We start from the raw sequence: 72,089 nt of genomic DNA, 5'->3' as shown, positions 1-72,089 counted from the left end.
CCCGCTTCTGTGTTTCTGCCCTTGAAGTTAGTATTCGCTCTAACAGACTGGTAAACTGCACTCAATGATGTTATGCCCTGTCCCCCAGTTCCACTAACTGATATTGCATGTCCGGACTATCTCTGCCCCGTGAGATAGTTCCTGTATGCAATATTCGTGACGTCTTGCATTATCCGTCCATTTGTAAACAAATATGTTTTTTGACCTTGTTGTTCAACACATTTTCCGGTGTATTGATTACGGTATACTATATTAACCATGTTCAAATTGGACATGGTCAGAGATCCTTGTGGAAACGCTGTCCGGATTACATGCCTTATTCTCTCCCGGTACAATGGTAAATATATCTGATTGAACCTCCTTCTAGCTCTGCTTGTCTGAAATTGTCTTCCTTGTGTCCGTCAATTCATTCTAAGGTATTTTGGTTAACTCTGTTATACTCTGACTTTTACTCATTATAGTTCAAAAGGTTTTTATAACCATTTCTGTAAAGTTACAAGCCTTCTGCTTCTATTCCAGTGAGGAGTATTTTATTGTCCAAAAGTATTTATACAGTTCAGGTGTTCCGGAGCTCCAAGCTCCCGGTTATCGAAGCTTTTCCTTATTTATCATAGTCTTTATTTTAATACAGTCCTTTCAAGTATAATGGTAGAAATATTCCCATCAGCACCCCCACCAGTTCATTAAGTATGCCTGGTTTGCCTGCTGTAGGGTTAGTTGTATGAAAAGGGGGGAGGGGGTTAGGGGAGGGGCTGATAATGTGATGTGACTATATTATATTTTCATTGGCATGTTTGACTGTCAAGGGTTCAGCCCTAAATACAAAGGGAATACATCATTGCACATAAAAACGACTCCAGGAAGTACCCTACTGTCACCTCATAGAGACAGAGTCATAGACACATGATCAACAACTGGAAAAATACAAACATTTTGGCACTCCACCTTTAACTCCATAGACACATTAAAAACAGAAAAGGTACAAAAACCACGTCTTTAAGGAAATAAATGTGACTCAGGAAAGTGTACTTTCAACACATTGCATCACACAGATTACCGTTTGCCTGTGACTCTTTGTGTTACAGCCGAAATGCAATTTAATTATTGCCTGCCCAAAAAAATATCGTGGGCAGAGAATTAACGTGTTTGGAGACAGTGGACGACAAAACTAGATGTGTGTGCGACTGTGTGTGTGTGTGTGTGTGTGTGTGTGTGTGTGTGTGTGTACGTCAAGTTGTCAGAAGAAGAAGTGCAATATAAACATATCGTCATTGTTGTGTAAATACTGTGCACTGCTAAACGTTACACAAGCCGACTAACAAATAGATCTACTAACCATCAAGGCAAGGGCAACCGGTCAAGTTTAGTCCACTCATTAAAAGACTCCCTCCTTGGCTGGCGCAGAACTGCAACCCTTGGCGTTTTCATCTGCCAGTGTTTTCCTGAGAAGTTCCAGTCCAATATCCATCATACAGTAGCCTTGCCAATTCTTTGCAGTTTGCACTGAAAAGTAATTTAATTTTGAACTGATATAGGCCTATTAATACCACCATCTGGGCATATCATAATAGGAATTGAGAAATTCGTATTTCTTGGCCAAAGATAATGCGTGTGGCACTGTGGGGTAACCAACTCGGGGCTTGATTACAATCACTGAATCACCTCACCTGTTAGTTTTATGTAGCCTAATTTGTAGACTGCAGTTATGCTGAATGCCTGTTTTTATTCCATCTGTGTCGCCCTCAAGTGGACAACATTTATATTGCAGGCAGATGTGTCAGTGTCACTGTAAATCTAGTTTTACTATTTTAATAGCGTTTCATTTGACACGAATCTGAAGTGAACTCTGATCAGAGTCAGACAAACCTACCAACACCATAATATAACACATACACAAGATAATTGCTAAAGAGATTGTTTAGATCAATTACAATGAATACACAAGCGCAATACATAGAAATAAGGAATGTAATTTTGATTGTTTAAATCCTGGAGATGGATGTGTGGAGTAGAGCTTTTTTATGTTGTTATTATAATTTGTTACTAGCCTTCACCACCATTTCCTCATTTCTGACTTCAAGTAGGCCTACCCAATTTACCCGACTACAACATTTTGCCTTGAAAACTCAATGTACACACACACACACACACACACACACACACACACACACACACACACACACACAATATATATATACAGTAGTAGTAGTAGTACATATGTAAATAGATAAACAAAACATGTAATACATATTCTAGTGCCCCCAGGAGCCCTCAGGAGCTAACACACACACACACACACACACACACACACACACACACACACACACACACACCTGCATATCTTTGCCTAATTTGCCTGGCAAATTTTTATATACCTCCCAACCCCTTACTGTGCTGGTGGATTCCACAGCCACAAGCTCAGGGCAGGATTCATGATGTGGTTAATGGTTATATGAATCTATTTATATAGGCCTGAAAATATGTCCTTCTTATTCCTGACAGTTTTCTGAAATACCTATGTTTTCTGTATCAGTGGTGGTGCTCAATATTTCATGTCAAGGACCCCAAACATGATATGTAATTTGCCACTGACCCCCCCATCTGAAAAAAAATATTCCAGGAACCTCTCAGAACTTCAGAAGCCAAGATTCTATAGTTAAAAAACGTTCACTCTGAAAGAATATATATTCAAAGATTTGCGCCACATTTTCCAAGATTTTTCAAAACATAGACCTACAAGCTCCAAAGCTCGTAGCGTGGCAATTGGAGCTTATAGATGCTATTTTTCTATAGCTAGAGTATAACATAATGCTTTAAACACCAAAAGGGATTCCCGCCCAGGCCAGAATGAGTTAAAGTGTTTTGAAATAATGTATTGAATTCATCACAATGTAGCCTGTGTAACAGGTGCAGGCATAGTACGGTAAATTGAACGGGACAGCTCAGTGTTGTAACCTGTTGCTGTGAATATAAATCTGTACATATAATGTATACAGTGTGCTGCATGCATATTAATATTGATGATGGAGGTTTTACAGCTAGGCCCTTAAATTCTTGGGGCATATACTTCCATATACTGTTGCTGGAGAGAGACGGACAGTCACATCTCACAATTACACTGTGGTTCTATTTTTGCTTGGTGGTGATGTTGTGTTCCATCATCATAGATGTGCGAGTGCTACCCTATTTGCATAATGACCATAAAGTCAGCCGTTTCTGACGACATCAGGGATCCCAGTATGTTAGTTGGTACTGCACACAACGTACATGCAATGTACAATTGTGTACATCAATAGCAGACCCTACACCTATAACTTAAGCTCATAATGAAACTGTTCTCTGCTGTTTATGAATAAACGTTCTCATATTTCTGCAGAATATCATTCTACGTTTGGTCAAATGTTCTTCTACTACTCCAGGATAAGGTTACCATCTTTCTTGCTGTTAATAAACAGCAAGGACATCTTTCCAGAGTGTTCATTTTATTTGTTTTTTTAATAGAAACACTCAGTTGAGTGCTTCCGCCCCCCCTCAATAACACTTGAGTGTGGTTGTTAGGCTGTTTTGAGTGGATTGAGGTAAATAAATAAAGGGGGCGAAATACACAGAACTAGATATCGCTGCAACATGGTGTAGTAGGGTATATGAAGAGTCCAAGGACACAAACAATATCAATATCAGTGATTATTGCTGCCAGTGGGATTGACTTATGCATCATTTAGTATAGTTCAATGTGCAGAGGTCCAGAAAGGTGTCATGCAGTAGATTGTGGTATAGACATATTTTCAAATCTCCACCATAATGTTGAGTTATCACAATGTTGATCTCAACAACCTGAATAATTCACTTGGAGTAGGAGTACACAGTGAAACTGTGTAGCTCTCCAAAATAGACTACTTCAGACTATACATGTAAAGGGAAAAAAGGAGGGGATTTAAGTATAGACCCCAGAGAACCGGGGCGGTCAGGGGAATTTAATATAATCTGATCGACATTTGGATTTGACTTTAATGAAGTCAAATCCTAATGTCGATCAGATTATGCCAAAATATCAAGGACGGGTCCCAGAAATAGGAGCATTGTCCTGATTTCTTTTGTGGGCTAGAAAATTAGACAAATGAACCAATATTTGATATTTCTTCAGAAACAAACTGGGGAAAAAAAACCCTGACCCCGGCCAACTACACATATAGGGTACGAAGCGTAGAACTCAGAGGGAGGTGAATTCAGTACAGCCAAGATCAAAGTTAATTTCTTTATCTTTGTATTACTTGCGCAAGCAGAGTGCGCAAGTATTGTGGTCGTGCTGGTACGAATGTGCGTATGCTCGGAGGTATATATATATATATACTGATGTTGATGGTGACGTAATTAAGATATGTTTCAATGTCGGGTTATAACTGACGATATAACTGGCGATGTACAGCCAGTTATAACCAGACTTAAGCATTTAATTTCAATGTTTTACAGTTCGTAGCAGTCGACAGTACTTGCGCACTCTGCTTGCGCACTAGTAGGCCATGTATGGCCTACTAGTGTGCAACGCGCAAGTAGGCACTCGACAGAGTGCAGTTCTAGTCTTTTTTAGTGAGGTTCATTTCTGGGCTGACGGCGGTGACCGCTCTGTGAGGTCGTTGGCCAGACAGCCCTAATTGATCTGTCTGGGATTGATTGATCAGACACTCTATTACCACAATTAAAGAAAGAGAGAGTGAAGGAGACAGTCAGAGAGACAGGGTGAATGATGAACGGGGGGCAGAGGAGAGAGAAAGAGTTATCTGACTTGATATGGCATGGCACGGCCGTGCTTTCATCACAGAACGCTCAGCTCTTCCAAAATCTGAGATTAAAGATCCTTTATTGTTACATCCTTTGTGTGTGTGTGTGTGTGTGTGTGTGTGTGTGTGTGTGTGTGTGTGTGTGTGTGTGTGTGTGTGTGTGTGTGTGTGTGTGTGTGTGCGCGTGCGTGTGTGCGTCTGTTCACAGTTCTACAAAGCATACTCTTCTCACCGATCTCACGTAGTCACTCACTAATTGCTTTTGCTTTTTAAAAAGCTTAAACTTGGCGTATAGGCTTTCCATAATCTCATTCCTATCTCCCTCATCTCCAGTGCGGCTCTGAAAGGTTTTGAGGCTCTATCTATTCTATTCCCTCTCTATCACACACAAATACACACTTGCCTTTTGCGCATAAGGCCAAACACAAGCACACATACCTCTTTAAAAGTGAAGCTCTGGGACATACAATGAGGAGAGGTTATCTCAGTACACGGAAGCTGAAAAAGTTCCACATTCCAAAATCGCATACAGCTTTTCAGGGTTTTATGGGAGGTTTTAAGTTAATAAAACGGACCGACCTCCGGGAATAAGCTTCCAATCACGCCTCTGTCCTATGCTTTCACTGATCTTGCTCTGATTGTGACCCTGATTGTGATGTTGGCTGATGTTTTAGCTTTTTTCTGTGATGTTTGTTTGGTGTTTATTACTTTCCTTATAATATGATTTCCTGATCTTTAGTTTATATATTTGTGTCTCTAAAAGTTCTGATGAATTGAAAACGGTGGACCCTCTGTTGCAAACAAGTGTATAATGCTGTTTTTATACTGACTTGTGCTGTCGTTTGAAATGTACCCATTCTGCATATAGAAGAAGTTATTTCACACAGTATTACTGTGAAATAACTTTTTAGATCAATCAATGCGCGTGTGCGTGTCGTGCCATATGCTTGCCATGTGTGTGCGTGCGCATCTGTGTGTCAGTACTAGATGGGTGAGCAGGATCAGACTTGAGTAAATCAGATGATCCTATAAAACTTTCAAACACGGAGCCAGACAAACAGTTCACCCGAATGACCCGGTTGTACTATGAACCCCCCATCATGCCATGCACGAAGAGATATTGCTCGGTTTTAAAGTAGGCTACAGATAAGCATTATATGCAGTGGTGGGAAAAGTACTCAATTGTTTTACTTAAGTAAAAGTACCAATACTGCAATTTAGAACTACTTTGTTACAAGTAAAAGTACGGAATTAAAATGTACTTGAGTAGAAGTACAAAAGTATCAGTATCAAAATGTACTTAAAAGTACTAAAAGTAAAAGTAGCCATTATGCAGAATGTGCCATTTCACAAGTTCAAAATGTTCAAAATCTATTGAAAATAGCAGATCTACAATTTTCATAACTCATAAACACTCATTGGCCTAAAAACGGCCAAATGTGCTGACATACCGGTACTCAACATTTCTAACATAAAACGTTGGTGTGGTGTATAGCCTGCCTAGCCTACCCATGCCTGCATGCTTCACATTCTGGCAAGTGGACTATTTTACACAGACACAGAACATTGTGGTCAATATGATCCATCATGCACTGATGTGGTGTTCAGTGGCCATGCCAGGGTTTTGGGAACAATGAAATATATTATTATAAATAGGCTACTGAACTTCTAGAGCGCTCTAGTAACCGCTGCAGTAGACTGTCCATTATTCATAATAACGGCAGCCTGCAATATCAGCTGAACTCCCACAAGAGGGAGCTGCTTCACAAAATATTCACTATGACTTTGGACATTGTTCAAGTCAGTTCTCAACATGCGTGGTGAAGCCTGTTTATTGTTAGTTTTGTTTCCTTGGATGTTTTATGTTCGCTTTCAAATTAACAAACGAGTTCATGATCATCATATGGTTCCTCGTCGCATGCACACACACACACGCGCGCAAACACACACGCGCGCGTACGTTTGTACATTTGTTAGGCTAATGCCATTGTGTTATAATGCTGACATTCACATGCACACATATATTATATTCTGCATACATGGCATGAGAACGAAGAACTGTGGCAGCCATCTTCAAGTTCAGTGCAATTTCTGAACAGTCCTGCTGGTGCCATCAACAGCCTAATAGATAATATGAATAGCCAGCCTAAAAAACTCTGAGTGTCCATTTAACTCCGAGGGGGTTCAAATAATGGGTCCATGTTTTTTTTCTTTAGAGGGGGGGGGGGGGGTAAACGAGGACTGAGAATTCTCCCAGTGCGCTGCAGGCCAGGCCTGGCCTATATGGAATAATTAATACCGCCATCATGGGTGTGAATGGGTGCTTTTCTAGGCCAGCCAATGGGGGCGCACCGGATGCATGATATCCGCTGTAACAACAAGCGCTCTGTCCCCCCCCCCCCCCCCCCTCCCTAACCCCCTCCCTCCTCGCTTGACGCCATTTACAGCCCGAGAGCCTAATCCCAACCTCCTCTCCGGAAAGAAAGGGGGGAAGAAGAGGAGGAAAAAAGGAGAAAAAAAAGAAAGAAAAAAAAAACACGAGAAGAGAGAGAAAAAAAGTATTTGGGACCCCAGTAAAGAGTTGCTGCTTCGGACAAAATACCTTGAATTGAAACCACAAGAACTGAATGCTGCGCTGCGTTGTGTGCATGTGTTTTTTCTTTTCTTTTCTTTTTGTCGCTGGAAAGACATGCCGATCGTCCCCGTTTTGGGTCGCATGCAGAGACAAAAAGTGGAGCCAAACTCTTCTTTAGTGTCCCAGACGCGGCGGTGATTGATGGCTTTGCGTCTGTTTTCTTCATGCCCACATGTTTCTTGTCGCGCACGAATCGAATGGGATCTTATATGCGTATCGCTTCCTATAATGAAGTTATAACAGCATCAGTTGGAAACTTTCTCAATGGATCTTACGGATGGGTTTCCTGATTGATTTTGCGTTGGAATAATATAGGATTTGTCTGCTGTTTGGAACTTTTGGATTTATTTGACCTAAAAAAAAGGGGGTCTACAGAAGTGTTGAGAGCACGGTAAGCCCCGTTTTATATAAGCTGGTAATAACTTTAGTAATAACTGTTTGGGAGACATTGATCGAGGCGATCGATCGGTCCATCCACATTATCCAGAATATACTATAGGCAGTATGCTAGCCTACTATGAAAGAAAGTTGTGATCGTTGCAGATCTGCAGCAAACACAATCGCTGCAGATGATCCGTTCAATCGAGGCCACACATGTAGCGAGCAGCACACCTTATAGTTATAGGCGAAATATCATATTTGTCCTCGTTTATAAAGATTGCGCTTTTTTTTCTCCCACAGTGTAGGTTAACTGGAGGTCGGGCCTATACACGTTCTACGTGTAAATATGCCAGTGTTAAAACGTAGGCATTTATTTGTTGTTAAATAAACACTGGTGTATTTACACTAGGCTACAGACAAATCCGCTCAGATTGTGGCACACTACGGCTTATTTGACTTTTTTGGCCTCGGGGCTTTTGAGATTAAATATTAATTATACGCTGAGAGAGACCGCACGGAGTTGTGGTATTATTAATTATTATCGTGTAGCCTACTAAACTATTGGGTGTCTTGTTTCCTGCTGCTCGGGGGCACGTTGGTTGGCCTGGCCTGCTATATGATTTCTAGGCTAGTTAATTGCGTCCAAATTACATGTAACCCTCGGTCAAATACATGTGCACACATCCGTTCCTTATCTCGACTCTCACGCACGCGTGGCACATTGTGGTTGTGCAATGGCTACAAATCCTGCTGCAAACGCACGCACACACACACACGCGGGGAAGGGAATGGGGGGGAAAAGCAACAACAGTAGCCTATGGCTATTTCCTTAAAGAAACCTATATACTGGCCTATTTTAGTTAAGGCTCTGTGTGAATTGACTGTGTCAAACTCATGTCAAGGACCACAACATTATGTCTTATTTGGGCGTGGAGTGCAGGACCCCCATCTGAAAATATGTTGCCCCTCATCCCAAAAAGATTTGTTTTGTTAAAATGTTCAAATAATATATATATATATATATTTTTAAAGGTTTTTGAGTTGTGAGTTTGTGGATCTGCTATTTCCCATGCAGCCAATATAAAAATAGGGGTTAAGTGGTTGATTTTAGCACATTTAGCTGAGGACCCCCCCCCCCCCCCATAAAGGAACCCTAGGGGTCCCCGGACCCCACTTTGAGAACCACTATACCATTGTAAAGAATTAAGCCTCTTGACGGTCCACCCACCAACATGTTCTCTTTCAAGTGTGCAAACCTCATCTCCTCTTTGTCACAATGGAGAAGGTCGCGCTGGAAGCCATTTGTCATGCAAAAGTAAAACTATTTTAAACAGGGGTAGGGGCCTATATACCCCCCCCCCCCCCAAAGCTGGCATTTGAAAGCTAATTAGTGCTGGGAAGGGTCATTTAGACTTTTTAGAGCACTGCCTGGCTGCTACATTCATGTAAGTGCGATGTGCATATATGGCAGCCCATTTTTTTCAATAGGTTAGGGGTTGATGCGAGACGACAGCGTATAGCGGTTAGTCTTTTTAAATGTCACCTTTGTGGGCTTGTGTTATACACTGCATGGCTATGACTGGTTCTCAGACCACATGCAGTCAGCTTGGCACAACATGGGCAGAGAGAGAGAGAGAGAGAGAGAGAACCCCTGGCTTAAAGTTATGTCATGCAATTGGAATGCCATGCAGAAACTGCTATACATATATGTTTGAAGATATACCTCATTTTTTTGTAATGTGTCATAGATAAGATTAAGATATTTGCGCATACGTGCATTTCAATTGTCTACTCTAAACTTCCAAAGAAGCCATCGTGCAATGCGTGTTACAGCGAGTTTCTCAACTTCCCGTTTAAGTGTTTGGGGCAAGATTGTGAAAATCCCCATGCAGCGTGTAAGTCAGGTCACACAGGCAACACACAAGTCGGGTAGTTTTGCCAGCGACTATGATTTAATTTGTATCATATTCCAACATTGCAACAACCGCACTGACTACACACAGTCACACATGGCTGGCCGATGGCGTAAAGCAATGCTATAAAAGGTGCCACAGTGTTCCGCAGGCATCGGGTTTCGTCATTACATGTTTCAGACAGATGTTTCAACCCTGTCAGATCTCTCCAAGAGACATTTGCTAATCGTTCTCATTGCCTCAGTGATGTGCCAAGACGTGCCATCTGTGCAGAGAGAGCGTTTCTCTGTGCCCAGGAGCTCAGATGTGTGGTGGTGGTGGTGGTGTGGGTCGACATGGACACTTGACAACAGCAGATCTATAGGCGCTATACCATCTTGTAGATCTGCTGTTGTGAAGTGGTTCCTCAAACGCGTTATAGCTTGAGACCCTATAAAAGACCCCATGTTTGCCCGGCGATCCAAATCGAATCGCTATGCTTCTAAAATAAACTTATTTATGGAAACGATCGCATTTTATTTTATGTGTGAAATACGTTTTAATACTTTAATTTTAATTTTGATTGTTTTCAATTGATGAAATGTGTAAAATAAATATTTAAAAATAATCTAGGCCTAATGTAATCGTTTTTAAAGGTATAGGAAACGGGAAAAAAGAGGGATATTTATTCGCGACCCATAAAAATTGGCACACGACACCAAACAAACCCATGTAGTGTTTGGGAAGTGCTTTACATATAAGTTAGGCCCCATGGTGATCATCAGCCATGATTTGCATTGGCATACATCACACCCTGACTCACACCTGATTTGCATGGTGCCAGAGACTCATATACATGTGTCCCTGTTTCCCCCGGCAGGACTTCAGATGTGTCCGATGCCATCCAGAAGAACGGCCCTTCAGTCCCAAGATGGAGTTCAGCAGTCCGAACGACGGGGGAGGAGGATACCACGGGGGGCGCTCGTCGTCGCCATTGACCAGCTTGCTGAGCAGCAGCACGTCAGCGCGGCATGACAATGGGAGGCCGCAGCCCCGGCCTGCCCCGGCCCTGCAGGACGGCCAGCCAGACCCTGCGTCGTCCAACGCGGGGCAGCCTCCCTCCTCCGTCCCTCCGGCGGTGGTGGTGCTCTCCCTAGACCAAATTCGGGTGAACAGGTGCAGCAATGAATACACGGACGGGCCCGCGGTGGCGCAGCGCTCTCCCGCCGGCGCCCAGCAGCGTGGTCAACGGAAGAGTGACCCCGCCACGTCCCCCGTGGCGCCGAGGACTACAAACGAGCGTCAGGAGACCCCGGAGGAGCGGCCCAACAACGTCCGTAACCTGCTTCCGGCGGCCCCGCGGGGGGGCGGCACTGGAGGAGTACTCTCGCGCTCCAGGGACGGCTCGCCGCGTTCCTCCGGCACCGAGGACTCCCAGGGCGGCGGCGTCACCTCGGGCCAGGGACTCCCGAGTGGCCCCGGTGAACAGATAATCAGAACCCAGCCCAAGCACGCCGAGCTGAGCCCGGACGAGCTGAAGCCCCTGAACGACGCGACCGCCGAGGTCGTGGTCAGGCCGGGCGGCGGCGGCGGCACTCACCACCTCGCCAACCAGTGCGAGGACTGCGGCCGGTGCCGCTGCGCGGACTGCGTGCGGCCGCGCGCGCTGCCCTCCTGCTGGCTGTGCGGCCGCCGCTGCGTGTGCTCGGCCGACGCGGCGGTGGACTACGGGACGTGCGCGTGCTGCGTCAAGGGGCTCTTCTACCACTGCTCCAGCGACGACGAGGACACGTGCGCCGACAAGCCCTTCTCGTGCGCGCAGTCGCACTGCTGCGTGCGCTGGGCCGCCGTGTCGCTGCTGGCCCTCGTCCTCCCCTGCCTCCTCTGCTACCTCCCGGCCAAAGGTTGCCTGGCCGCGTGCCAGAGCTGCTACAACCGCGCCGCCCGGCCAGGGTGCAGGTGCAAGGGCGCCGCCGCGGGCGTCCACCGCCAGGCCTCTGACAAGCCTGCTTAACCCATTCTGACCTCCTGAGATCAGATTCTAAAAAATGTCTTCTACATCCTGACAGTTTTCCATTCTGACCTGAGATCAGATTCTAAAAAAATGTCAGTCGCTCTTTGATTTTTCAAAAATAGCAGACCTACAAGCTTGTAGATCTGCTATTTTTCAATAGCTAAAGCATAACATGATGCTAACACCAAAATGGGTTCCCGTTCAGAGTTAAGAGGAAAAGAAGAATGCTTGGGGCCGACACAGACGGGGGGAAAACTATTGACTCCAAAAGTTATTTGATCAATGTCAGGCCTTATAGGTTCATGGTTTGGGAAGTTGGAATGTTGATCTGGAGATCAATTGCAGCGCCGGTGTCTTTTGTTTTATTCTGACATATAAACGGATTATGGCAAAGATCATAGGTGGACTCGTGCGGTCGCCTATTTTAAAGCGCTGGTCTAAGAGGGGGCCCGTAAACTTGAAAGGTAAACCAAACCAAGTGTTACCACGGTTTTTATTCATTCTGTATGAAAGCTACCATTGAGCTACTGCTTTGGCCAGGTCATTGTTGTCACAGGAGGACTCCCCACACACATTGTGTCTGTCGCTATACCCGGCTACCCTAAAACGGATAGCCCCATTTTTAACATTTAATACAAATTATATGCTTACGGAGAGACTCGTACTACTAACTGTATGTAAAATAGTAATTTGAAAAACAAACAAAAAAGTATGTACATTAGAAAATGAGTTTCTGAGAGATGTTTTATTTTTGTATATATATAATACTTCAACTGTGAAAACATTTTTTTTTCTGCCACACCACAGGCACCTTGATAAATCCACACATATATGTGATCTATATACAGTACTTTACATGTATACAATGTTGTACATTCACTGGAATGTCTATCAATCATTTTTGTGTAATTTACAAAGGGCAAAAAAAATCCTATTCCTTCTACTTGTAAAATTGTACAGTGACCTTTATCAGAAAGTCTTTATTTTCTAATTTCAACATTGTTTAGTGTAAAGTTTAAAAAAAACAAAAACAAAATCTATATTTATTTGAAGGTTTATTATTTTATAATGAAAATAAATATATATTTATTTTGAGAAAGCCTGGTTTATGCGCCGCCCCGCTGGGCTGTTGTGTGGCTTGTTGCTGCAGACAGCTGGGGGTGGCCTTGTTAAGACTGTCACAGCTGGATGAATAGTTCACTATGAATTAGAAGACAAATATATTAACGTTTGAAATTAAACCACCTCCAAGTCTGACCGTTTCTTTTTTTTTCCCTCCCACCCCCTTTTCCTGTTTATTTCTGCATACCAGGGTTTGCTATGTCCAATGCTTTGGGACAGCATCTATATTTAACCATTATGGCTGAGGTCATTGAAGAACTCGTTCCTATCATGTAAGGGCTGGTGAACCTTTCAAGGCTTATATCTCACAATGAACAGTGGGAAAGTAGCCAATTGAAAAGCTTGTATAGGTCGCGTAACAACACGTGAGCTTGTAGACCTGCTATTTTCACACAAAACAAACCCAAAATGTACCGTTTTTTTTGACCATTCCTGAGTATCTTTGCACAATAATGGCATAGTCCCCCAGTGTATTCTCTCAGAAAACAATGCAGCATGGGGGCAGAGTTTTAATTTAATTTAATGTTTTACACTACAGAAATGCTCTTTTTGTCATGTATTTTGTGAGAAACATTGGCTTTGGTAAAATCCCAGTAGGGCAGGGGAGGCAGAAAGAGGTTCTATCGGAGCAGGAGGTAGCTTGTTGGTGAGCTTCTCCAGTTCCGTAAAGAAGGCCCCACTGGTTCTGTCTGAAACCAGATCACCACCACACGCACTTTACAGACAACACCAGCCTTTTCATATCGCACGGTTTTTGCCATTTAAGCCTGACTTAACTCAGCTAAAGCACGGAAGGGGGGGGACTTCAAAAGTGTGCACGGAGAACCCCCCCCCCACCCCTCCCCCATCTCTTTATAATCGTATAATAACTCGAGCGCTGCTCGTGTTTTTGCAAGAATGTAAAGTGCATTCAACTAAGCCTGTTATTACACCCCTGGATCAGTTTCAAGTTCATTTTATACGCGTTCCTTAGACTTCAGCAGATACCAGGAACGTTTTTTTTTTTTTACATGTTCTCTCTGTCTCTCTCTCTCTCTCTCTGTCTCTCTCTCTCACTCTTTTTGTTATCAAAGGTTTGTTCAGGAATTCCTGGGTTTTGAATGTCGCTGCAGGCGAGGCGGTATGAAACATAAGCCCTGACACTTGCTGACAGCATGCGGACGTGTTTGCAGCGCGGTATGCGTTCGCGGCCCGTGATTGACACGCCGAGGCCCAACCTGCACTCACTTGTTTGTTATTCATCTCCGGCTGCGTTCTGAGTGACGGCTCAGCTTTTTCAGCCCCGGCTGATCAACTTTCACCTATATCACACTTTGTGTTGAAGGAGCCAAGAGGGGAAACACGAGGGGGTCGGAATAGGAATCCCATTAAGCCTCGAGTTACACTTTTGTCGTGCGTCGGCGGGTGTCGCGCGGCGTCGGAAACAGGCGATTCCAGAGTGTTAATAGATTGTGTGCCACTTCCGTCCGTTGCGCGATGCCGTCGTGCGGCAGTAAGAGCTGAGAGAGAGAGAGAGAGAGACAGAAGAGTGAGTTGATCTTGTGTGTGATTTAATATTTTTTTCATTCTACTTGCAGGGCCTGCAGTCCGTCCCCGCCCCCCTCCTTTCTGTCTCCCCTCTCTTTTATTGTCTCACATGTTGAATGAAGAGAGAGCAAGAGAGAGAGAGAGAGAGAGAGAGAGAGAGACAGAAAGGCAGTTGGGGGGGGGCTGGTTGGTTGTTAGGAAGAGGGAAAAACCTGAACGGGTTAAAAGCATCACTTTGAATGACAAAGACCCAACAGTTTACCCCGTATTCAGACCCGGCGTGCATTCATCCTGTTTTCAATGGTCCACAGGAGTGTGTGTGTGTGGGGGGGGGGGGGGGGGGGGACCTCCTCTCAACTACCTGCTCCCTACTTGGTATTCCAGCAGGGAGAAGAACCGGGTTGGGTTGTCTTGTTGTGGGAGGGGATGTACTATAACTAAATGATATAAAATCCTAGAAGAAGGGGTTGGCATTTTTCACAAAAGTCAATCTAGTTCTGCAATCTGCATGTATGGGCTTGAGGGGGATCAAATAAAAACGTACACATGCAACCAAACGGTCCCATAATCAGCACTGTATGACAATGTATGCGCCAGCTTTACAACATATCCCGTTATACACAGAATAGAGTTAAGTGGTGTAAAGTAAGTACAATTACTCAAGTACAATTTTGAGGCATTTTTTTAAACTTTACTAGAGTATTTCTACTAGAGTATTTATAATATTTGCCTCTCAGAGGCAAATATTGTACTTTTACTACACTACAATTATTTGAAAACTTTAGATACTATAGGCCTACTATAGTTCGTTTTGTAGATTTGTTTTGTTATTACAAAACATTTACACATTTAACATTCAAAAAGATTTTGTGACATTTTCTAAATATAAAAACATGTGAAATGGCAATGGGGCATTCATCATGAGTACTTTCTACTTGTTGTACTTTAAGTACATTTTCATACCAATACGTGTATACTTTTACTCAAGGAAATTTTGAATTCCTGACTTTTACTTATAACAGTATTTCTACATTACTTTTCCACCACTGATTTAAAGTGTTCTATAGATATATCTACGGTAAATGACAGAGCGGTTGCGCAAAGACCCGCCCGGCAGCACTAATGCAATTTATTTGTGCATATTATATATATATATATTATTTATATATATATAAAGTATTTTTTGTTGAATTACTGAATGACAATGTTGTATAAGTCAACAGTATGTATGTCCATAAAATCAGCAAGCAATACACTAGTTCTTTCTTTCTTTCATTTTATTATTATATTTTCACAATCTGATACAACACCTAATAGCCTAATAATATATATGTAATAATAATATAATAATTGTGATAATTCGTGCGACAGATGTATGCATATGGGTTTCAAACTAGTGTGTTTAAGAAGAAGATGATGAGGTAATATAATTGTGCACTTTTGCTTGCTCTGTCCAACCCCCTGTTTCCCCCTCAGGTCAATTGAGTTTCCCCAGCGCTTTGTTTACAAGACCTTATACAAATGTTGGTATTCACAGTAAAAACAAGAAAAATTAAGAAAGGAAAAGGATAGAAAATGGTTTTTTGGGGGGTAATGTGTTCTGTACATGCGTTCAAAGCAAAAAAGAAAGAAAGAAAATCTAAATTTGGACCGTAAAAGGCTCAATATATGTAAGTATATCTCACATAAATGCGTGCGTGCGTGCGAGCGAGCGCGCGCACACACACACACACACACACACACACACACACACACACACACACACACACACAAAAGTGAGATACTCAGAGAGAGAGCAAGCATGCAGGGCAGGAGGAAACGTAAGTAACACAAGAATGTGCAACAAGGGCTGTGCAGTGAGTGCACCAGGCAGTCCCAGCAGCAGCAGTGACTTGGCAGCGGAGAGGGGGGAGGGGGAACGAGGAGAAGGGGGGGGGGGTCTCTTCTCTTTGTTGGTTTTAGCCATGCCCCCCCCCCTGCGGTTCAGCACGGGAGGCGGGGGGGCTGTGGGGGGGCTGAGCGGGCCTATTCACCCTGCTCACCAAGGCAGAACGCGGCACAGGAAGACAGGAAGGAAGCGAGGGCTATTCTTCATTGGAAGCATTGTCTCGTCTGTCTGACCGCTGGGCTTAAGCAATCAAACAGTGCCGTGTGTGTGTGTGTGTGTGTGTGTGTACAGTGCACGCGTGTGTGTGTGCGTGTCTGCGTGTGTGTACATGTATTGCTATGCTTGTGAGGGCCAAATTATGTCATATAGGCTATATAGGCCTAGTCGAGTTTGAGAAATAGACATATGTGAGGGCAAATGTCCTGCCCCTCACAAAAAAAGTTTAAAAAAAAAAGTTTTTATGGTTATAAAAAGCTTTACAGAGTTTATATTAGGGTTAGAGATGTGACTGTGATTCATATTTGTAATGTGTGCCAGTGTCATTTTCGGCTAGTATCGGCTTACATAACCATTTATATAACAGTTTGCATAGTAATACAAACGTGTGTGTGTGTGTGTGTGTGTGTGTGTGTGTGTCCGTATATGTGTGTGTGTGTGTGTGTGTGTGTGTGTAAGAGAAAGAGAGAGATCGGACTTTAGAGCAGTTGAAGGGGTCCGGAGGGAGAGCGTGCGCGTGCGTGTGCATGTGCTGTGTGTGTGTGTGTGTGTGTGTGTGTGTGTGTGTGTGTGTGCGTGTGTGTGCGTGCGTAAACTGGTACAACACATCGTTGTAAAGTAGGCCTGCACACACAGTGCACGTACATGCTGTTTTAAAGGGGCTCCACATTCTGATAGTAATCATTGCTATAGGCCCAGGGTGTTTGCTCAGCAACAGGTGTAATCATTCAGTTATCAGTAATCATTGCTATAGGGTGTTTGTTCAGCAACAGGGGTCTCCCCGTCTGCTACACGTACGTTCATGGGACTGTAGAGGGGCACAACATCTGCAAAACAGTGACAAATAAAGCAATAAGCCACGAGAGGTCTCAGGTTACCGGGTATTTTACAAGGGAGGGAGGCGTAGGCAGGCCCGACGTTCGGCCCGAAAAACTGTGTTTGTTGTCATGATTTGCCACAACTCGAGTTGGCTTTATACGAGGCTTAAAAGGTCTTTCAATAAATATAAATACTTTTTGAAATGGCTATGAGGAAAATTAACAGAGAATCATGTCCTAGTCCCTGGTAGGGGGCGGGACTGCAACGCTTTATATTACTCAATTATTGGAGAGGCAAAGTGTCAACCTCTCACCATGGCACTGGCAGCTTACACTATACATACAGACAGACCCCACCCTTCCATTTCTAATCAACCAACCACAGTATAATAGCAATCCACCCCAGGTGCTCCCCATGTTCTAATCAAGCATGCTAACAGGATTAAAAGGAACTCCTCAATCAGATGGACATGACAATGACCAACTCACCCAACTACACGGCTACTACTAGGCATCAACAGGCCCGCTCCCCCAAAACAGCATCTCACTGTGCAGAGAGAACAAACAAAAACATATAATATTAAAGATCCCAGTCACAACAGAATGTGTGACTGGAAATCTACATTACAAGCAACGACACATAAATAACTGTGCACTGCTGAACTTCAGCATTTCTTTCCCAGAAAAAAGACAAACGTAGCGAATCAGGTGGGATTCCAGGCAAGCTCTGTGACACCATCACTATCAGGCCGGGATAACAATTGTATCCAGTCAGAGTACAGACAAAGTTGGAACTGGAACACTATAAAATTGACACTCATCAATTATCTTGGCAGAGGGGGGAAGACACAGCAAAGTGTGTCGGGATTGGGACTCAAACCCTGGATTACCAGCAATAAGGTGCCTGGACCGCTAAACCGGCCCAGGCCAAACTTCTCCAAATTCAACATACGTTTGTGTCATGTTAAAGCTGCTATAAGCAATAACATATCACCAGCAATGGGCTCCCAATTTAGTCTCTGTGACACATCTAGGGGCCGCAATCTGCATTCAAAGCTTTTCCTAGAAGCTTTGTCATTGGTCGATTTGCCTGTCTGCCTCCTGATTGGTTAGTCATTGCGACCGGGTTTGTTTCGACTAATGACAAAGCTTCTAGGAACATCTTTGAATGCAGATTGCGGCCCTATATGTGTCACAGAGACTACATTGTTTTTGGGAGCGTTCTACCCATTGCTGGCTGTCTGAATAGTTACCAACATTTTGAAAAAGGGTCATTACATTTTTGACTTATTATTGCTTATAGCAGCTTTAAAGTTTCTGTGCAATGGTTTAATTGAATGACAACTTTCAACCTGGCGGCCTTCTAAGCTCATAATGTGCCCAGTGGTGGAAAGAGTACTCAGTTGTTTTACTTTAGAAGCACTTCCTTACAAGTAGTAAATAAAGTTTTAAAGTACAAAGTGTGGCTCTGAGATGTAGTGGAGTAGAAGTAAAAGTATTGGAAATACTCAAGTAAAGTACAAATACCTCAAAAAGGTCAAAAAGACGATAAGAAAATAATAAAGTCAACAACTATACCTAAAAAAGGCCTTCATGGGCGTTAATCTGTCCCTGAATGTGAAACATTTAGCTATTTTTGAAAATAGGGCGTATGTGTGCTTCATTTGTTTTGCATGCTATAGGGAAAAGAGAGAGCGAGAGAGATAAATAGAGATAGAGAGAGATGCAAAAGATCGACTTGCAGTGAACTCTGAACTGAAACGCTTCAAATTACTTAGAAATGCGCACTGCAGGGAAGAAACACAAAGATGATATGTAAACTTCCTGCTAAGCAAGCATGCCCCGAAGCGCCTTCACTCCATTCTTTGTTGTGGTGTGTTGACTTCCTGTGAGAAGAATGATGCCTGTCACTATGGCTCCTTGTGTACTTCTTTAGAAGTGAACACCCTTGATTCTTCCCCTACGAGACACAGAGCCCTCACTACCGTTCCTCATGGTCAGACAAACATGGAGCCGCTATTTCCTAGTTGTTTCTTACTCTTTTTTGGTTGTTGTTGCCAAAAGAAGTCCCTTTTTCCCTTTCTTCTTCTTCAACGGGACCTCGGTTAGATTGTGGTGTTTCGCGACGTTTTCATGATCAGGCAATGGCCAAAACCAACAGCTTGTAGATGTAGATCATGTATTTTCCACAAATAAACTAGGGGTTCCTAGTATAGGCCCCTGGGGGACTCCGGTCAAATAGTATATATAGAGTTTAAGTGGTTAGAAATCACATTTAGCATGCATACTTGTGATTACTTCACAAATGACTCCCTAGTCCCTAATCCCTATAGCCTGTTGCAAACGCATCAACTTTAAGGTGATGAGCATGGACGTGTAGGATCACACCATCAGTGGTGGAAAGTAAAGTACTTTTACTGAAGTACTGCACTTAAGTACAATTTTGAGGTATTTGTACTTGAGTATTTCCAATTTCCAGTAGGTCTTTTACTTCTACTCCACTACATCTCAGAGCCAAAATGTGTACTTTTACTTCACTAGTTACTGCTTATTTTGCCAATTTTCATTTTGATTAGAAAACATACATAACCACCATTATACATCTCGGCCATTTGAAAAGAGCCGATCTACAAGCTCTAAATGCGTCGCGTCGCGACGCATTGAGAGCTTGTAGATCGTCTCTTTTCAATAGATTTTTTAACTTGTGAAATGGGACATTCTGCAATAGTACATTTTGATGCCGATACTTTTGTACTTTTACAAAAGTAAAGTACATTTTCAGTTCTGTACTTTTGCTTGTAACGAAGTACTTCTAAATTGCAGTATTGGTACTTTTACTTATACAATTGAGTACTTTTTGCACCTCTGCACACCATGCACCACAGTATGCGTAGGTGCGAAGAAAACAACCACAACACCATTCTCTAATTTTCCTGTGTGGGCGGTAGAACCGAAATGGGGTTGAAACTCATAATCAAAGTACAAACCCACCCCACATGGTCTGTGGCTTTACTTTCCATTACATGTGTCCTCCAAACCACCCAACATGTACTCGCAGGCTATCCACTTTTAACCTCTAGCAGATCGTCTCATCAACTAGGCCTACAGGTGTGAAATAACTTTGCAAATTAGTTGCATTCCATACTACAAAGAAAGAAAGAAAGAAAGAAAGAAAGAAAGAAAGAAAGAAAGAAAGAAAGAAAGAAAGAAACTAACTAACCAACCTATGCTAGCCAATGCCATACTTGCCAACATTAGGCTGCATTAGTCATTTTAACCACTTGAACCCAAGCACCCTATTCGGGTGGCAACATGAACTTAAACTATAAGACTACAGAAATGGAGAGAGAGACAGAGAAAGAGAGAGAGATAGAGAGAGGGAGACTGACCGACAGACCGACCGACCGACCGACAGACAGACAGAAAGACAGACATTGGGTGAATGTGTGATGACATTCACACAATTTCAAGTTCAGTTTAAATTCAGTTGATGTGTGTGTGTGTGTGTGTGTGTGTGTGTGTCTGCGTGCCTGCGTACGTACGTCTGTACATACGTACATACGTGCATACATTTCAGACGTTTTAGCAGTTTTTAAGGACCCACTTTTAGGCCAGTGCACCAGAGCAAGCTTTTGCCTTTTTTTTAAACCCCACCCATTTTAACCAAATACATACATACACACACACATGAGAGAACAGAGCAAAATGTATGACAGTGTATGTGTGACATTGTGTGTACTGCTGTTCATGTATCATGTATGCATGTGCAGTCTTGTGTGTTTGTCTGCACGTATGTGTGTGCGCGTGCGTGCGTGTGTGTGCGTGTGCGTGCGTGTGTACGCACCGTATTCAGGCCTAAGGCTAATAACAGCACTTAACATAAATCTACCACAGGAAGCTGGCTCATCTGCACGCACACAGACACACACACAGGAAGCTGGTGGGTTGCAGACAAGTTATTAGCAGGCTACTGGATATTTGTTGGCGACACCAAGGCTGCAGAGGTCTTTACGGCTTAGAGGCCAATTGTTGTACATCCAGACGCGCACGCGCGCGCACACACACACACACACACACACACACACACACACACACACACACACACACACACACACACACACACACACACACACACACACACACACACACACACACACACACACACACAAGAGCTTAGGGCCTGGGATTCAGTTGTTTCTGAAAGGCAGTACTGATCTCTCCGCAACAAAGTCATACTTATACACACAGACATAAAAAGGGGAATTAGTGGGGTGTGTGTGTGTGTGTGTGTGTGCGCGAGCGTGTGTGCGTGTTTGTGTGCATGTGTGTATTTTCTGTGGGTGTGCGTGTGTCTGGTGATCAATTTTACACGCATGCAGTGCACGTGTGTTCACTGTTGCGCAGTAGCACATCACATGCGTCCATGCATGCTTACGAACGCTGCACCGTATGCACGTGCAGAAATTGAAAGTGCACGCACACCACCACCACCATACACAACATCTGGATTGTTGGTTTAAACCGCAGCAGCCTTGCAAAATCTATTGTCGGCATGACATTCTGGGCGGGTACCCCTTTTTGGTGTTTTTAAGCGTTATGTTATACTTTAGCTGTTGAAAAATAGCAGATCTACAATTAAGCGCTTGTAGATCTGCTATTTTTGAAAAATATAGTTTTTAACTCAAATCTTTGTTTGATATTCTTGGAGAATGACCGACAGAAACATGGGGTTTTTCAGAAAACTCTCAGGAAGACATTTGTAGAATCATCCTCAGGTCTAAATGGGCTGGCCTTAGATGCGCTGTTTTCACTATTTATGTAAAAGTATATGCATGGTTTAAGTAGTTAGCTCAGTGTAAAAACTGGCACACTCTTCAGTTGAATTGGCACGGTGGCTTTTGCTGTATATACTATAAGTATATCAACTTTATCTGCACCATATCATGTTTTAACAGTATTCGTGCAGGTGCTATATGCAAATTGCATATTATGCAAAGTGAAGCCTGTCATCCAAAATGCAAGAACAAACAGGCATTGAAGGAAATGAAGGAAACACAAAGTGCAACAGAACTATGCAAATACAAATATCCTCCCAGCCTCTCAGACTGCTCTGTCTGTCTGAGGTGCACACCGTTACCGTATATACGCACGTTATTCAAATGTTACTCAAAGTGGAACGCTGCCACGAGGTAAGGAGATTTGCGAGTCAAATCGACGCACGCACAATAACTTATTTAAACTAACCCCTAATGGATACATGCCTAACGTTGAACCTAACCCTAAACATAAAAACTTGGGAGACCCCAATTTATTTTGTTCACAATTTCACATGCACTCGGGCCTGTGTAAGGTACACACACACACACACACACACACACGTGCGTGCATGCATGCACACATCTGCACACATTCCCACCATGCCCTCTGCCACATCCTCTGCGCTTTTAAGATGTCAAAAGCAGGAAAACATAAAGTCTAAACAGCTGTGCAGCACATTCTCTCCAAGTTGATGGAATGGACGACCTACTTGTCAAGGTGTTTGTGTGTGTGTGTGTGTGTGTGTGTCTGTGCGTGCGTGCGTGTGAAACAGAGCTGAACCCAGACCAGGCTGAGTGAACCGGCTCATGAGGTCATGTGGCTCAGGAGGTGCATACACATCGACGGTGTTCTGTATACCTATTACCAAGGTGCATACACATCGAAAATGCTGAGACGGTGCATACGGCGCAAAGTAACCACAGTATACCGCTAATTAACTTACAAATTACATATACATACATAATAGAGGCAGTTCCTTTAATCCACCCGGCACTGGTATAACTAACTGGTACAACTAGCTCTCAATGATGACGTAATAAAGATGTGGATTAAAGGACCCAATGCCAGAGTGTAATTGGTTTTCGATGGTGACGTAATGACGATATGTTTTAGTGTCAAAATCGATAAAACTGTATTTCTTTTATAGATAGAAACTTGTACCATACTTCATAATACTACTTTTTTACATGCATAAAGTAGGTATAGGTAGCAAATAGCTAAACCTAATAATTCAACATTTCAAACGTTCATTCACAGAGAAGCTGAGATTTGACAGTTTGTAGCGGTCGACAGTACTTGCACGCTCTGCTTGCGCACTAGTAGGCCATTTATGGCCTACTAGTGCGCAACAAGCAAGTATAGGCACTCGACAGAGTGCAGTTCTAGTTATCAGTATTATTGAAGGTGGTAACAGTCCATTTGCTCAGTACAATATTTCGGGGGCATATTTAGAATGTGTGCAGGGTTGAGTATGTTGTATCTAGTTTGCATTAATGAGGATTTAGATGACACAATGAAACGAAATGGCGATAGTATTCCGTGTCACAGCCAGATTTGGGAGACAGATTTGTTGTTGCAAGGAAAGCAGTAAAATGAGACTTTCGTGGTTGTTTTCGTCTCAGATTTAGTCCGACGGAGGGACACAGTATAACTCTATGGGGACACAAAAGCGACACAAAAATAGGACCCGGAAGTATCTCACGTCACGGCTAAAATACTGAATAGGAGCTAGGGGCTAGCGCCCCTCAAAGAAGGGAATGTGGGAAAAAGGGAAACTCCTACAATCTGCTTATCAGTGGGGGAGGTTCCCAGTTCATTAATGATTAATTTGGGGTGGGTCATGGCCTGAAAAAGTTGAGAACCACTGGTTTGGCATACAGCGTGGTCCATGCAGTGACACAAGCAGACAGTGACCTTGTGGTTAGAGTGTCCGCCCTGAAACTGGGAGGTCGGGGGTTCGATCCCCGGCCCGGGTCATATACCAAAGACTGTAAAAATGGGACCCAATCAATCACCCTTTTTGAAACCAGCTCCTCGCCACTTGCACCCTATACACACTTCCACTCGGTTTGAGCATAGATATATAAATAATAGAGACAGCACCGGATGCGGGAGGGGAATTCCGGAGCGTGCCGTCTCTGTTGTTTATATTATCTATGCTCAAACCGAGTGGAAGTGTGAATAGGGCGATCGAGTGGCGAGGAGCTATAGTTTCAAAACGGTCCTATATACGCCTCCCTGCTTGGCACTCAGCATCGAAGGGTTGGGTTGGGGGGGGGTCAAATCAACTAATGATTCCCGAGCGCGGCACACTCTGCGGCTCAGCGCTCCAGGAGATGGGTCAAATGCGGAGAACAAATTTCACCGCGGCAGCGCGCGTGACAAATCGTACGACTTTGATAAGCACATCCTCTCTTATCTTTGTATATATAACCCATTCTGGGCGGGACCCCCTTTTGGTGTTTTAAGCATTATGTTATACTTTAGCTATTAAAGAATAGCAGATCTACAAGCTCGTACAAGCTCACACTGTATGTGGCGCAAAGCTTTGAATATATATTCTTTCAGAGCGAACATTTTTAACTCAAATATTTGCTTCTGGGGGGGGGGGGGGGGGGGGGGGGGGGTCCCTGGAACAACATATTTCAGATGGGCATCTGCGGCCAGTTACATATAATTCTGGGGGCCCTTGACATGAAAATGTTTGAGAACGACTGACATAGACAACACAGGGTTTTTCAGAGAACTGTCATGATTTAGAAGATATTTGTAGTCTCAGGTCTAAATGGGATAACTATACATAGGCCCCTATCTCCCTCATGCTTTCCCTGACAACTCTACTGTATTCTACTGTATACCGCCACCGCCCTGATTGTTGATGTACTTTTCCCATGAGCTCATCGGACTCCGTTTGGCTCAACGATGACTAATCGGTATACAGAACATGACAATGTCCAGGGGGCGTGTATACTCGCACAGAAAGTTTCCTCACACTAAGGAAACAGGAGATAGGCTCGTGACCTCTATGAGCCCTTGGTTCCCAAGGCTATACTTACTTACACACAATGAGCTTCTAGATCTGCGATTATTAAGGTTAGACTCAACTAACTCAGGAACAAGCCACCATTCAAGCTCCATTAAATCCATTTAGACCGGATGCCGATTCTACAAAATGTCTTCCGAAAAACCTCTGTTTCTATGTCAGTGGACCCCCCGAATCATATGTATTTAGCCGTGGACCCCCATCTGAAAATATGTTTTTTTCCATGGACCCCCCCCCCCCCCCCCCAGAAGCAAAGATATGAGTAAAAAAACGTTCGCTCTGAAAGAATATATATATAAATATATGTATATTCAAAGATTTGCGCCACATTTTTTCAAAAATAGCTAAAGTATTAACAATGCTTAAAACCCCATTTTGGCCTGGTGTAACGGTGCCTGTCCAGGACAGTGGAGCACAATTGACGATATGCACACGGCTGCCATCTTGCCAGCAAGGTTCTAATAAGATGCAACTTCCCATAGACAGCCCATTCATCCAAAAGGAAAAGTTCTATAAATTGTATTAAATAACGTCAAACTCACCAACATTGCAGCTGTACAGAAAGGCGGGAAAGCTTGGAATTATCCTCTTTCTGTTTGCAATGTGTTTGTTTAATACAAATCCACTGTAGACATAGACATACATCCACTGTAGCTATACTCCCAGTCAAGAAATATGCAGATGATCTTTTTCTAAATGCTGGAGTTTGGAAGTGCTCGTTCACTATCACTCAACAGCCCATGTGTACCACCTGTTTAGAATTTGCACATAATGCAGGAGGCAGCAGGAGGTTGCTTTGCTGATAACGAGTGCTTCCAAACTCTGACACTTGAAAAAATTATCATCTGCAAGGAATTTCTTGACAGGAAGGAACATGTCTACGGTGGATTTTTATGAAAGAAACACTTTGCAAATAGTATAGGCTAAGATAATTCAAGCTTTTTGTACAGCTGCATTACAATTAGATATAGGACTTTTCTGTTTGGATGAATGGGCTGTCCAACCGCCACTCCGTAGCTATCTGTATATGCATATCGTTCGTCGCTGTCACGCATAAACCTCTTATCTCCAATTATTCTAACTTTTTGTGGGTTTTAATAAACCAGTAAGAAGAAGGGACCCACAGGCCGCAGGTTTTCATAGTAATCTGCGACCTATACAGTCGCATTATTAATGCCCTGGTCTACTGGATCATATACTACAGTGACACACCAAAGCATCAGAAACAACAGGACATTTGTGGTTTATACTGTACATCCGACAGAGGCGATCTAAAGGAAAATAAAGACGTTGCAAAGTTGCTTATCTCTCTCTGCCTATCTTTCTCCATCCCAATCTTTCCTCTCCTCTCTCTCTCTCTCCCCTCCTCTCTCTCTCTCTCTCTCTCTCCCCTCCCTCTAATTCCTGCTCCTTCTCTCGCCCCCTTATCTCTCATCTCCACCCCCCCTCTCTCTCTCTTTTTCCCCCAACCACTCTTTCTGTGTGCAGACTGCATGTGCAGTGCACCGTCTCTCTCTTTCTCTCTCTCTCTCTCTCTCTCTCTCTCTCTCTCTCTCTCTCACTCTCCTCCCTCCCTCTCTCTCTCTCTGTCACTCTCTCTATCTCCTCCCTCTCTCTCTCTCTCTCTCTTTTCCACGGCTGGAAGGAAATTGATCTCTTGAGCCTGTCAGACAGCTATGAGAGTGCTGCGAGCCACAGGGTCTTGTTACTCCGCACAGGTGCGGCACGCTGACAAGCTGATGATGACGGCCAAGCGGTGGTGTGTGTGTGTGTGCGTGTGTGTGTGTGCGCGCAAGTTCTACCCGGCCTGAAGACAGAAATTTGTCAATGGCTGGAGAGATTGTCAGCATACCTGGAATTCCTGGAGTTCCACAATGAGAGAGAGAGAGAGAGAGAGAGAGAGAGAGAGGGGGGGGTGGGGGGGAGAGGGAGACTGACGCAAAGAGAGAAAGAGGGAAAATGGAGGCAAGTGTGAAAATGCAAGAAAGTAAGAGAGAGAGAGAGAGAGAGAGAGAGAGAGACCCGAGGAAGGACACGAGAGAGTGCCAAAGGTATCCATTTTGCAACGAACACAGGTGCAATATTTCCCCAGATAAAGACTCCACTGTGTGGTGGAGCTGTGCAGCCTGCAGCTGTGCAGCCAGCCATGTTTAGCTGGACGGCCATAGTATATGTACTGGGTCTGCTTCAAGAAGCTCGGAGAAATGCAACACTGCATGGGCCTTTAAAACCCAGACCTGAGGCCGAGTTACCCATTTAGACTCACATTTAGACAAATGCCTTCTAAATCCTGACAGTTTTCTGAGAAACCCATGTTCCTATGTCAGTGGTTCTCAAACATTTCCCCCCAAATATAATACATGTAAATTGGCCACCGACCCCCGTCTGAAAATATGTTCCAGAAGCAAAGATTTGAGTAAAACACGTTCGTTCTGAAATAATACATAATTCAAAGGTTCGCGCCACATTTTCACGATTTTTCAAAAAATAGCAGAGCTTGCATAGGTATTAAGTATTATAGATGGAATCTAACCTCGCGTCACTGCAGGCTTTCCACCTCGGAGGAAAGCACATTGGTCTGTGTTCCAAAAATCGCCGCGTGAACCAGTCTGGAGCGGATGGTAATTGAACACGTCACGTTGTATAGATACTGATTCGTATAGTCATCAAGCAGGAAAGCACAAGGCGGAATAAGAACGTCTAGGCCTATAGTAGCCATTCATAATACTGATTCCGCCTCGTAGTTTCCCTGCCAGGGTGTGACTACAAATCATTGACTACAACAACATGACGAAGGTTACCATCCGCTGCCCGACCGGATCATAATAAACACCAAATGGAATGCTGCCCGCCAGGCTAGATTGAATCATGTTCATTTCCATTCAGGCCTTCCTGGCATGCAGGGAGTGCACACTGCGCACACACACACACACACACACACACACACACACACACACACACACACACACCCCGGTGCATGCATGAAGTGTGGCGACCGGGGAAAGCTATGGGGATTCCGTTGTGAGAACGTTTGGGAGAAAAGTGCCCTGACAAAATGCCCGTTAGCATTAGCTTAACCCATTTTGGGTGGGCACCCCTTTTGGTGTTAGCATTATGTTATGATTTAGCTATTGAAAAATAGCAGATCTACAAGCTCATAGCGCACCACCGAGTGGCGCGAGCTTGTAGTTCTGCTATTGTTGAAAAATCTAAGAACCACTGACATAGAAACATAGCTTTTTTTTTTAGAATCAGATTTAAGTTCAAAATGGGTTAATATGTTGTTGGTGTGTATAGCTTTAGGCCTTATATAAAATATATACACTGTATATAAAAATGTGAATCTTGAAAAGTAACAGTTTTGGACTTTATGAGGTTTCCGGACCAACACAACATAAGACGAAATATTGTTTTCCTTTGAAGGCATTAAATCAACGCTCTGCAAAACCTTTAGGAAAAAGGGCTGTGGTCATGTTTGTGTGGGCACAGCACACTCAACAGTTATTGAAATGACTTTATCGCAGGCTCGCGCACGCCGTGTACGTACACGGCCCGAAAAGAAGAAAATACAAAAAAAAAACAGTCCCTTATTCACTGTATAGATGAACGCTGCAGCATGGCTGCAAGGTTCCAGTAATTAACATATTGGTCTGAAAAACATCCACAGAGTTAAAGGGAAGGCCTGTGGGCATAAAGACTCATTGCTGCTTACCGCTTGCAGTGTTAATCTCAGTGGCAAACACCGTTGGGGCGGGCTTCCTCACACGGCGTCAGCGCCGTTACAATCCTCCACGCGATGTGCAAAGCCACCACACTGAAATGTTTCCATATCAAAGTGTCAACATCAAAAGAAGCTATAGAGAAACTATAGCTCCAGGGCCGTGGCAGTTTGAAGCCGGGCCAGCGGTGTAGTATTGCAGCTATAGTGTGTAACTCCTTTTGCAGAGAGTTGCTGCCTGTCGGGCAGAAACATAGCTTGTATATCTTCGCGTTTCAACGTTGTGCTGTTCTTTCATGAATGAATGCACTAGTATAGAGTTCATCATAGAGTGTTGCATGAAAGAATATAAAAAAAGAGCAGATCTACAAGCTCACGCCACGTCTTGTTGCAACGCGACATTAGCTTGTAGACCTTGCTATTTATGAAACTATTTTGAAAGTGAAAGTTGCTAACTCTGTGGGTTTCATCATGGATTGTCTTTTAACAAGCATTAACACGGGCTTGTGTTTCAATAGTAACTACAGTGGAATCAATTGAAACGCAGGTCGTTTTTCTTTTTTTTTTCCATTTCCTGAAAAGTGACCGCATTGGAGAGATACAAGGTTTCCACCCGACAGCGAGTCAGCAACGATAATTTGTGTTAAAACTAGTTTTAAAATAATGGGCTAACCATTCGGCTCTCCCGCCAAAGGCGACTCACATCTTAAAAAAGGTCCACGTTTTTGACTCAGTGCATAATCCAACGAACACAGATTGTCTTTAGTACTACCAGGGGCCTTCAGAGGAAACCTAGGATTCCCTGATCTCTGCAAAAACAAGCTGCACACTTAATATGTCATTTCACTGAGAGCCCCCTTCTAAGAAGTATAGTGCGCTGCCTGCAAAGGCTGGCTCTCGGCCAAGGCAAATAGCATTTCTCCAGGCCTTTGGAATGCCTGCTTGATTAATGCCGAAAACAGGGGCCCACGGCTTGAGCTCATTTTCGGTGTTGTAAGTATGGCACTTGCGCTGCTAGTTAGGGGCGCAATCAAAACACGCACGCACGTCCGTCGCGCCGGTGGCCACGTCGAAGCGGCCATGTTGGAGAGGAGCTCTCAGACTAATGAGTCACGGAGACGAAGACGGCTTTCCAGCAAACATCGTCGACACTGGGTTGCTTTGAGAAGGCCTTAAAAACTGTCAAGGCATAATTATGGAAAGGGGAGTATTTTCTCGTCTCCCGGGGGAACGAGGAATCACTTTGAAAGCTTTACACCCGACGGCTGCCGAGGATGAATCGTGGCGGGAATTGCGCATTATATTCTAGTGTTCTTCGCCCCTTTTGCCTCGTGAGATCGCTCTAATATTTTTGCATGTTTGTCAAAGTGTCAAGATATGTTGTTTTGGATACGGCTATAGTTCCTAATGACAAACAGATTTTCTCTTATCACGCATATGTACAACTATGGTCTGATCCCTTCTGTTAACGGGCAGACATTATCGCCGATCGGCGAACTGTGTGTCTTAACTATTGAAGTGCAACCGCTGAAAATGTTGTCTCCGACTCCTCATCGACCACTAATCCATTCCAGAATCTCTTCACTTCACAGATGGCTTTGATGAGCGTAGCTAACAAGTTAACTGCATAGAGGGTAGTAGTAAAGCTGCGCCAGACAGAATTGGTCACATTCAGTCACTTTCACTTCCGTTTTCATGGCTCGCCGACCGCCATTGTAAGAAACGGCGTGTGTTTATCCTTCGCCATGAACGTGACTATTTCAATCGCGATGCGATAAGACAATTCACGAATCAGATCCGAACCTCGGATGGATGGTCAGCACCACGGACAGCGCTCGTAGTTTCGGAGAAAAGAGTGAGGGGGGAAATCCTAATTTAAATGGGCCTCTATGGGAATGGGATGCACGCGCACGTTTCCTGGTGTTGGGGGGTATGCAAGGCGTTGTCTAGCAACCAAGTCAGTGTTAAAAGTCGATTTCAGCTAAACCGTTTCATATCTATAAAGTACATTACAGTGTTGTTTTTGTCGACTAAAACTAAGACAAAAAATGTTTGTCGACTACCTTTTTTCACTGACGAAAAACGGAATGAAAACTTTGTTGACGAATTTTTGTCAACAAAAAAAAATGGACTAAAATGTTAGGAACGGACTAGTGGAGAAGAGATCCAGTACAAGTCATTTTACACTTGGTTAATTGCATGCTGAAAATAGCCGATCTACAAGCTCACAGCGCGTCACAGCGTGGTGCGTTGTGAGCTTGTATAGATCTGCAAAATTTTCAGCAAGTTTAAAATCTGCCATTTACGACAGCATCAAGGCCCGCCAAAATACATTTTGGTCGACTAAATCAACTGCAGATTTAGTCGACTAAAGTCTTATGACACTACTAGATTACTACAACTAGATTAACACTGAAACATTCCAGCTGACTAAAATGTGACTATAAGACTAAATGAAAACTATTCAAAAGACTATGACTAAAACTAAAATCTAAATGTGCCGCCAAAATCAACACTGGTATACCTTAATTGACGAAGAATTCTGATGAAGGCAGACAATGGTTGGAATTTATTAGATGGAATTTACTTCTGAACATAATAGATGGAATACAATGCATCAAAGGCAGCTATATAAAGCCCCCCCCCCCCCCCCCAGTCAGGGACACTCTGACACTTATATTGGGTGAGCCAGTGGTCAAACTACGCCTACCGAGTACAAGCCATCCATACCCACTACCCACATAAGAGTCATGTTTGTTAGGAATGGCCTGAACTAAAATACATATACATCTGGTCATTGCGTGTGTGTGTGTGTGTGTGTGTGCATGCGTGCACGTGTGCAATCTGCTATGCGGTGGTATATAGAGCATTACAGATGAGGATGTCAGCGAGATCTGTGAAGTGCGACCCAGAAATTGTTTTAAAAAAAAAAGAGGAAAACAAACAAAGAGAGGAAGAAGCGTGTCTGGTGGTGTTCTCTCGACTGGAAACGCCGCGGCGGATAATCGACTTTCTGTCGCAGGAATATTCATATGGGAGGAGAAAACATTCCCAATCAATGCACCGGAGCCTCTCTAAGGTTTCATGAACACTCACAGCCGTTAGGAATCGATCTCTTCCCCCACTCACAACCGACACTAACACTAAATGGATAATACACACGGGAGAATTCATCCTGTCCTGTTTGCTGTGAGCTGTGTCTGTGTGTGTGCGCTTGTTTGTGTTGCCGTTCCAACTGGAATGGCACCAGCCCAAAGAGGAAGTTCCTGTGGTGAGACAGCCCTGAGCTTCATACACACACACACACACACACGCACACACACACCCACGTACGCACACACCCACGCACGCACACACGCAGTGCTGGAAAAGCTCTCAACAACTTCCTGCGGTCACCTGTGCTCCGTGAAGAAAGAGGCCCTTACAAACCAGAACTCTCTCTCTCTCTCTCTCTCTCACACACACACACACACACACACACACCATCAGAAACAGAACTCACTGTCTCACGCTGTCTTTCACTCTTGCAAAATACATAGAAATCTCTCTCTCACACACACACACACATCACATTCCGTGCTACAAACACGGCTCATACGGACATGCACACAAAGCTGTGCTCAAAAATCTAGACCTACAAGCTTGCGAGCATGTCGATCTGCTGTTTGTGCTATTTTTGAGGGGCGCAAGCCCCTCCTATAAACAGCTATAGTGTAGATTATGTCTTAACACATTAAATGCCATTGACAATGAATGGAGAATTTACGACATATGGGTCTGAGCAAATCAGCTGTCGGTATGCCGGTGGAAACCCTTGGCCAATAAGGGACCACCATTCTTAGCGAGGAATGTTTCAAGGTTGGTATAAATATACATTAAACCTGTACATAGGAGGGGCCTCAAAAACAGTTTGGGACTATGAGGTTTTATGTGGAGACGATAGATGTATACATAGATCCCGGGCCAGCGTAGTGTATAATCCACCCTGTATGGCCTCTTCCTAGCCGGACAATTATCATGGTCACGTCCTGAGCCCCTCCCATCTCCTATGCCTCTCCCAAGTCCTGCTCCTCTGACTCTGATTGCCCTGAGTGCCATCACCTGTGTGGCCCAGCTGAGCCAGGTTGGGTGATGAGCTCCAGTGACTATTTAAACTCTGCCTTTTGCGTGTGTTCAGTGCTGGATCTTAAGTTAGTTTATGTTTAGTGTATGTACTTCTGTTATTCCTATGTCTTTTACCAATTAAGTAAAGTCAAGTTTATGTGATCTTCTTGTCCTGCCTTTGCTTGAGTTCCTGCATTTGGGTCCTAACACCTGCAAACCGTGAGAGACATTCCCCGAAGACCTCCATTGGGAGGCGAACAGGAAGCAACCCTTAGATGCCCCTGACCACCTCAACCTGGTTGTGTGTACTGTACATACTGTCTGTTACACACAACTAACGGCTGACAAGGACTGTCAGTGGCGTGCACTTGGTTATAAGGCCCACTGGAGTGAGAACGAAGCGTCCTTTCAACACATCGCCCGTGCTTAAACAAACAAAGCGACAACAGCGAAAAGCCCAAACGCCCGTCCGTTCAAAACGCCGTCGTTGTCGTCCTAGAGAACACAATGTGAAAAGTGTCAAGAAAGAGACAACATGAGTAGTAACACACACACACACACACACACACACACACACAATGACTGTGATTGTTGCAGGGAGCCAGAAAGAGACAGAGGAGAGGGAGAAGACAACAAGTGAGGAGAGAGAGAGAGAGACGCGCGAGAGGAAGACAGAGCATGTGATGGCGTGGCGTGTTGTGGTGGGTATGGGGGGGGGGGGGGGGGGGTCTAATAGAGAGGTGGTGGGAGGCACTAGTCACTGGGTTTGTTTGGAGTGTGTGTGTGCGTGTGTGTCTCACCATCCTCGTCGGGACATTGTATAAATTAGAGCAGGGGTGGCCATGGTGAGAAAAATAATCTATCTCGACCGGTCAAGATATACCGGTAGTTATACGTTACTTTGTAGATTTTAATTATTATTGCAAAAAACACACATTAACCCATTCTGACCGGGCACCCATTTTGGTGTTGGCATCATGTTATGCTTTAGCTATTGAAAAATAGCAGATCTACAAGCTCATATCGCGCCACCGAGTGGCGCGATACGAGCTTGTAGGTCTGCTATTTTTGAAAAATTTGAAGAACGACTGACATTTTAGAATCTGATCTCAGGTCAGAATGGGTTAATCAGACCAGTGTGTGTCCCGTGGAAACCTCGTATGAATCTGATCTCAGGTCAGAATGGGTTAACTACTCCGTTGGGTCTCCTTCGGCTATTTGAAATTAGCCGATCGATCTACAAGCTCACACAAGAGTGAGACGAAAAAATAATGTATCTGGACCGGCCGAGATAAATAATGTTTCCTCACCATGGACACTCCAGGGTTCCGTATATATATACGCTCTGCAGGTGACAGGTGGTCATCAAACAGTCAAGTAAAAGGTGTGATTCACACAGAGCATAATGATTGCTTTGTGAGTGAGTGAGTGAGTGAGGGGTTTGTGCTGCGTCGTATAGGCAGTGTCGGAAGAAGTAATTGCACGTTAGAAATACTTACAAGTATGAACCCATTTAGACCTGAGGTCGACTCTAAAAAATGTTCCTATATCAGTGGTTCTATTTCCCCAGAAATGAGATGAAATTGGCCGCCGACCCCCATCTGAAAATATGTTGTTCCAAGGACCCCCCCCCCCCCCCAGAAGCAAAGATTTGAGTTATAAACGTTCGGTCTGAAAGAATATATATTCACGGATTTGCGCCACATTTTCAAAAATAGCAGACCTACAAGCTCATAGCGGCACTCAGTGCCGCACTATGAGCTTGTAGATCTTTTATTTTTCAATAGCCAAAGTATAACATAATCCTTAAAACACCAGAAGGGGTTCCCACCCATGAAAGACTGGTATTCAAAATTGTTGAAAACTTTGAACAAAAGTGTTGGCATCAAAAAATATACTTCAAGTGCTAGAAGTAGAAGTACTCGTTATAGGCAGAATGCCCCATTTCGCAGGTTTTCAAAATGTATCGAAATATTTTGAAAATAGTCCATCTATACGAGCTCTGCACAGACTAAACGTGCGTGAGCTTGTAGATCGGCTAATTTCAAATAGCCAAACCAACGAAGTGGTCATTAGGATCAGTCATTAGGATGGCATCAAGGCCCGCCAAAATAAATGTTAGTCGACTAAATCACCTGTAGATTTAGTCGACTAAAATCTTATATTTAGTCGACTAAAACTAGACTAAAACTAAAACATTCCAGGTGACTAAAACTAAATGAAAAGTATTCAAGAGATTGCTGCCAAATAAGACATCACATACACTTTTTTTATGTGATGTATTGCCAGCCATCCTTTGTTTCTTGAGCGTCTGCTAAATGCCTAAATTGTAAATTGTAAAAACAACACTGATTGGAAATACCTCAACATTATACTAAAGTACAGTATTTGAGTACATGTACATAATAGTTACTTTACAGCACTTTGGTTGTAGGTGCACATTTTAATCACTAGCAGCAGATATACATTCTGAGCTAACGGGCTCAATGGTTACTTAGTTCCATGTAAACAGTAACTGGAAGGCCTTTCGTCACGGCTTAAAGCCCCCCCGAGATCCTCTCGGCCGCGTTGTAAGTGTCTCTCAAGGAAAATGATACTTATGTGCTTATCTGCAAGCAGCTTATTTTCTCTGTTAACCCGTGTTTTCACTGAGTCAAATATGCCGGGAAGGAGATTTCCTTGCGATTTGACACAGAGTGGGAATTAAATGAGATATGTCACGTTATGTGGCGGCCGTGTCCAAAAATATTATCTTGTACGGAATGCATACAGAGATGTGGAAATAACACGCAGCAGTGAAGCTGACATATCGGGGCTGATAAAAATCACCTGGGCGAGTGCCATACCCAATTGGCCATTTATCCGCACAGCGACCATTCCGCTCTCACGTCATACTCTGGGTTATGGTCAATATACCCTCAGTTACAAATTCTGGTGGAAATTGGATATTTATTGCCTCAAAATGTTCTCGTCTATAATGGCCCTTGGCCAAAGAAAGGCTCCATTGCACTACTCTGTGTTAGCATGAGAAATACTGCGTATAATCTTGTTTATGTTGGCCTTCCCACAATCCTCCCTGTGCAAAAAGAGGAAGTTACTTATCAAGGATCTAGTCCACCTTGTGCCAAGTCAAGCTTCATGTTACTTGCCTCCTCAACCAACCCAATACCCTGTGCGCCTTGTGTGTGTGCGCCTGTGTGTGTGTGCTTGTGTGTGCATGTTTCTCCGAATGGACTGGATATTAGTGCGGCACCACATTGACACAAATGCAGACTATACAGTGCACTCTCAAACAAGCACACAAACACTGCACAACCGACCGTATACACACATGCGCCGTCCGTGCGTAAACAAACGGACACGGAGGAAAAAGCACACTTTCTCCAGAGTTTAGGCCGCAGAATGAGAGCAGCAAATGATTGCAGTGAAGTTTTGCCGTTGCCATCGACAAAGCAGCCTCTGTTCTTCACCCCCCCCCCCCCAAAACCCCCACCATCCACCCCATTCCTGCCCTCCCCAACCCCCCCCCCTCCATTTCATGCCCCCCCCCTCGTCTTTTCTTCCTGTCTTTTTCTTCTGTCTGTCCCCACTCCTCTCTCTCTCTCTCTCTCTCTCTCGCTCTCCCCTTCTCCCTCACGCCTGCTCTTTACGTTTCTCTCTATCTCTTTTTAATCTTCCATTACACCCCCCCCCCACACAAACACACACACACACACACACACACACACACACACACACACATCTCCTCTTGGCATGCAAAGCAGGAACGGGATGTAACGGCGAGCTCCATTTGACTGTCTGACAACAGGATCCATTTGACATTTGCAGCATATTTACATCCAGTGTGGCTATAGCAACAAAATGACCCCCCCCGACTATATACATAGTGTGAACCCAACATCGATTATTGTAAAGCAGTGAACCCCACCAGGGGTCCTTGAGGGAGTTCCAGGGGGTCCCCCCATGCTAAATGATAGTTTGGAACCAAATGGACCCTTATGGGTCTGTAACTCTGAGAGTGTACACATGTACCCATTTGTACGCTCTCAGAGTTAAATTAGCATTGATTTTACAATATTAATTGTGGGTCCCAGAGATAGAAATGCCTTTAAATGGGGGTCCGTAGACTAATGCATGTCAAACTTGGGGGTCCTTGAAATTAAACAGGTTGAGAATCATTGCTAGAGCCGTAAAAATCTTCTCTTATTGGGGTCCTTCGCATATCTTTTCAAATGGGGGGTCCGCGGGCTAATTAGTCTCAATTTGGGGGTCCTTGACATGAAAAAGTTTGGGAACCAGTGGTCTGGAGTATCTCGGGTCCTTATTCTGCCCTAGTGCTCTATTCTCACTGGAACAAGGTTATGTAAAGAAGGAAAAGGACATCGACAGCATAAGGTAGATATGTTGTATAGTTCGAGAGCTCGTAGATTAGATTTGAGCACTCAAACTCACTGGAATCTTCTAAACCATGCTGTAATCCACACACATGTAATCTGAATTAGAAGGATTAGGATATTTTGTAAATATACATACAGTAAACTAAACGGTGAATAAAGAAAAACAGATCGGTCCAAACCCCAGTTTCTGTTTAACACAACAAAGTGGATCTGACAAACTTCTTCTTTCTTTATTACAGAATGGCTGGCTGGCTGGCGGGTTGGCTGGCTGGCTGGTGGGTTGGCTGGCTGGCTGGTGGGTTGGCTGGCTGGCTGGATGCATGACTGGCTGACTGGATGCATGACTGGCTGGCTGGTGGGTTGGCTGGCTGACTGGCTGGCTGGTGGGTTGGCTGGCTGGATGGCTGGCTGGCGGGTTGGCTGGCTGGCTGGATGCATGACTGGCTGACTGGATGCATGACTGGCTGGCTGGTGGGTTGGCTGGCTGACTGGCTGGCTGGTGGGTTGGCTGGCTGGCTGGCTGGCTGGTGGGTTGGCTGGCTGGATGGCTGGCTGGCTAGATGCATGACTGGCTGGCTGGTGCAGGGCTGGCTGGATGCATGACTGGCTGGCTGGCTGGCTGGCTGGATGGATGGAATAACGGATGGATCCAGACCGGGGCAGTAAAGGGGTTGAGGCCAGGAGATTGTAGGTCAGAATGTAAAATTGGAATTAATTAGTCCTTCGCTGCAGAGCAAATAAACGGCTCATTGTTACCAACGGACAGAGACGTGGAACAATCCAGGCATTGTGTCCTGCTCAAAGTTCACCTCTCTCTCTCTCTCTCTCTCTCTCTCTCTCTCTCTCTCGGCGAGTGTGTACAGAGACGATAAAATCATTGTGCGATAGGCTACATATTATGCAATATGTGACACAAATACCATCCATTTGTGCACGCATACATGAATGAAATATTTAATAGTCAAACTATGTACTAGTAAAAATACACAACACAAAAAGAAAAGAAAGAAAAAAAGACTGATCCAATTTAACTGGAGATGTTATGTAGCCTGTTAATATTTGCACTTTTGCACACGTTAGACTTGGAAAATGTGGCATTTTGTGCAGTCAAACTATAAGGAATTGTTAAGAGGGGAGCGTAATGTTGCTGAAGTTGAAGTTCATGCACTTTTAGAATGAGGCCCAAAACATTCCCAACACCAAATGATTAGTTTACTTTGAATGTACAATGAACGGGGGTCATATTGTGGACTCAGAATAGATAGAGTGTTAAATAGTAGTGGTTAAATTAAATTAAATATAACAATATAAATATTAAGAAAGATCATGAGAAGTCCAGTTTTGGAGCGCCATTCTAAACGGGGGCAATAGAGGGGATATAGGAGGACAGGCAGGTGGCTCTTATCTCTGGCGGGCCACGGCACGGGCTCACCCTTCTCTCCCCACCTCCCTCACTTATGCACGCATGCACGCGCACACACTATACAAACACTGGAAATGCACACACACATTCGTTTGTACACAATACACACACACACACACAAGCTGATGCTATAGCTATACTAGAAGCGGCCAACAACTGTTGGCTGGCGAGGACGGTTTCCATGGAGATGCCTGGTGTTGGCCACCTCACCCCACCAGGCGGCGGGACGGTTTCCATGGAGATGCCTGGTGTTGGCCACCTCACCCCACCAGCGGCGGGACGGTTTCCATGGAGATGCCTGGTGTTGGCCACCTCACCCCACCAGCGGCGGGACGGTTTCCATGGAGATGCCTGGTGTTGGCCACCTCACCCCACCAGCGGCGGGACGGTTTCCATGGAGATGCCTGGTGTTGGCCACCTCACCCCACCAGGCGGCGGGGCGGTTTCCATGGAGATGCCTGGTGTTGGCCACCTCACCCCACCAGCGGCGGGACGGTTTCCATGGAGATGCCTGGTGTTGGCCACCTCACCCCACCAGCGGCGGGACGGTTTCCATGGTGATGACTGGTGTTGGCCACCTCACCCCACCAGCGGCGGGACGGTTTCCATGGAGATGCCTGGTGTTGGCCACCTCACCACACCAGGCGGCGGGACGGTTTCCATGGAGATGCCTGGTGTTGGCCACCTCACCCCACCAGCGGCGGGACGGTTTCCATGGAGATGCCTGGTGTTGGCCACCTCACCCCACCAGGCGGCGGGACGGTTTCCATGGAGATGCCTGGTGTTGGCCACCTCACCCCACCAGCGGCGGGACGGTTTCCATGGAGATGCCTGGTGTTGGCCACCTCACCCCACCAGCGGCGGGACGGTTTCCATGGAGATGCCTGGTGTTGGCCACCTCACCCCACCAGCGGCGGGACGGTTTCCATGGAGATGCCTGGTGTTGGCCACCTCACCCCACCAGGCGGCGGGGCGGTTTCCATGGAGATGCCTGGTGTTGGCCACCTCACCCCACCAGCGGCGGGACGGTTTCCATGGAGATGCCTGGTGTTGGCCACCTCACCCCACCAGCGGCGGGACGGTTTCCATGGTGATGACTGGTGTTGGCCACCTCACCCCACCAGCGGCGGGACGGTTTCCATGGAGATGCCTGGTGTTGGCCACCTCACCCCACCAGCGGCGGGACGGTTTCCATGGAGATGCCTGGTGTTGGCCACCTCACCCCACCAGCGGCGGGACGGTTTCCATGGAGATGCCTGGTGTTGGCCACACTCACCCCACCAGGAGGCATCATCATCTTGATTTGGGACTTTGAGACAAATATTTGGTGCCGTGTTGTTCTCCCCCCCCCCCGAAAAAAGCTGATCTACAAGCTCACAAGGCGTCAACTTGTGCATATTGGCTATCTTTCGGTGCTGCGTCCTCAGACTCGTGCGTCGGCCGTGAAAGTTTTCTCACTGTCAGATGGTAAAACCAATCGGAAACCCAATTGGCCACGAAAACTTGAGAGCCGCTCCGGTTATAAGAGCCGTCCGTCCCCCCCCCCCCCACACACACACACACACACACACTAATGAGGACCTATGCATCACAGGGACGGGAGGACATAGCTCTCCCCTCCCCGTCAACATCGTGATAAGTGGAAAATTGGGGCGGGAAATGGGAGCCCTGAGTATAGGGTTTACGGAGTTTCTCCACCCTGCATAATTGCGGCCTCAGTGCTTGGCCGTAATTAATCTTTGAGAAAACTTGTCAAATTATTAATAGGCCCTTAAGTGATGGGCCTGAAAGCGGAGCACTGTTCCAAGGGGGGCGCTGGGGGGGAGCGAGGAGCGCTGGGCGAGGGGGAGAGGCTGTTTACTGTGAAAATATGGACTCCACGTGTCAGAGCTCTACACACACACACACACACACACACACACACAGGAGCTGAAGTGAAAGTAGGTCCATTTTGCATCAGGGGTGGGGGGGTGGGGGGAGAAAATAATAATTCTGTTCTCGCCACGAAACTAGAGAACCGATACTCTGAACGTCTGATGTCATCAGCGCAGAATGCATCTTTGAGGTATTTTCCCTGCGTGGCCGACTGAGCTCGTTTGTTCCAGAACCAGAACACCTGGAGGACGATATACCCTTCTTCTCACCCAGACACAGATACATACGATGGGTGGCTTCAGCTTCAGACCATGTTTGGTTGATTGGAGTTCAGCCGTCACTTAAAGGAGAAATCCAGACCAAAACCATGTAAACCTATTGAATCAGCCTATATAATCCTGTCGCAACATGGCCTTGAATTGTTTCATAGATGCCTCCTGTTCTCAATCTGTCCCAATCCACCCTTCCCACGGGAATGCTGGGGAATGCAGCTCGAATGGTACAGTAGAAAGATAGTTGTCAGGTAGGTTAAAGTCGTTTTTTTTTTTTTTTTGAGGACGCAAATTGTGATGGGCCTGATGTATGATGATGAGAGCGACCCTCACTTCACACGGGTGTGATTTCTTAATCCTAAACAGTTTTCTGAAAACAATTATGTTGCTATGTCAGTGCAAATTATATGTATTCGGCAGCCAAGTGGCTGCCGAAGAGTAGCACAAAATAATGTTCACGATTTTACAAAGACAGCAGATCTACAATATCACAGAGCGGCACAAAGTGATGTGTTGTGAGCTTGTATATCTGCTATTTCCAAATAGCCAAAGTATAAAATAATGGACAAAGTGGCTCAAAATGATTGTGATATATTAACTACTCAAAATCCCAAAATGACACAGATCTACAATATCACAGAGCGGCACAAAGTGATGTGTTGTGAGCTTGTATATCTGCTATTTCCAAATAGCCAAAGTATAAAATAATGGACAAAGTGGCTCAAAATGATTGTGATATATTAACTACTCAAAATCCCAAAATGACACAGATGCGTTACCTCTCCCCTATTCCACAGATCCTATTTGTAATGGCGTGGAGCAAGTGTCGGCAGACGGCTATTTTGTGCAAATCTACGAGGCGGATATGCTCTGCATAATCCTGAGTGTTCGCTTGGATTCGGGGAATATATACAAGCTTGGTTTTACGCCATACGGAATTGGGAGCGCTTGATTTGCAGAACAATCTTTTCCATATTATGCAAGGAATCATGATCTTTGTCGGTCGGATATAACGCGTAGCGTTACAGTTATGCAATCGGTCCAGTGGTTCTCTGGAACCCCTTTTTGTGTTTTAAGCATTATGTTATACTTTAGCTAATGAAAATAGTAGATCTACAAGCTCATAGCGCGGCACAGCGCTATGAGCTTGTAGGTCTGCTATTTTTGTCATGAAAATGTGGCGCAAATCTTTGAATATAGTGGCGTGCATACATATTCTTTCCAGGGAACTTTCTGGGTGGTTCAACATATTTTCAGACGGGGGTCGGCGGCCTATATTAGATCGTTATCACCATGAAACTTCCCCAATTGAGTGCTTACACAAAGACAATGATTTATTGTATTACACATTTTACATGTTTAAATATGCAAATGAGGCATTATGTAGGAAAATATGCAAAATAATTGAAAATATGAAAAAGCTACTACTGTGGAAGGGTTATCATGTATTAATTTACTTGTATTGATCCTATAAACAATTTAATATAGGTCTAGTTTTTCCCACCAATTTTGGAGCTCTGGCTCATGGACTAAGAACCACAAAGAAATGAACCGGTTCCCATTGGGAACCAACCGGTGGAAAGAACTGAACCGGTTCCCATTGGGAACCAACCGGTGGAAAGAACTGAACCGGTTCCCATTGGGAACCAACCGGTGGAACAGGGGGTCTCAGAGAGTGTGTGTGTGTGTGTGTGTGTGTGTGTGCGTGTGTGTGTGTCTGTGTGTGCGTGCGTGTATGTGTGTCCTTGTCATGCCATGTGACTTCCAGGGACATTATTGTCAACTGGCAGGCCAGGTGGCATCCACCGAAGAATGTCAATATTTGCTGACGTTGAGCTTGTACGTGTGTTTGTGTGTGTGTGTGTATGTGTGTCTGTGTGCACGCGTGTGCGCGCACTGGGACAAGGGGATAAATGGAGCAAAAGATAAACAAGGGGAGAAAGAGAAACAGAGCAGGTTTTACACAGCTTGTTTAGTCAGTCCGTTTTTGAGTGGTGCAACCACTCCTACAACCAGCAATGTCCGTTTACCTGTATCATGTATCATTCATGAGCACGAGTATGTGACTTAATAATACGAGTAGGGGGCGCCAGAAACAGAGAGGGGTATTGCCTGCTAATATGAGAGAGAGAGAGAGAGAGAGAGAGAGAGAGGTGTGTGTGTGGAGGGGGGGGGATTGCACCACTCAGTTCACACAGGTGTGTTTTTTCTTCTCAAGAGGACGGGAAATATAGTAGTTACGATAACATTTGAACTATAGTAGTTACGATAACATTTGAACTATAGTAGTTACGATAACATTGAAATATAGTAGACTGGAGCAACACGGACATTTAGAGCCTTTTATTAAGGTGCTGAGTATACAAAACGACTAACGTTTCGACCTTGCGGTCTTCATCAGAGTCATGACTCTGAAGTCATGACCGCAAGGTCGAAACGTTAGTCGTTTTGTATACTCAGCACCTTAATAAAAGGCTCTAAATGTCCGTGTTGCTCCAGTCTCCTCTCCTTTTGCAACTTTGATGTCCCTGCACCTGTGAAGCACCGGATCAGCCGTTTTAGGCTTGAGGCGCGTTGGTAGACTCCCTTTGTATTGAAATATAGTAGTTACGATAACATTTGAACTATAGTAGTTACGATAACATTTGAAATATAGTAGTTACGATAACATTTGAAATATAGTAGTTACGATAACATTTGAAATATAGTAGTTACGATAACATTTGAAATATAGTAGTTGCGATAACATTTGAAAAGATTGAGGTTAGATGTATGAATGGTTATTATTATGTGTCACATGAAATCATTGATGGTTGATAAACTGCAATATTTGGAATTCTAGTATAACTGTAGGCCCTATATTTTTGGTGGCGAGATTTGGTTAACGGGGGGAAAAAGTGGTCCAAGTACAGTTGCAACTCAGGTCCAGAAACATAGGGTTTTTCAGAATACTGTCAGGATTTAGAAGGCATGTGTAGAATCGTCCTCAGGTCAAAATGGGTTAAACTGGTCTTCCTGATGTGAGGCTATCAGGGATATGCGGCTGGCATGACATTGTGCAAGTCTGAGGCTTTAGCGGCCGCGACAGCCATATCTAACCGTCAAAACACAATACCACTTCCCTTTCATTTGGAAAACAACACGGGGGCTGCTGGCTAAATGATAATACAATGACAACAACAACAACAACAGCCAGTGTTCATGAGCTGGGTTGACCCTGTACCAGTCTAAGTGGCAATATATAACTGGAGTGTAAAAACGAACCCAACATCATTGTTGTTCCATTGTTGAAGTTCACCACATAGTAGCCTCATGATCAGCTTTGCTCTCAAGATATCTCTTTATTTAAACGACCCTATATTAAAGTGTGACAGATTGCTGCACACTCTGTACGTCAGCCCTCGGAATGGAACACACTTTTTTCCCTGCAGGCTTCGGTCGGTGAGCAGAGGCAAATACAGAAAGATACAAGTCATGGGATGGGTGCGTCGTATTCTGAGGAGGGGCATCTGAACATAATTCTATCAGCGTATCAGTGCAGGCTACTTATACTCTCATCAATGCTTTTGTCTCCGAATCCATGGAAAGATGTACAGAAGTGGCTACTATATACTAGCACTGTTTTCGGATTTCTTATCAGTCGTCATATTCCAGCACGACTATTTGGCAGTGAGGCGCCGATGCAATAAAGCTAATCTGGCCAAGATTATTATCTTTTTTTTGCGTCGTGATGTGTTTAATTCAGGGGGATTTTTAGTACAGGCAGTGTATGTGTGGTGGCAACACGCTGGTATGCTACATAGCTCAGTCTGCTATATCTAATGTGATCTTATTGGGGGAAATGCTGGCCCATTTCCAACCAAAATAACTTGGGTTCTGGAACTGGTTCCGTTCTAGATTCTTCGAACCACGGTGCTTCCACGGAGACCGGCCCGCGATTCCACCCGTTTTAACCCATTCCGGGCGCCGGGAACCCCTTTTGGTGTTTCAAGGACTATGTTATACTTTAGCTATTGGAAAATAGCAGATCTACAAGCTCATAGGAGATTGTAGGTCTGCTATTTCTACGAGCTTGAGGGTGGGGGAGAACGGAATCGGCTCAACCCTGGTGGAAAAGGAGCCGCTGACTGAGCTCAGACTCATCTTAACCCATTCTGACCTGAGATCAGATTCATACGAGGTTTCCACTGGACACACACTGGTCTGATGAACCCATTCTGACCTGAGATCAGATTCTAAAAATGTCAGTCGTTCTTCGAATTTTTCAAAAATAGCAGACCTACAAGCTCGTATCGCGCCACTCGGTGGCGCGATATGAGCTTGTAGATCTGCTATTTTTCAATAGCTAAAGCATAACATGATGCCAAAACCAAAATGGGTGCCCGGTCAGAATGGGTTAAGAACTGCACAATCGCATTGCACACATGCACTGCACACGCACTGTCGTGCGTCACTCAAACCTTAGGAACACGTCACTCACTTGCACTATACCAAATAGACATTAACTTCACCGGGCCTCGAGCTAAAAAAAGAACCTGTCTATGTCTGTCAGCCACACCTGTGGTAACTGCTTTCTCACCACTTCCTTTAAATGGTTACCAAATGGAACAGTTTCCCTGATGTGGAGCAAATAGACACGAGACGGAAAAAAAAGAACTAAATTGCTAAAAGACAGCGGTTCTAAGAAGCACGGTCCAGGGACCGCCAGGATTCCTTGAGGGGGTTCTAAATGGACAGATCTGTATCTTTGAGAGTGTACACACATGGAACCAAATGGACCCGTTACGGGGGTACCACTATATTGCCGATACTATATATCTGACCGGCCACGGCCAGTAAATAGTTTTCACACATGCGACCAGAAGCTGTGGAAGGGGTTCAAAATTCCTCTGTTGAAAAGAGAGGTTGACCCCGTCAGGTCAGGTTGTAGGAAAGAGAGGTCATCGTTTCAGATCTCACTTTTATGTTAAATGACCTCAACCGCCCTATGGGTGTGTTGAGTGTATTTGTGTGTGTTTGTGTGTGTGTGTGTGTGTGTGTGTATGTGTGTGTGTGTGTGTGTGTGTGTGTGTGTGTGTGCGCGTGCATGCACACACTGCACAGTGAAATGTCACAGTTCTTATGTTTGGCGACTGACAACAAGCTGGTATGTGCTTTGGAATCCGTTCCAAACCAAACTTCCTCCAAAGGCGCCCTACTGTTTATGGTAACTCCTCAACGAAACAGGTATGTGTGCGTGTGTGTGTGTGCACGCGCATGCATGTGCGCGTGAGAGAGTGAGAGCGAGAGAGAGAGGCAGAGAGAGAGACAAAGGGACAGAACACACTAGGTATTTCATTCTTCCTGAATAACATGCTACATTCCCAGTTGAGAGCCGTGCGGCCTTGTGCCAGAGACATTACACGTTTCTCCACCTAACAGGCAGAAGGTCAAGAGCCTTGGACGAGGGCAGGGCGCACGCGTTTGTCTGTGAATCATCGCGCCACAGTGGAAAAACATTCTGAGAATAGTTACAGCATAGCTCCATCAACATACATGCGTTACTTAGGCCTCACTCACACCTAAGACACACTTGTGTCCTGTGTCTTCTGTGTGTTATGGCCGCCTCAATGCATTTCCAATGGGAGTCACATGGTTTCATGACACAACCTTGTTGCATGGCTGTCTTCTGCCCCCCACCATGCAACAAGGTTGTGTCTTCAAACCATTTGACTCCCATTGGAAATGCATTGAGGCGGCCATGCCCATGACACACAGAACACACAGGACACAAGTGTGTCTTGCGTGTGTCTAGTGAGGCCTTAGGATATTGATTATCAACTTTTTTTTTCTTTATTTGTTTTGTTTGGTTTTTTTGGGGAGGGGGAGGGGGGTGTTTTGTTTTTGCCAGGTGCTTGAATAGTGCCTGGGCTAAATTTGCTATTAGTAGCAACCATATAGTGCAGGGGTTTTCAACTGATTTTGACCCAGGGACCACCGTCCTGACTAAGAGCAACCTGGGGACCACCACTATTGTGCGTGGCGGGTCAATCCTAGACCCACCCCACACAATAGTGGTGGGGGGTTCATGCACCACAGGGAGCTGGAGAAAATAGCTATAATATCAATATAATATCAAAATAGAATACAGTGATTTTGTTTGAATATGATGGAAAATGATTAAGGATTACTGTGATTATGGTAAGCTCACATTTCATATCTCACACACACACACACACACACACACACACACACACACACACACTACAGTAAAAACTCCTGTAAGTTATTAAAAGTAAAAAAATAAAAGGTTTCTTTTTTTTTAATGCATGGCCAGGGACCACCTGCAATACATCCGCGGACCACCAGGGGTCCGGGGACCACCGGTTGAAAACCCCTGATATAGTGGACACTTAGGCTGCCCCTAAACCAATGGGAGACTTATCCATAAAAGCCATAGTTTTAACGGCATAAATCCCATACCCTGAACGCCGCAACGTGAAGCGGTGAGAGCTGATAGGCAGAGGCTGTGGCACACTGATTATACTGTAGATGTTCATAAACGAGAGCTTTCTGCACCCGACAGTTGTTTCTCGTTTGTTTTTGTTTTTCTTCCAAGGACTTCCGGCCCCAACACTCTGAGAGTCTACAAATGGGAGTTCCATTTGCACACTCTCAGAGTTACAGACCTGTTAGGGTCCATGTAGTCTAGTTACAGACATGTTAGGGTCCATGTACTGTAGTCAAGTTACAGACCTGTTAGGGTCCATGTAGTCTAGTTACAGACCTGTTAGGGTCCATGTACTGTAGTCAAGTTACAGACCTGTTAGGGTCCATGTACTGTAGTATAGTTACAGACCGGTTAGGGTCCATGTAGTCTCGCGTAGCCTGACAACAATTCCACAATCTCTGAAGGCTATATAGAGTCTGGAACTAACGCCTCCCGAAATCCGAATAAGCCGAATAATTCCTTCACAACAATATATTTTAAAATACTACTAATACTAAATACTATGGCTCTGATGCTGGATTACGACATTGAGGGGGGCAGAAAACTGCGCGCTCGAGCGCCTTTCATGCAGCCTGAACTGAGCTATTGTGAGCCGCCATTGGACTGGCCCCGTTTAGTGTCAGGCGACAAACTCTAGGTGGGGAACTTGTGGCGAACTTGTCGTGTACATTTCCAGGGTATTCTTTGACCAGCAGCTTTGCGAGCAGCTGGTAAAAAAGAATGACAAATGTTGATTTTGCCAAGCGACCAAAGTGTCCCAAGCCTGGGTGGGAGGTCAGGAGGGGGCAAAGGTCGGGTGACCTCTGACCCTGCAGTGTGGACACTGGGACAGCCAGCAGGTCTCGGCAATCAAGTGTGACAGTTCACACAGCAGCATTGTGACTCTGCAGCGCTACGCTAAAGCTTCAAACCACCTCCTGTTTGCTCACAGCTGCGTGCGTGCCACACCCACAGTGGGAAAGCAGAGCAGCACCATATAAACCGGCTTTTATTATAACAAAGAGCTTCTGGTTATCATGTATTAAGTTATGAATGAATGAAAATTCATATAATACTCATATCTCAGGAAGTGTCAGGTGAGTTAAATTGCACTAATTTGACTTAAAGGACCACTTCACCACTTTTCAACCTAAATCTTTATATAATTGGTCATGATTAAATCGCCACACATTTTTTTCTACTATGTCTGTGTCTCATAGGAGGGCTGTGGGCAGTTCAGAAACCTTTTTCATTTTCGCATTGCAACTTTCAGAAGTAGAAAGCCTGCAGTTTCTACTAGCTTGGATTCCCCATTGATGATGTCACTGGTGGAGGAGATTCTGAACTGCAAAGGTCAAGAGGTGCACGCACACGTCCACACATCATTTCAACGGGTGCAGCAGTATCCAAAAAGAACAACTAAGAAAGGAACTAGGAGATTCGCAAACCGCTTTAAAAGCTCCAGAAACAATTTATTGACAACAGAGCGCGGAAAATAATACAAACGTTTCGGCCTCGGGGGGCCTTCGTCAGGTATACTCTGACTCATGACAGCACGCTTAGCCGTTAATAGATAGATTTGAGAACGAATGAATCACATTAGAAATATCACCAGTAGTGATTAGACAGAGTTTGTCAGAGCAGCAGCATTATTGGCTTAGGAATGGAGCAAAAAGGGCAGGTATACACGCTCCCGAATTGTAAGTTAACATCAGTTATTACGGTGGTACTTGGAGAGCCACATATTTTCTGAGGTGGTACTTCAGTATAAAAAGGTTGGGAACCAATGCTTTTAACGAATGAAAATAATGAATAAATTAAGCATGATAAACAAAACCTATATTATAATAAAATTAAACATTAGTCATTAATACTGGTTTTAACTTTTCAGGCGGGGGGAATCCACACGCCAGGAGTCGAAAGAGAACAAGATAGCCAGGTGGTATTGTGTGCACGCACGCACGCACGCACACTTGGCAGTAGCCATGCTGTTGACAGCGATTGTCAGCACTGTTCTCTCTCTCTCTCCGGCTCCCCCTCTCTCCCTCTCTGCATGTGACAGAGTTTACTTTGCGCCCCTTTCACCCCCCACTCCTCTCTCTCTTTCTCCCAGCATGAGAGAGACAGAGAGAGAGAGTGCGAGACAGAAGGGGGGGGGGGGGGGGACGGACCTCATAAAGGGAGACATTTGCAGAACCGGAAGGGAGTTATGTAAATGGTCCTCCTCATTAAGACCTTCTCAAAAAGAGGGGCTGGGGCGGATTGGGGGCCAGGGGTAGACGCGCACACACACACACACACACACACACACACACACACACACACACACACACACACACACACACACAGGGAAAGCAGGGGGAACATAAACCCATTATGTGAATAGGCTTCTCTGTTCAAAGTAAGCCCCACTTTTTTTTTACCCCTTTCTTTCCCTCTTCCTCTCCCTCTCTCTCTCTCTCTCTCTCTCTCCCCCCTCCTGCTCCAATGTAGTTTTGGGGGTGCATGGGACCTGAAGGGACTATATCAGCAATAAGTAGAGATGCCCCGATACTGAATCGGTATCGGAAAAGTATTGGTATCGGCCCTTATTTGTCATATCGGTATCGGCCACCGATCCGACACAGGGGTAATAAGGGGTTGACACTATGGCAGGTAAATACAATGTTGGGGCATGTGGAGTTTGCTTTGGAGTTGCCCAAACTGCAAGTGCACATAAAGTATGAGTGAGGAGTCTGCTATAAACACAACAACAGATATATAGCTAAAAACATAACAGGAGATCACTGGTATTCGGTATCAGCTAACACAGAAATGGTGGTATCGGGGTCAGATCGGGAACGAAAAAAGCGTATCGGGACATCCCTAGCAATAAGCTTACAATTCCCACAACGTCGTAGGTTTTATAAGCTGTCGCTTATTTCCGCTCTGTGCGGGGAGTCATACCTGACACTGTGTGTGTGTGTGTGTGTGTCACGCCCGTATCATACGACAGAAATAGCTGTTCTGCAAGCCATAAGACCTGAGGACGATTCTACAAATGTCTTCTAAATCATGACAGTTTCCTGAAAAACCCTATGTTTCTATGTCAGTCTCAAACATTTTCATGTCAAGGACCCCCACGATTATATGTAATTGGCCGCCGACCCCCATCTGACAATATGTTGTTCCAGGGACCCCCTAGTAGCAAAGATTTGAGTTAAAAAAACGTTGGCTCTGAAAGACTATATATTCAATATACTATACATCGCAAGATTTGCGCCACATTTTCACGATTTTTCAAAAATAGCAGACCTACGAGCTTGTAGATCTGCTATTTTTCAATGGCTAAAGTATAACAATACTTAAAACACCAACAGGGGTTCCCGCCCCAGAATGGGTTAAAAGGGTAGGAGTTTTACGGAAGGTGAAATGGCAGAAACACAACCCTCCCCCCTTTTCAAATGAGATCTACTTGACCACCACCGACGAGAACGATTTTAAAACTTTTATTCAGCACAAAGCTGTGTATTCATCAAGCCCAGATAATGTCTTTAGGATACGATAGAATGTTCCGGGGGGGGGGGGGGGCAATTACAGCTCAATTTGCTTGTCTCAGACATGGAAAGATGAGAAAGAGAGACAGTGAGACACTCACGTACAGTGTGTGTGTGTGTGTGTGTGTGTGTGTGTGTGTGTGTCTGTGTGCATGTGCGGGATCTCCGGTCTAACTGTGACACCTATCAAAGGCCAGTGTGTAATTTACACAGGAAGGAGCAGATCAACATCTGAGCCTTGCCTGTCAGGAGATTGCTGCAAGGCTTTCAGTCCACACACACACACACACACACACACACACACACACACACACACACACACACACACACACACACAAAGAGGCTTTGCCCCTTGGTACAGCGGAAAGCAGCAGTAGCAGTCTCGTCTAATCTCTCATCTCGGATTTGCCACGAATATATACGCTGATTTGATAGAAAATGTCAACCTATTTTAACCTATTTTCAGACAATCAGACGCAACCACGCTGTCTGGATGTGTTCAACAGTCCAGACGCCGACTTTGAATGAAAAGCTGTACCATGTCACTTTTCTTGTAGTGAATTGAATTGTTTTGTTTGGTTTTTACAGTTTGGGGTGGTTGTGGTTTTTGGACTACCTGCAATTGAGACATCTTAGATCCCGTGTCTGGTTTGACAACAACCTATAAGAGCTACTGCCTTGCAGGTCCGAACGTAATTTCTCCCCTGAGCAAGGCAGGCCAGGCATCCCTTAACTCATTGGTAAACCTTCCAGCACTTACGCAGGAGACCCAGGTTCAAATCTGAGGTAGAACATGAGTAAGGGATAATATCTGGCTAGGTGGTCATTCGTAGGGAGATAATTCACCCTGAAAGTGAATTATATCCCGACAATGACCACCTAGACAGATATTATCCTGTCCTGCTTAGTCTATTTCTCGCTCAAATGTTTTCAAAAACATTTTTGAGAGCAATGTTTAGCTGTAAATGACATTGTGTGTCACTAGTGTGTGTGTGTGTGTTTACATGGCTGTCATGTTGGAAACAGCAGTAAATCAAGTGGGGCGCAGCCGTGCAGCTGGTGCTCAGAGGGTTTGATTAGGCAGCGGTCTGTTATACAGCGGAGCGGTCATTATGATGAGATAACTCACCGCTGAATTAAGCGGTTGACCAATCAGAATCAAGCATTCAACCAAGCCATGTAATAAAAGATAATATTAAAATACCTATTTGTCAGACAGTTTTCACAGCATTTCAACGATAACGGAAGAAGCGACAGGAAAGGCGAACAGGGAGCAGAGGAATATAAAACACGGCAGGCCATGGGAGCCAAACCTGGGACGCGCTGAAGAAGGTGCATTGCGCCCATGTGGCATGTGCAACCCACCCGATCACTCTCAGCCATCGGGTCACACGCCATGAAAAGACTACAGGCGTGGTGTAGATTCACACTTCGCCATAAACCCAGAGCCAGTTAACTCACCCAGTTATGGAATCCTCCAGTAGATGATTCGGAATCCTCTGTTGTCAGATCCGGATCGCTCTTCTGGAATCGGATGTGGTGTGATGACGGACATGGATTTAACGTCCCTTCAGCAGGCACAGACACGCTCGTAAAACAAGACGACACTCTAAAAAAGGCACACGACACAGATACATACACATTTGGGGAAGCCATGCATTATTATGTGACTGGGAGATACTGTGAGAGATCGTAGCAATTAGATGATAGTTGGACCTCAGCAGTGGCGTCCTGTATGGTTGAGTTTTTAATGCTCTCAAAGTTGAATCCACACAGGATTGCTCATGAAAGCGAGGACAACTCTTCTCCTTGAAATATAATAAAGCTTTGAGACCGTTGAAAATAATGTGTGTGCGCCGACTTTACGAACATTTCAGGTCAAAAGATAGGCCCCAAATTAAAACTTATACGTATAATACACTGTGTGAGTATTCTATTCTCCCAGTGAGACTGGCAGAGATGTTTTTGCACATTGTGATGGTATGTCAGAGAACAGGCAGAATCCAATACAGATAAGGCTAGAAAAGCACACACACATTTTTGATCAGATCTAGGTAAGTGCTAACTTCTGGGGAAAAAAAAGAAAGAAAATGGGGTGCAAGTTGGTCCTGAGGTTGCTTAGTACAGTCAGGCCATCTCTGGCGCCATCTAGTGGCAGGCATCAGCACACACAGCCACACTCCTACAGTTTCGTTTTTTTTTGCGAAGAAGACCACAAAATATTAATAAAATTAGCCTATTGAAGAGTCTGATTTGCACAACGCCAGGGCCAGAGTGTCCCGAGTCCTGACGAATATCTCAAAAAGACAAAAAAAAAGTCTTTAAACATTCACTGGCTTGCTTTATCGTATATCCCCCAAGACCCCCATCCTGGTGAAAATAAAATGTCAAGTAATTGTCAAAAGCGCACAAGCTTATTCTACTCGCTAGGTGGTAGGGGTAGCATAAGCCGGACTTGAACTCATGCTTCCTTCATGCCCAAGTTGTTCCTTTATTAAGCCCAACACACCGTTTGCCCACTGGCAGGCTGCATTTTGAACTTTATTGGCATTTTTGCAAGACATCTTTGCGTTTAATTCCAGTCACATGAGTGCATATTAACAACCATACTCACTCCAGAGAATGTTACAAGAATTGTCTCAGACAAAAATATAGCTTGGCCGTTGCTCTCGTGTCTTTATTTTATTTAATCTTACAAACAAACATATGTAATCATAACCACTAACCGTTTAGATCTAATAGTATTAACCCAATCAATTGGGTGAATTCCAAACCATGCATCAGAGCTTTAATTTGTCAAACGATGTTGATATTGCTGAGAAACGTTTAGTGGGATATGCCTAGGCTATAGGGAGTCAAAACTATCCTAGACCAAAAAAAAACAAAGTTAATACTCATATTGTCACAGTTTAGGGCTAATAGCGATGAAACAAGACATAGGATAACAATTATCATTTGTTTGTTTATGTTGAAAATTAAAAGTGCAAAAGGCAACATGATTTGGGATGGTTAAGAATTCCAATTGACCCCCCCCCCCCCCCCCACCCCAAAAAGATATTTAATTGAATATCTTTTATCTACCCATCACATCAAGTTAAGCAGATTCACAAATCATACAAAGAAACTCTTGAAGTGCAAAAATTATGAATTGGCATTAGCTGGTATATATCTATACAGTACACACACACACACACACACACACACACACACACACACACCTCATTTTTCAAGATGACAATGTGATAAAATCATCAAAAAGGTAGGGTGCCACAAGATCATGAGCAACACGCACCCCCCCCCCCAGTCTGAAAATGCATACGATCCCCTCCCCTCACAATGTTCATCGCAACCACACTCGCAGATAACTACAACTTTTGCTACCAAATTCCAAAATAAGTATTCTCAACGAGAGGCGGCTGTCTTTTTTCTTTTTTAATGGTTCTCCAGAGAACACGCAAGCCTGTGAAACTACCTGGACCGAACGGACAAATATCTAGCGTTTAACTACAAGAAGACAGTGTCCTTGTAGAGGCAGAAAGGATAGGCTCTTGAGCAGGAAAAGGAAGAAAAAGGCAAAAATCTAATCAATTATAATCTAGATTAATCAGACATACAGATATTGTTCCGTGTGGGACAGGTTGTGGCTTGTGGGACTTTCATCACTGTGCCTGCAATTGTGAGAACTACTACAAAACAGACAATGTGAACAAATGCTTGTTACCCCATTCTGGGCGGGAAACCCCTTTTGGTGTTTTAACTAAGCATTATGTTATACTTTAGCTATTGAAAAATCTACAAGCTCATAGCACGGCACCGAGTGGCGCGCTACAAGCTTAGTTGTAGGTCTGCTATTTTTGAGAAATCGTGAAAATGCGGCACAAATCTTTGAATATATTCTTTCAGAAGACTCTTTTTTTTCAACGTTAGGCCTAAATGGGTTAACACAGGACTGAACAGCTACTATAAGGCAAGTTGCAAAGATATATATTTTTTTTGCATAAGACCGTTTTGTTTTTTTCCACTAAAAGAAGGAGATTTCTGTCCACATCTCGCCAAAGAGCAAGTGCTGTAAAACCACGATTAATTAACACCGCTTCCATAATTATGATAAAAGGCTGGACATGCATGGAAAGCCAAACTAGCTGGTGGGCCGTTTCACACGCCCAGGGGTTTGCCTGCATGCGGTCTTACAGTATTTGCTCCAGTTTTGCAGTTAGAAAGACAAAACGAGAAATTTAAATTATTGACGAGCAAACCAGCAGACTTTTTTGTTTCGAGTTTGTTTAATAATGTTTCGTGAAATAGGCCCATGGTTGTGATACAAATTGTTGAAGTTCCAATGTTCAATGCAAAAAAAAAAAAAAAAACTCAACAAAATTCAATTGTTAATTGGCAATTATTTTGAAATCGTGACAGCCTTAGTTCTGTTTTGAAATAACTTTAGTCAATAAAGCATACATATTTGTTTAAAAAAGCTGTTAGTTATTATACTGAAGTAGTCTAATAGCCAACAGCTCCTTGGCAACAAATCCAAGTGGCATCGCTCTCGTCTATTGCTGTCGACAGCCAAGAGATTGGAGTCTGGGTGACAATATAGGCCATTTATCATAGCTGCACATCATATGTTACACAATCGGCTGACAAGACAGTGAAATTGCCAGGGTTAACTCTGAAACATTATTAAAAAATGTTTTACACTTTGAGTTTACACTAAAGACTGGACACACACACACACACACACACACACACACACACACACGGTCACACGCGCGCGCCAAATTTTCCATGGCCGTAATTTCTCTCGGGACGGTTTAAATGAATTGAACAGTTGTATTTATTCTCATTTTGCAATTCCTTTCACATGTGTGGTTAGGCCTACACGTTTAATTTGGTTTTCCACTTGCCCACATGTCGGTCAAGACTAAGAGTGTCATTTACCCATGGTCTATTAAAAAGAAATGGCATTAGCGGTGATGATTCATACTGCATAGGTCCAACCGCGGCAAATACCACAGGTTATCAATGAAAGGCAAAAATCCAATCCAAGAAAAATAATCTCTCTAATATTAATATCTCAGTAATCTCTCTGCAAATTGATGGTCACTCTCTTTATGTGCTGGTCTGTTTTTAAGATGTGGGTTGGTCCTTACATCTCCTGGTCGAAGACAGGAGGGCAGAATCAACCTTTCAAGTGAAGCTTGCATGTTCAAGTGTTCGAGATGAGAGTTCCCCCTGTAGGCCCTACAGTCTCCACTACACATCACATCAAATCATTTAAGATGAAGCTAGCCCTCACAAGGGCTAGTCAATGTTGAGCTGCCACTGCATTTGTGAAGAGACAGCTGATATCCACCGCCTATTGCCAAGAATATTGAAAAACACACACTGGTGCATGAATTTGATCTTGCCTGACCCGTCTCTTTACAAAGAGATGCAATGTACTGAAAATCCATTATTATTCCAGAAGTTCCATGAATGGTAGTGTCCATTTCATAGGAATTAAGAAGAGCCTTGGGAATGTCTGCAAGTCTGTTCATGGTTAGTTAGATAATAGACGGTTAATGCTGGTGGCTGAGACCGTCAATGGATATGAGTGATTTATCTGTTCACTTGACAACTCTTAATGATCAGTTTGTCCCGATTACCGATTAGACCGCTGCGACCTGTAGGCTTGGAGATCAATTTGACTATCTCGGTTGACTGAGGAAACTGAGCAGACAGAGTGCAGACCAACACTAGTCCCCATAACACCACACCATACTAATAGTCACAGTTGGGAAAGAATCTCGCCATTTGCGATCTTAGCTTCAACTGTTCAGGCCGTACAAGGTAGAGATTTGAATTATTGGACTCTGATCACTTATAATTCAGATTTAAAACCTACATAGTTTGTTTTAAATGTTGGAGATTTACTTCCCTTGCTTTTGCACATTTGACTATTGGCTGGCTAATGAATGTTTTTACTTATAATTAGTGGTGAGATATGCACAGTGTAATGGTAGTTTGGGTTATTTTGTATGTTTGTGTTGATACTTTCAATACATTTAAGCTAAGTGCAGGAAAGCCGGCAATGTTAAGGAGCTGTTTGAATGATTGACTATGAAGAGTGCATTTAAAAAAATGCTATACACGTACATTTTAGGAGACATTATTCTCCAAAGTCCACCATTCAACAGAGAATCCACACCGTATAGAATCAAAGTTACCTAGCCTACTACTGCTCCATCTTGCCTTGCAAAAATGGTGGATATCTCATTTTTAGAATGACACTTGCAATGACACGCACCCAATTGTGGAAAAATGAGGATTACCAGATCAACATGCCCGGGTTGAGGTACCTTATGCCTATACCTCATCCAGGTGTCAGCCATTCACAGGTCACACAAAAGGTCACGATCAATGAAAAAGGGGTTTAGATCACAGAGATTGGGGGTGGGAGGTTTAAAAACAAAAAAAGGAGCTTGTGATCAAAACGAAGGCATACAAAAAGAAAGAAGGCAATAACGAAATACAACAATATAGCCAGCAAGATATCAGATCAAATCAAAGGGACGGTGGAAAGGTAGAGACGTCAGAGTGAGACATGTTTGGGGTCTTTCTGTTTTTAAGTCTATTCTATGACACTGTTCAAACGCTCTCTCACTCTCCATTTCTCTAGCTTTCTCACTCTTAATCCCCATCGCAATCCTTCTCTACCTCCTCCTCCTCCTCCTCTCTTCGCTGTGCGCCTTCCGTCACGTCAGGTCATCCAAGGGGAGGGTGTGTGTGGGAAAAAAGGAAACTTCCGACGCGATGGAGGAATGTCGTCGGTACGGGGCGACCTGTAGAGAAAACAAAATACAAATTGTTTGGCAGTGGTGTCGGGTATAATACTGAAGAGTCTTAGTCAATAGACTAAACATGCCAGACAATCAGTACAGTCCTCGGAAATAGCAAAAGAAAGCAGAGAGTTAACCATCTTTTTATTTATTTATTATTAAAAACATAGCCTTACTGTTTAACCCATTTTGGGGGGGAACGCTTTTTGGTGTTATTATGCTTTAGCTATTTTTGAAAAGTCGTGAAAATGTGGCCCAAATGTTTGAATATATTCTTTCAGAGCGTTTTAAACTCAACAACACATTTTCAGATGGGGGTCGACGGGCCGAATTTCATCTATTTTTGGGGGTCCTTCACAAGAAAATGTTTGAGAACGACAGACATAGAAACATGGGGTTTTTCAGAAAACTGTCAAGATTTAGAAGGCATTTGTAGAATCGTCCTCAGGTCAAAATGGGTTAATGTGTTCTCAAATGCTTAAGAGAGAATGCCAGAGAAGATGACCTTACCTTCAGTAGAGGAAAAAGAAGCGTGTTCTGTGAGAGGTGGCCATGTTCTCCGACATGTTGCGGACTTTCAGATAGTTGACGAAGCCTCTGAAGAAGAGCAGGAGACCTGGGTGTCGAACAAAGGCCGCCATTAGTTTGACATAATCTCCAAAACACTATTTATATATAGAACCCTGGGGTCCCCCAAGGGTCAATACTTGGTTCCCTCCTTTTTTTTTTTTTTTTTTTGGATCTACACCAAATCTCTTCACTTCACTCTCAACACATTGTGTTGAGCTTGTAGATCTACTAATTAAACTGTCAGAACGGTCACGCTAACAGAATGTTAGGCAAGAGGTTCCAAACCTTAGATTATATATTAATAGAGACGGCACTGGATTTCTCCTCCCATCCACTTGCATTACGTTGCTCTAAAGCGCATGAGGCGATTTCACTCCTCCTTCTGGGTCGGAACAGCGTGCATTCTGGGATGGATTGGACCCAAACGCATGGATGCGCTGCTGTTGACTATCATTGCACGCGTTCACGTGCGTTCACGTATGAAACAGCGTTCAGGTCTCATCATGAACGTGCGCAAATGATAGTCAACGGACCAACGCGGTCATGTGTTTGGGTCCAAACTGTCCAAAATTCGGCCACTATGTCCATTTCGCCTCAGGGTTTCCTCCGGGTGCCGTCTCTATTCATATACTCAAACACTGATGTCTTCAGTAGAAGGGTTTCATACTCACCAAGCAGCAGGAAGATCCACCACAGCCAGTACTGACCATTAAAGTAACCAGTAAAGTAGTCAGAGAACTGCAGAGAGGGAGAGAGAGAGGTTTACAAATTAAAGACATAAAAAACAAGGAACAGAAAGAACAACTCAATCCCTGCCGGGATTAATTAAAGGCGTGCCAGGATATCGCCCCGTTCAACCCTTATTTTGAAGATCCAAAACACTGCGACCGCTTAATGGTGTGTGTGTTGTCGGATCGGTTGTTATTGTGTCACTAGCCGAGGAGAAGTGCAGGCCGGCGCCATTACTGCGACCGCTAGGCTCTGTGCAATAAGCGTTGTTTTGACCAGAAATGCCACCTGGAACGGGGATTTGGAGTCTAAAGTGACTGAAAGCGTGTGTGCGTGTGCACAATCAAGATGGCGCAGTCCAGTGTCTAAGCCAACAACAGATAGCCATCCGAAGCCAATGTGAGTAGCCTTTCCACGAGATCGGATCAAACACATTTATACAACTGAATTAACGCATCTACGAGCTTGTAGATATGCAATTTTTGCAAAATCAGGGAAAATGTGATGCAAATCTTTGAATACACATTCTTTCAGAGCGTTTTAAACTCTAATCTTTGCTTCTGGGGGGTCCCTGGAACAACATATTTTCAGATGGGGGGGGGGGGTCGGCGGCCAATTACATATATTTTCCGGGGTCCTTGATATGAAAATGTTTGAGAACCACTGACAGGTTTGTCAGAAAACGGTCATGATTTAGAAGACATGGGTAGAATCGTCCTCGGTTCCAAATGGGCAGACTAATGCCCAGAACGACGGGTTCCTTGGCAAGACGTCTCTGTGAAACCCAACCCAGCCGTTGCTACGCACCCTGACAATGAGGATCCACTTGATGAGAGACAGGCCAAAGCCGCAGATGGCCCCGTAGCGTCCTGCGATGGTGTTGGTCAGACAGAAGGACAGACAGAACCCGATCCAGTTGAACAGGAAGGCCACTGGAGGGAGAGAGAGACACACGCAAGCAGGTACAGAGTCAAGGCGAGAGAAAACATTTTGGGGCGGGAACCCTTTTGGTGTTTTAAGCATTATGTTGTACTTTAGCTGTTGAAAAATAGCAGATCTACAAGCTCATAGCGCGGCACCGAGTGCCTGGGGGGGGGGGGTCCCCTGGAACAACATATTTTCAGGCCAATGGAGAGCGACGTTGCTACGTGGCGGCCATCTTACCTCTGGGCAGCATAACATTGTGTCTATGGGGCATGTACTTTTAACCCATTGACGCCTGGTGCAACGTATACGTTGTTCTACCCTTGATGCCGGCGCGCTCTCTGTGTCTCATCAGCTATTGCTATACATGTAGCAACATAACTATTTTAAAAAAAATCATCAGAATTTGAAGGTTTTCAGAAACCTTAGGTCAGGCCCTAGAATGCGTTCCCAGATTCGGCCTCAGGCATCAATGGGTTAAATAACCATAACATTGTGTCTATGGGGCATGTACTTTTAAATAACCAGAACATTGCGTCTATGGGGCATGTACTTTTAAATAACCAGAACTTTGTGTCTATGGGGCATGTACTTTTAAATAACCATAACATTGTGTCTATGGGGCATGTACTTTTAAATAACCATAACTTGCTCAATTTTCAACCGACGGTTTCGTTTGTTATAAACTTATAACAAACCAACGACGTTCATATGAAAAACAAAATTAAGCAGATAATAGGCACGTTGACAACGTTTGTCATAAACCAACCCGTTTGTAAATCAGTCAAGATTTGAGCGAGTTATGACTGTTTTTGTTTGAGCTTCCATTGAACATACTGTACTGTAGCCCCGAAGGAAGATGGCCGCCGGGTGAACTACGTCAGAGACTCCGTTTTGAGCCATCTAGCCTTTATATATATATATATATGTGTGTCTATGGATGTGCGTGTCTTTCGGCTGTTTGTTCAGCCTCTGTTGCTACTACTGTTTACCAATCATAACAGCACTCCGATCTAACAAGCAACTCAGCAGCACACACACTGCACATTTGAGTCTGTGTGCCTTTATTGTTTCCCCCTGTGTTGGGGTTAAGAAAACAACAATGACATAATTGATGATGAGGTGACGTCTTTCCTACACCGCTGCTCGCGCACTACGGAAGCCTTCCCAGGGCGAGAGGGATTCGATGACGTCGTGTCCATGTTGACTTTCTCACAGCCGCTCGCCACAAAACAAGCGCTGGAACCAAAACATACCCACCAGGGGCGTCAACTACCGGAATGCAGGGAACGCGGTTGTGACAGTTGGGGCGATGCCATGCCACCCATCAAAAAACTAAAATGACACATCGTGGGCGGGAACCCCTTTTGGTGTCTCAAGCATTATGTTATACTTTAGCTATTTTTGAAAAATTGTGAAAATGTGGTGGAAATCTTTGGATATATATATTATTTTTGAGCGAACGTTTTTAACTCAAATCTTTGCTTCTGGGGGCGTCCCTGGAACAACATATTTTCAGATGGGGGACGGGCGGCCAAATACATATATTTTTGGGGGTCCTTGACACGAAAATGTTTGAGAACCACTGACATAGAAAACTGCCTTGAATTGATTTAGACGATATTTGTAGAATCGATGGACCACCTTTGCTGCCGTATGACTCCCCGTCTCTCTCTCTCTCTCTCTCCCAGTTACCCGTCACTCTGCACTATACTATCTGAATATAATATATATAAAAATAATTATGAGAAAGGTCACCACAACATCACAAACACAGAGCACATGATAACACCAAGACAATACAAAAACATGAGGTCCCCACAGTATACAGAACCATCCTATCGGTGGGGGCAGTTTGTTTAATGGATGGCTGAGGGCTAAGATTCTGATTGTTGAGAGCTGCATCACTGCATAGTTCGGGGAGGTCTGCATGGTTTATGATGCTTTTCTTTACAATACCAGCGACAATGGCGTCTGCCACACATTTAGAAATTGCTTAAAAGTTATCCGATGGAGCTCAATGGGACAGACAGAGGCTCTCTCTACTTACCATCCATCAGAATGCCAATGTGCGTCTGGCTCAAAGCCCAGACGCTGCACCAATCACTATGACATACAGTAAGTTGAGAGCCCTCTTTCTATTTATTTATTTATTTGAATCAATCCTTGCACTTGTGTTTGATAATGACACAGACATGTTATCTACCCGAGTCATGGTGTGGCGTCACCAATAATGTTTTTCATAACTTACTGTGGAGACAACAATAGATTTTGTCAAATAGCCCAATAACCCATCCCTATCTTTATTTGACATCTGGATACCTCTTGAATCAAATCAGCAGGTTGAATCAATCAATAGATCTGCCATGTCCACGGTTGTTTAATTTATTAACAAGATTATGGTAGTAGACAGTCCTACGCAGCCATATTTCCTAAAAAAGGGTACCTCAATCGAAAGCCGACTTGCAAACGAGAGAGTCCAATGCTGCATGGGTGGATTTAAATCTATGGAGTCAACTTAACCCATTCTGGGCAGGATCCCCTTTGTGTTTTAAGCATAGTCATACTTTAGCTATTGAAAAATAGCAGCTCTACAAGCTACGAGCTTGTAGGTCTGCTATTCTTTTTTAATCGTGAAAATGTGGCGCAAATCTTTGAATATATATTCTTTCAGAGCGTTTTTAACTCAAGTATTTGTTTCCAGGGAGTCCCTGGAACAACATAGTTTCAGATGGGGGTCCGTGGCCAATTACAGATAATTCTGGGGGTCCTTGACATGAAATAGTTTGAGCACCACTGACATAGAAACATAGGTTTTTCAGAAAACTGTTTAGAAGACATTTTGTAGAATCGAGCTTTATCCCCTATGATGCCCTGCGGATTTGGGCCCTGCGTGCACCCAGGATACCTGTGCAAAGCTCATTTCTCCCCTTCTTTAGGCTACTACTGCTGCCAGCCTAGCAAGAGTAATGTATGCTGCTTTACCCAACATTGCACAGAGGCAGGCAGAGAGAAATCTGGGACACCGGGTCTCGTCACTTACTGAAAAATGCCAGCATGAAGATCCCATCGTTCCCCACTCGAAGCTGATCAGCGTCACTGAAGTCGTCCCTGGGAGGGAAGTCATCGTCCTAAGACAGAACGCACACGCAAATAGACATACATTTAGTCCAGAAAGCCTGAAGTCATCCCAAAGTCACAGTACGAAGCCATCCAAGAACTCGTCAGGGCTTTCAGCACGGCTGTCTAGGTTCGACATGTGGTTTCGTTCATCCACATATTATTGACTCCGTAGGGATGAATTCAACACTTGCAATGTGCAAGACAAACATCCGAGACTGTCAGAAAGCAGTGCATTAGGTGGTTAACCCATTTAGACCTGTCATTTTAGATTATATGGCCGTTACATACTGCCAACTAGGTGAATCACAGATTGAACCTTTGCTTTTATATGAAATATCCAAAGTAGTTCTAAATTGCAGTATTGGTACTTTTACTTAAGTAAAACAACCGAGTACTTTTTCCACCGTGGGGCTTGAGGACTACATACCACCTTAGAGTGCACCACCATCTTTTGGGCAGTGAGCCATGCTATACCACAGAGTGCATCGCCATCCTCTGGCTAAACTAATTACTACATTTTAAAAACTACATTCACTTACTGACTTTTAAACCATTTTTTTTTGTTAATACTTTTTTTTTTTAATCGTTCTAATTTGGCTGGGTGAATTATAACATTCTGTGGTCGGACAAAATTTGAATGCATAATACTGCTTGTATGCCTAATTTCTATTTTATGGATTTTAACATGCTTTTCTGTTATTGCATGGAAACTCCAAACACTACTTTGTAAATACTATGTATGTACTATATACATAGTATATAGTACAAAAGATAATGACGTGGAATTTAGCATTTTGATATAGGTAGGCAGCCTTCGTGTGTGTGTGTGTGTGTGTGTGTCATTTTGTCGTCTCCGTCCTCATAATATCCAAAACTGTTACTTTTCAGGATTCAAATTCAAAAGTAGCGGACGCAGCAGATCAGGTCAGTTTCGAGCTTGTGTGAAAATGCTACTTTTGATGCTTTCTGTGTGACGCTGTAGCAGCACGATCAAGTAGAGCATTCATTTACCAAAAGAAAAGAAAAGTTACAATAGAGAGCGGTGTTGTTTTTGGCAGCAATTTTTGGTTTTATTGTTTTAGTCTTTTGAATAGTTTTCCTTTAGTTTTAGTCACATTTTAGTCACCAGGAATGTGTGCGTTAGTCTAGCTTTACTAAACTAAATATCATAAGATTATAGTCAACTAAATCTACATTTGATTTAGTCGACTAAAATGTATTTTGTCGGGCCTTGATGCCGTCGTAATGACTGATTTTACAGTCACAACGCGAGGTTGTAGATCTGCTATTTCCAGCATGCAACCAAGTGTAAAATTACTTCTACTGGATCTCTTGTACACTAGTCCCTTCGTAACATTTTAGTCTTAGTTTGTATTTGTTGACAAAATTGTCAATAGATTTAGGCCTGGTTTAGTCATCATAGCTTAGTTGTCATTTAGTTTCCATTTAGTTTCCGTCAGTGAAAAAAAGGTAGTCGACGAACATTTTTCGTCATAGTTTTAGTCAACGAAAACAACACTGACGATAGAGAGATAAGATAACAGAGGTATTTATAAACGAACTGCTCTGGCAGCCGTGTGTTCCTTACCCTGGGAACCACGTCCACGACAGCGGCGGCCATCGAGGCGGCCTTGGCCTTCTCTGCTTCATCGTACGTGGGCAGCGAGGTGGCAACGCTGTACGGCGGAGGCACCGGGAAGCCAGCCTGGAAGCTGGCATCTGTGGAGCACATGGATGGATTAGAGCTAGACAATCTCGCGACAGAAGAAATGGGGGGGGATACATACTCTGTTTTTACAGAGTAAAAACGGCCATAACTTCCCAGCACCCCAAGCTTCTATTTTGAAATAAATCCCGGCGCCGATTGCGTTAAGCAGTCAAGTTTGACTTTTTGTCACAGTTTTAGTTCTCTGTTCCGAGATCCCCACAGAAATGTGTTGCTGAGGTGACACAGTGCCGACGACCCTTATTAAATGTGAGTTGTGCCAAGAAGATGAAGGAAAACCAGGACAGGCCCCGCTGGACAGAGCACAATATAGGCCTCGGCAGGTTGTATGAAAGGCGAAAGGAAGCCAAGAATGACACTTTTGGTACCCAGTGTACAGAGAATATTATCCACTGTATAATTTGATCTTGGTCCAGTAGCGCTTAACCAATTCTGGGCAGGAAGCCTTTTTGGTGTTTTAAGCCTTATGTTATACTGACTAGCTATTTAAAAATAGCAGTTGTACAAGCTCATAGCACGACACATGCTTGTACAACTGCTATTCTTTTTTAAATACTGAAGATTTGGCACAAATCTTTGAATATATATTTTTTCAGAGTGAACTATCATCTATAACTAACATCTATGTTGTACAACAGTGTCGCAGGAAAATAGTCTATCTACAAGCTCACAACACGTCATATTGACGGCAATTTTCTGTATTTTCTAAAACATTGCTTGGGAATAAAGTGTTGTTCACAATGGGACATAATACACCCAAGCTTTATTTTTCTTCTCACAATTTCTTTGCATAAAGCTCCCGTGTCTAGGCCGGGCTGGCTCTAAATATCAAGTGTTCAGATATTCATTCAGCAGGTTACTATTTAAATAGCATTATTATTAAGGGTATTAAGGGTATTTAGAACAGCCCACGGTCTCAATCAATCCCTTTGTGGACATACCAGGCGTGGAGCCAGTTGCTCCTAGATCAATGGTGGCATAGGGAGGCGGAGGGGCCTCGGCGTCCCCCTGGGTACCCGACGTCGATGCCTGCTCGCAGGCCGAGGAGGTGGAGGGCAGCGCGGCCGACTGGGAGGACGATGCCCCGCCCTGGGCCGAGGCAGAGGTGGACGGCTGTGGATCACTGGTGGAGGCCTCCGAAGGGTCGTCTTCATTGTGCAACTTGGGACAGGCGAGAAAAACATAGAGGGAGGGCAGAGGAGAAAATGATTATAATAACAACACTTTTCAAAGTTCAAACCTTGGAAGAAAAATGATTTTTTACAGATAAAAAAATAAATAATAATAATAGCTCAAATGTATATAGCTCTTTACTGAATACCCAAAGCTCGTTACATGAAAACACTAGGAAGGAACTGCATTCAAGAAGGAAAAATAATAAAAACAAGTAAAATATCAGGTTAAAAACATAAAAGGCTAAGCAAGGGAAGTGGAGGGGGGGGGGGGGGGACATCTTAACCAGACCTCAGCTGGGGAAAGCTATCTTGAAGAGTTGGGTTTTGAGTGAGGTTTTGAAGGAGAGCAGGGAGGGGGCAACTCTGAGAGGTTGGGGCCAGACACTGACACAGCAAAGGCCCTGTCCCCCCCAGGTGCGGTACTTGGCCTTGCGGACCACCAGGAGGTTGGCTTTACTAGACCTGAGGGGGCGGAGGTGGGACATAGGGTTCAAGAAGATCCGAGAGGTAGAGATTGTCGAGTCGAGTGCTTTGTAGGTGGTGGTTTTGTAGTGAATGCTTTGTTTGACGGGGAGCCAGTGTGGGTCCTGGAGGACATGGGTGTGAACCGTGTGATGTGGTCTCTGGAACGGGTACTGGTGAGCAGGCGGGCAGCTGAGTTTTGGACGTGGGAGTTTATTGAGGACTTTGGAAGTGGTGCCTTTAAGGATACCGTCTGTTGTAGTAGTACATAGCCTCCCTCTAAATAGTATCGATACTACCGATAAAAAGTATACTGCTTTAGGGCCATTGATCCAAGCCGGACCACAATCGACTTGATCATTAGAATTAATAACATGTGGCCCAGGCCGCTGGCGTAGCTGGCCGGGCCACTAGGCTGCAAGGATCCCAACGACCTTCGCTGCGTGTCATTCCCCATCTCTCTCCCCATTTCCCATCAGTCTTGCACTAGCCTTGATGACCTTACAGGGGTATGCATACTATGCAAAGGCTAAACTCATGTAATTTAGAGAACATGATTTTATGTATAGTGTATACTCTCATAGCTTCACTGTACAGAGTAGACATTAGACGTACTGTTAAGACAGAAGTTAGGTTCTTAACTCGCTTATGATTCTTGATGACTATTTCTATGCATTTGATGGTTTACCAAGTGTTGTTCTTGCTTACTTTAGTGTAAATCGCTCTGGATTAAGAACGTCTACTAAATGCCTAAATTGTCTACTGTCCTTAGTGTCCTATGAATTAAAAAAATGTGAACTGAGTGGTGCAACTCCCCCCCCCCCCCTCTCTCATTAACAGGCAACAGTGCAGCACTCTCTCTCTCTGTTTCTGGCACCACAGCGCCCCTACTGGTACTAATACTGGTGCTCACACAGTCACATAGGTGCATGGGTGGGTTAACGTCGCATAGTTAGGCGGACACGGACATTGCTGTTCCTTGGAGTGGTTGCACCACTCAAAAAATAATGTACAGTAAAAGCCGGACAAAAAAAAGTCAATATTACTCAAGGTACATTTTTTATTCCGGTTTTACTTGCAACAATTTCTATATTGCAGTATTGATACTTTTACTTACTTGCGAGTACTTTTTCTATCAATGTTTTACACGTCATGCTCTGGACTGCATGTCTGACTGACACATTCTGAACCCATGCATGGACACTGAAGTCAACATGGCCATGTCAACAGTGAGGCGACAGTAATGGGACACACTGTGGGAGCACGAGGGTTTTATTGACCGTCGTCTCCACAGTCCACACACACACACACACACACACACACACACACACACACCTGACTAAAGTGCATCAGCCACATTGGCCACAGAGCCAGTCTGAGTCAGCCAACCGCCGCACTCACATTACAGGGACAGATTACAGGGGGCAAGGGTGAACATGACAGGGTAGAGGGGTAGCCTCACGTTCTAGTTCTAGTTCTAGCCACACGTTGTGTGTGAACGCAGCATTAGGCCAGTGGTCCTCAAACGGTGTGCTGACCGAGTGCCAGGTGACCATGGTAGTACACACGCACACACACACACACACACACACACACACACACACACAGTCCTACTACAAACTCAATTTCCTCATGCAGCTTCCTTGTGTCCTCACGACTGACACGGCCCTGGAAAAGACAACTAGTGCATACTGTGTTTCCTTTGATGCATTGATGCAAGGAACTTGGGTTTAGCTAGTGAACATTCACCCGCCCACACGCACAACAATCAGCTTTTGAGTTTGGGTTGCAGGCAGCATTGTAAATGAGTGGCTGAATGACTATGCTAGGATCAAGGACAGAGTGCAGCACACACACACACACACACACACAGAGATCCCAGTGCAGCACATACACAGTGTTACGTAAGGGCTTAACAACAAACACACACGCCTCCGTGTGTCAAAATATAACCAGGCCTCAGGCCCGCTCAGTGTAACAGATACTGGAGATGGGAGCAAGGAGAGATAGAGAGAGCAAGATAAGAGAATGAGAGAGAGAGTATAGCCAGGTCTGGAAGATTGAGGACGTATGCATAAGAGGGAAGAAGGCAAGAAGGACAATAAGGATGCAGTAGTACTGTATGTAGGTGGTCATTTTATACAGGTTAATCAAGGACATACTAGCGGGTTGCATTCGTGAAAATAACAGAATCAAACTTTGTCACATCTTGCGTGTGTAAAATGGGTGACATTCTTAATTGCGCAGGCTCACTATGTGACACAGTGACTTTCAGCTTGCAGATGGGCTATTTTTGAGAGATACTCTTGCATGACAAAGTATGCACTTATGGTTAACCATCTGAAGTTGAACCATATTGTCCCAATTCTGCGGCCAACATTCAGCGGAAATAGCAGATCAACAAGCTCGCAACTTGCAGATTTGGGGCGGGGGGGCTAGTAGACTGCTGGGGTGGTCCGGTCAACTAGCGGTAAGTATTTACTACCTATGGTTCAAATAGTTAATAAAGCGTGAATTCAACAAGACATTTCTTGATTTGACTGTAATGCTCCCAGCCCAGTGCCCACGCATACATATAAACGTGGAAACCCCTTTTTCCTGAATCCTGTCACAACACCACATACCGTCGCTTAGCAACTGAGCTGCAACAACAACCAGCAATGGAACTACCCTCGTCAAGGAGGAGAAGACAACACGACACCCAAGTCAAGGCAGATGTACGAGCTTGCAGCGCGGCACAAAGTCAGCTTACAATACATCTGCTATTGTTGAGTAGCCACTAAATAATCTAAAATCACAGATGTTTTAATGGGATAATACAAATATTGAGACAAGCCTTGCTGTACACAAGTGTTTCCAATATGCATGGAAATTGAAAATGCGCGTTTCATTGTGGTTGACTAAATATTAAAACCAGTCACCCGAGTCATAGCGTGTTTGGGTCACAAACCATAGCCAAAGGGATCGTCGTCCTGTCGCCTACATGCTTATCAGAGCAGAAAACACAGCGTTCCTACTATTAGCCACAGTGATAACTAGCAGCCATCGTCACAATGAATCTATCCAACGTTCAGACTGGAAGTGGAACCGAACATAGAATGTTACAGTAGCTAAATTAACCCATTTAGAACGCCGATTTTAAAACGGCTTATAAAGTTCTAAGTTCTCAGCAAAAACGTAGGCATTTTTTTCTTCCAAAAAAAATCATAACAGCATCTAAAATTACACAGATGATTCACAATTTTAAAATGTAGAGCAATGTATAGGCTTAATGGGTAAAGTGCAACAACGTTGTTTCCTGCACCGGTTTTAATCGGACACACACACACACACACACACACACACACACACGCGCACACACACACGCGCACACACACACGCGGACACACACACAGACAGTCGGACACACACACACACACACACACACTACTGGACAAGACATGTAGAGAGGACACTTCTCAATGGGGAGGGGAGCTGTCAGGGCCCACAGGGGTGTCCTTGAGGGTGTTTCAGGGTGAGGGTGTCCCCAGCTAAATTATTGATGGTTAGGAATGTGCCCTGGGGTCTGTAACCTCGATTGCATGCATACAAAATGGAACCAAATGGACCATTTTGGTTTAATTGTATGTGCTCAGAGTTAAATGAACAGTAAGAGCAAAGATAACACAATGTATCAAGTCTGGGGTCCTTGAAATTATCATTGACACATGAAATAGTACAACCTCTTCTCGCAATCAGTGCCTGTCACTGCATGCCATTTTGAAGCGCATATGTGGAATGTAACCCCCAGCTGTCTAATCTATGCTGGTTGATCTCCTTTCCAGTTTAAACACCGCTGATTCATCAATATGCTGACTTGGTGAAATGAGGGGCTGTTGGTGTTCTGGTTTGACTTGAGACCTGAATAATCCTGCCACAGTGCACTTCATAATAAATGGCAAAATTTTGACCAAACCATAAGATCAGATGTAAGAAAGCATTATTTATATAAACACCCCATAATATTATAATGAGAATTGTACAAGTGTACACAAATAAATACACCGTAGTACGCTGGGCTAAAATAGCTTAATTGTCTATACGAGATTGTAGCCTTTTTGATTGATTGAAGTATTCATTAACAGTTTGCAGAATTACAGTAGCCTACATTTCAAGCACAACTCAATACAAAAAATGATAACTGAGTGGACGACACGACAACCATTAAGCATTACACTTGTTTACAAGAGAGTCCACCGTTTTCAAGAGACGTACAAATATACACTTGATATAGCCCGTCCACCACTCGCCAGCTTGTAGTTCTGTCCTTCCCGGCAAGACTACAACTATAATGCTATAACATTATACTAGATTATAACTAACTGTACACAATAGAAGTGAAGTGAATCACTAACTTGTGTGGCCTACAAACAACTGCAGGAGCGTAGCTTAGCATCTCGGCTAACCTGTTATCCTAGCCGATGCGGAAGTATAGTGCTGCTGCCTCAAAACAAGCCAGGAGGGGAAGAAAACAAACAACTCGCTGACGAAATACAGGTTTTAAATTACATCAAAACGAACACCTTCTCAACCAGACCATGTTGTCTTCCTCTGGGCGAATATAATGTACATACAGTTAATTAAAGCGATATCGGTCTGTGGTCTGGCATCTGCTACTTTTAGGCTTCCTACTGTCTGGGCCTCGTTGTAATGTTTTGTTTTGGACTGGGCTACTCACCACTTGGTATCGGCTCGCTGGGTCCATCACCACGGTGACGTTTGGCTGGCGACTAACCAGCCCAACACGATGAGAACAGAGTAGTTAGTACCACTCGCGGTTTGTCTGTTTGTCTTTTAGTTGTTTAACTCTATGCTATGCTTGTGGGAGAAATGGCTTCAAGCCTCCTCGTCCTCACACTTCATTCGGACTTCCAACTGTAATCTTCCTTGGTTGCAACTGAGCAGGAAGCAAGCGCTCCGTCACACCAGTGTTTTTTAGAGAATATAAGACTTCCGGTGGGCGTTCTCTTCAAAAATAAGAGTATCCGATGTAAACTGAAATACTGAATCCATTGAAAAGCTTTATTTGCACACTAAAACACATCTAAACGAGTAAAACACATTTAAACGATGCTCTACGCTCAATATGTCACAGGATCTATTGAATGTGAAGGGAGAGGTGAAACTGACAAGCCATCCCACATCCCAACGTCACAGTTGAGTTCACATTCAGTTAGATCCTGTGATCTTTTATGTGGCCAGATCATGCAATTCCCTGGGGTCTAGTAGGTCTATAGTAAATATTAATAAAGAATCGCCATAAAAGTTTGTAAAAAAAAGGTGGAAAAAATACATATTTAGCCACTGATAAAAATAGCTAAAATCGTTAAAACGAAAGAAAGCAGCAAAGAAGCAAAACACTCATCTTTTACTTTCTCTATTATGAGTATGACAACCTAAAACATGAACCTTGGTTGACAACGTTGTCCTTTAATTACTATGATCTTCCGAAATCTGCACCAATCTGAACAATTTGGACCTCGATATCTGAGAGATTACCGAATTTGACCTTGACATTGAAATATTGCATAACATAAATATATTGGTCTATACCGATAATACCATAGACATATGATTACATAGGCCTATAGGCTACT

General features: G+C 44.1%; 2 protein-coding genes across 2 annotated transcripts; one reads left to right on the top strand and one right to left on the bottom strand.

Moving 5' to 3' along the window:
- The first annotated feature begins 7,226 nt into the window (after positions 1 to 7,226).
- Positions 7,227 to 12,957, top strand: spry2 (sprouty RTK signaling antagonist 2). Its single transcript, XM_080758164.1, has 2 exons — positions 7,227 to 7,804; positions 10,567 to 12,957. The coding sequence occupies exon 2, from the start codon at positions 10,618 to 10,620 to the stop codon at positions 11,698 to 11,700; it is 1,083 nt and encodes a 360-aa protein (XP_080614290.1). The 5' UTR covers positions 7,227 to 7,804; positions 10,567 to 10,617; the 3' UTR covers positions 11,701 to 12,957.
- A 40,492-nt stretch (positions 12,958 to 53,449) lies between these two features.
- Positions 53,450 to 71,390, bottom strand: ndfip2 (Nedd4 family interacting protein 2). The gene is made up of 8 exons (XM_080758714.1): positions 71,171 to 71,390; positions 65,758 to 65,977; positions 64,679 to 64,809; positions 63,011 to 63,098; positions 59,851 to 59,975; positions 58,986 to 59,052; positions 58,255 to 58,360; positions 53,450 to 57,747 (listed from the first exon to the last, which is right to left on the bottom strand). Exons 1-7 carry the CDS (start codon positions 71,195 to 71,197, stop codon positions 58,257 to 58,259), a joined length of 762 nt encoding a protein of 253 aa, XP_080614840.1. The 5' UTR covers positions 71,198 to 71,390; the 3' UTR covers positions 53,450 to 57,747; positions 58,255 to 58,256.
- Between the last annotated feature and the right edge of the window lie 699 nt (positions 71,391 to 72,089).

Source organism: Protomyctophum bolini, assembly GCF_963924005.1.
Source record: "Protomyctophum bolini genome assembly, chromosome: 24".
In the NCBI taxonomy this organism is placed as follows: domain Eukaryota; kingdom Metazoa; phylum Chordata; class Actinopteri; order Myctophiformes; family Myctophidae; genus Protomyctophum; species Protomyctophum bolini.
Note: the sequence above shows the minus strand (reverse complement) of the source record. Positions and strands in the feature narration are given on the sequence as shown.

What these genes read in the sequence shown, in the direction of transcription:
- spry2 (XM_080758164.1), top strand. Translation starts at nt 10,618, where the DNA reads ATGGAGTTCAGCAGTCCGAACGACGGGGGAGGAGGATACCACGGGGGG.
- ndfip2 (XM_080758714.1), bottom strand. Translation starts at nt 71,197, where the DNA reads ATGGACCCAGCGAGCCGATACCAAGTG. An exon ending in TCGTGGACGTGGTTCCCAGG is followed by an intron (nt 63,099 to 64,678) that starts GTAAGGAACACA and finishes GTTCTGTCTTAG; the next exon opens with GACGATGACTTCCCTCCCAG. An exon ending in CTTCATGCTGGCATTTTTCA is followed by an intron (nt 59,976 to 63,010) that starts GTAAGTGACGAG and finishes CTCTCCCTCCAG; the next exon opens with TGGCCTTCCTGTTCAACTGG.